This window comes from Hippopotamus amphibius, chromosome 13, assembly GCF_030028045.1.
Source record: "Hippopotamus amphibius kiboko isolate mHipAmp2 chromosome 13, mHipAmp2.hap2, whole genome shotgun sequence".
In the NCBI taxonomy this organism is placed as follows: Eukaryota; Metazoa; Chordata; class Mammalia; order Artiodactyla; family Hippopotamidae; genus Hippopotamus; species Hippopotamus amphibius.
Window position 1 is genome coordinate 58260474 of NC_080198.1, and position 72089 is coordinate 58332562.

The window sequence follows — 72089 nt, forward strand, 5'->3', positions numbered from 1 at the left end:
GAGATAAACAGGAATACGCTGCACGGAGTTTCATTCCTGATAGTCTCTTTGAAGAGAAAAAAAAGTTGTGACTTTTAAAATATTATACTTCACCTAATGTTTTTAGTGACTTCAAGAACCATTTTGATGACTTAAGGGACTGCCACTTCCTGGAACATCATTCAAGGTAAGCGCTTTTAAGGATTTTACTTAATGAAAAGTCTCATCATGCTTGGACACACAGAAAACCGTCTAGTATTATATAAATCCAAATTGGTGTACTTGGAAGTTATGATTACAGGTATTTTTCTCATCTTTTTGCTATATTTGTAACTTTTTCTTAGTGAAGTATGTTGCTTTCTTAGCTATTTTTAAAGTGAAACTTTATCACATTCAAATAATTAATATGACTATTCTGTTAAACACAATGAATGTTTATTATGCTTAACATGTTATAGTTGCTTCATATTATTTACAGGTTTTTGTCTACTGCATTGAAATGTACAGGAATTCTGTACATATTTAGCTAAATGTAATCATTTTCTACATTGTGGAGCCAACCCAGATTCAACAAAATTAGCTCTTATTTTTGTGTCTTCTATTCGTTTCTTCTTCTAGGTTAAATATGGTTTGAAAAAAATGTGTTACAAAATTTGAAAATTGTGAAAATCACTGGTTTATTGGAAAGAATGTCCCATTCAAAGGTGAAGCCCTGTCTCCAGCTTACTTTAAACAGTCCTTTAATTCTAATCTGTGTCTGCATTTTCTCATCTCTAAAATATTTTCACAAAACATTTCACTTCTCTTACAGTATTAAGATATATTTTGTTTGGAATTTATTAGAAAACTATGATATTGCTTTTTCTATGTTAACACTCCCTGAACCACTCTTCAAAGTGAAAAGCAATCCAAAAATAAAAACCTATTACCAATATTCATTTTTTCTTCTCAAATTATTTCCTTGTCAACGTCTTATCATTGCTCTGACTTCAGTTGATTAATGTATTAGTGGATTGATTTATTCATCTGAACTTCTTATCTTTGTGAATTTTATCCTTATATGTATGAAACTGGTGGAATATAAATAGCAACACTAGTAAAACTATCGGCCACCGAGAAAGAGTTACCTAGTAACTGTACTGTTTGTGCTATTTATTTATTTTTAATTCAGTAGGAACTCATGGACACATATGCTTCCTTTACTTTCTCCATCTTTAAATATCTTGGTCATTAGAGCAGAGCATCTTTATTTTTCCAGAATCTTACAAGTCATTGATAATACTAAGCTGTGATAGGTTTTTTGTGTGTGGTGCTCTGATGATTTCCCAATTCCAGTGAGTTGTTCTGACCAATATCAAAATGCAGAAGAGTTTAGAACTACTTTGATATTTTTGCAAATCAAAGAAAAATATTTATTTCTTCCAGATAGCCATGACAGAACTACTCAAATTCATTAAAAATGATCTTTTGAAATGCATTATTGACAATAATTCAAGGTACAGTAGCAAAGTAAATGGGCAGTGCTCCTCTATGCGAACAATCTGAAAGTGAGCTGCTGTATTTCCAAAATTAACAAAAATAAATGTCTTTAAGAATGATTGTATTGTCATTTATGAGAGAAGACAGCAGTATCAAGCAGTATCAGCAGTATTTCATCTTGTGGAACTGAAAAGCACAGCCACAGAAAGAGAGAGAAAATGAAAAAGCAGAGGACTTGTACCAGATGAAGGGACAGGATAAAACACCAGAAAAACAACTAAATGAAGAGGAGATAGGCACCCTTCCAGAAAAAGAATTCAGAATCATGATGGTGAAGATGATCCAGGACTTTGAAAAGAGACTGGATGCAAAGATCAAAAAGTTTACCAAAGACCTAGAAGAATTAAAGAGCAAACAAACAGAGATATGCAACACAATAACTGAAATGAAAAATACACTAGAAGGAACCAACAGCAGATTAACTGAGGTAAAAGGGTGAATAAGTGACCTGGAAGACAGAATGGTGAAAAACACTGATGCGGAAAAGAATAAAGAAAAAAGAATGAAAAGAACTGAAGACAGCCTAAGAGACCTCTGGGACAATGTTAAACATGCCAACATTTGCATTATAAGCATCCCAGAAGGAGAAGAGAGAGAGAAAGGGCCTGAGAAAATATTGGAAGAGATTATAGTGGAAAACTTCCCTAACAGGGGAAAGGAAATAGCTACCCAAGCCCAGGAAGTGCAGAGAGTCCCAGGCAGGATAAACCCAAGGAGAAACACACCAAGACATATAGTAGACAAACTGACAAAAATTAAAGACAGAGAAATGTTATTAAAAGCAACAAGGGAAAAATGACAAATAACATACGAGGGGACTCCCATAAGGGTAACAGCTGATTTCTCAGCAGAAACTCTACAAAACAGAAGGGAGTGGCATGATATATTTCAAGTGATGAAAGGGAAGAACCTACAACCAAGAATACTCTACCCAGCAAGGATCTCATTCAGATTTGATGGAGAAATCAAAAGCTTTACAGACAAGCAACAGCTAAGAGAATTCAGCACCACCAAACCAGCCCTACAACAAATGCTAAAGGAACTTCTCCAAGCAAGAAACATAAGAGAAGAAAAGGACCTACAAAAACAAACCCAAAACAATTAAGAAAATGGTAACAGGAACATATATATTGATAATTACCTTGAATGTTAATGGACTAAATGCACCAACCAAAAGACACAGACTGGCTGAATAGATACAAAAACAAGACCTATATATATGCTGTCTCCAAGAGACCCACTTCAGACCTAGGGACACATACAGATGGAAAGTGAGGGGATGGAAAAAGATATTCCATGCAAATGGAAATCAAAAGAAAACTGGAGTAGCAATAGTCACATCAGATAAAATAGACTTTAAATAAAAAATGTTACAAGAGACAAGAAAGGACATTACATAAAGATCAAAGGATCCATCCAAGAAGAGGAGCTAACAAGTATAAATATATATGCACCCAACATAGGAACAGCTCAATACATAAAGCAAATGCTAACAACTATGAAAGAGGAAATGCAAGGCAGAAATAGAGACACAGATGTAGAAAACAAACACATGGACACCACGCGGGGAAAGCAGGGATGGTTGGGGGGAGATGATTGGGAGGCTGGGATACCAAATTGTACACTCTAAATATATGCTGTTTATTGTCTGTTAACTCTCTCAATAAAAGTTCTAAAAAAAAGAATGACTGTATTGTCTTTTAATTTTTTAGATTGTTCTCCAAAATAAAATGTCCTTTGAAATTCTTTTGAGTTTTCAAACATTAGTATTCCACATCTTCACTACATTAAAATGTATTATTATAAGAAAATACTGGAACAGCTATACAATTTTGGGGGCCCAGTGCAAAATGAACATGAGCGTTGTGTCTTGTTCAAAACCTATAAGAATTTCAAGATGGTGACAGCAGAGCATTAAACCAAACATAAGGTCATTATACCCATCTTGTCCTGTGTGGCTGCACAGGTCACACAAACATGAAGCTGGCTCTGAGCCTATATCCAGTTAGGTTGACCTTATGGATTCTCAAAATGGAATAGAAACGAAAATGCATTCCAGGTATGTACTCAATTATTTAAATGATTATGAATTAAACTGACAATGATATTGGGATTTGTGCCCAGAATCTCAGTTTGCATTTGAATAAAAATTTCTATATGATTTTTTTAATACATTTATTTATTTATGTATTGGCTGTGTTGGGTCTTCATTGCTGCACGCGGGCTGTTTCTAGTTGCCGGAGGTGGGGGCTACTCTTTGGTGTGGTGCGCAGGCTTCTCATTGCTGTGGTTTCTCTTATTGTGGAGCACAGGCTCTAGGTACATGGGCTTCAGTAGTTGCAGCACATGGGCTCAACAGTTGTGGCTCACGGGCTCTAGAGTGCAGGCTCAATAGTTGTGGCACACAGGCTTAGTTGCTCCGCGGCATGTGGGATATTCCTGGAGCAGGGATTGAACCCGTGTCCCACCCATTGGTAGGTGGATTCTTAACCACTTCACCACCTAGGAAGTCCCTCAATTAATTTTTAAAATAAAAAAAATTTTTCTAAGAAGAGGATTTCTGAAATAATGAAATTAAAATAATTTATAATTTAATTCTATATTTTAAGTCTATATAACTTAATTAAATATGTATATATTCCCTTACTAAATAAATAAAAAGATCAAGATAAAATGTATAGTCAAAATTGCTCTATTTTAAAATTACATATATTGCATTGAATAAATAAGATATAAGAGCATGAGGGAATTTCCTGGCGGTCCAGTGGTAAGGACTCCGAGCTTTCACTCCCAGGGCCTGGGTTCAGTCCCTGGTGGAGGAACTAAGATCCTGAAAGCTGTGCGAAAAAAAAAAAAAGAAAACCTAAGAGCATAAATGAATGACCATTTTAAACATGTAAAAAATATTTTCTGGATGTTTTTGGAACATGTTTTAGCAGAGCAGGAGCTTACCACTGATCCACCTCCTGCTTGAACAACCCAGTAATGTTATTTGCAACTGGATTGTAATTTCATCCAAAACATATTACAATAAGGAATGTATTTACTCTCACAGGGTTTGACCTATATAAGAATTTGTAAAAGAGAAAATCATTGTCCTTCTTGAACTTAATGACTGTCTTTCTGAATTCACATGCATATTTACCTGACCAATCCTTCTTACTCTCTATTTCAAGTTATCTGGTAAAATTAATTTGAAATATAATTGATGGGTTGTCTGTTCTGAATAAATGTGTGTGTTACAAATGCAAATGCATTTATGTATTTTGCAGCTATGCAGTTTCAAGAACTGCCTTATTTCTATCAGCTTTTTATTCACTTTTTAAAATTAAGCTACTGATGCATATTAGAATTTAATTACACCAATTAGTACTGCCACATCAGACATATGATGTGCCTTCAATTAAGAAGTACCTAATGGATATTAGTACAATTTAGCTTCATAATTAAAGTTCTAAGAACAGCACAAATTAAACATTATGATTACAAAACATTAAAAATCTACTGGTAAAATTAAAGCTGAATATTTTAGCTTCTCCTTTAAGTTGGTTTTTAAAAAGAAAATCAGGATTATGTAAAACACAATGTTAATGTTATCGAAGAATTCTTAAAGGGAGACAATTGTGCATACGTGTACATACATGTACATATGTGTGCACATAATGATGACATCTTTGGAAAAGTATGAAACCTAACACTCATGTCATCTAATGGGTGTTAAAGGTTATCATTTCAGGATTCTGTTTTGTTTGGTTTCTGTTTTTCCTGTTTCCTATGTAAACATTCGGTTTCTGTGGTAGCCACTTAGAACTCCTGCTTCAGGGAACATACACCAAGTGCAGCCCCAGCTGCTGCCCATCTGACTGTATGACTGCATTTGCACTGAAGCCCTGTTTCCTCAGGCTGCTCCTGACCAGTGGTGAGGGAAATAGTGCAAGAAACATTCTTAGGAAGCGTGGGACTCTTCTTGCAGAAGACTTTAAGTTGAGGACTCCTCATCGGTCTGTCCAAAGCTAACTAAAACTGTGCTGTGCTGTAGGCTGAAAGAAAATCTGTCCCAGTCCTTCCTTCTTCCTCTCCTTTTGCAAGGATTAGAACTGCATTGCTGTCTGAAGGCTCCATACACTTATATCTGCTCCCTCTCCTTAATGCTTAACAGGAATTTCCTCCCATAAATCTTTCGTGCAACCAATAACTTCTTGGTGTCAGAAAACCTGACCTAATAAACTATCGGAAATGAAACATATACATATATATTTAATAACTTTTGTCATTATTACTTATTTTTAAATATACCTCTTTAAAGATATTATCTCTAACACTATATTGAATATTAGGATTATGGTAATTTTTATCGTCCTTCTTTCAAGGAATAATATTTAGAGTAAAAATACCTTTTTCCCACAACTTACATGTCAAAAATAAAAAATAAATGTAGATTACATGAAGACATTCAAAACCCACTGATTTCAATCACTTCCATTGATTTATGTGAAAAAGTTATATCAAAATTATATACCAATTCATATATTTTAACATCTTAATTAATCATCATAAAAACCCTATAAAATTATTATGCTGTATTACAGATAAGAAACTAGATTAAAGAGAGGTTTAAGTGGGTGCCAGCTGAAGCCGTATTCTCTTAAGTCCATGTACACATGTACACGTATCTGAGGTGCTCTACTTGGTGGTTATGCATATATATCATATATGTATGCATATGTCATGAAAATTATCTATAGAATTTTGATGCCTTGGGGCAATGCCATCTTTTACCTACTGTTTTATTTTATTTTTTTTATTGTTTTTTTTATTTCTTTTATTTTTTATTTATTGGCTGCACTGGGTCTTTGGTGCTGCACGCAGGCTCTCTAGTTGTGAGAGCTGGGGCTACTCTTCACTGCAGTGTGCAAGCCTCTTATTGCAGTGGCTTCTTTTGCTGTGGAGCACAGGCTCTAGGCATGCGGGCTTCACTAGTTGCAGCACGTGGGCTCATTAGCTGTGGCGCACCGGCTTAGTTGCTCTGAGACATGTGGGCTCTTCCAGGACCAGGGATCTAACCGTGTCCCCTGCATTGGCAGGTAGATTCTTAACCACTGTACCACCAGGAAAGCCCCTACTTACTTTTTTAAATAGAGCTTTCTTGGAACACAGACAGGCACACTTATATACATACTGTCTATGCCTGCTTTGGGGCTAAAATAGTAAAATTACATAGTTGTGTTAGGCAGGAAGTTAGCCATGAGCAACGAGAGGCAACCCTACTGACTGAATGTCCAATAGCCACCTAATCCCACCAAGCTATTTGCCACCCACCCCAAAAACACTACCATCCAAAATGCTCAGGGGACCAGAAAAATCCCCCAGTGGCCGACTGGAGGGACTTTCCCCACTCTGGCACATGCGCACACCTCACCCTATCATGCCCATAGATGACCTTTGGCCATTAGGCTCATTAAGTGTTTATAAATATTCTATGAACACATACATCTGATTATAAGAGACTGAATTATGGGAAGGACATGTGCAGCAGAACCTCTTGTTATATAACCTGCAGCTGTCAGTCAAGACTGTGAATCAAGGACCTCCTGGATTATGCAAAAGCCTTACCTTAAAAAACTCTACACCCCAGCCCTCCGGAGCAATTGCCTCCCTTGGCCTGGTCCAACTCTCTCTTGAGGTGTTCTCTCCTTACTTGCAATAAATTCTCTTGCAACAGGCAGGATTCTTCTTTGTGTCCTTACCAAAAACCAAGGCCCATGGGAGGAGGATTCTCCAGACTCTCCTCTGCTAACACTTGCAAGAGATTATCTGGCCCCCAAAGTGTAGAACACTTTCTATTTGGCACTTTACAGAAAAAGTCTGCCAATCTCTTACCAAATTCAAAACATTGAGACAACAGAGACAGTGGTGATCAGGTACTAAAACTCAATGTCCTGTGTTAACATAACACAGCTCTTAAAACTAAGAAGCAAGACGAAGTGAGTCAAAATGAATTGGTTGTTTGTGCCAGAAAATTTCTGCTCAGAAAAATCAAACTGGAAATCAATAAATAACTTTACTGCTTGCTTCAGGAAATTCTTGCAGATCAATTTATCTGAAGCAATATTCTATTCACCTAGGTAAATAGCTCCTTTAAAACAACGTCTTATCAAAACTCACTTCTAGACTTTCACCTCATCCTGTGTATCAATCCTAAATTACTAGCTCACGAATTGCCCAATCTCAATCAGTTCCCTCCCTGAAAGGTCACAATTACTCCACTTGAGAGCCTACCATAAAATCTTCTAAATATCCTTCCCAGATCCCTTTTTCTGAGGTACTGAAAACTTTGTCAATGTCCTCTTCTTGCTCACAGGTATGAATCTAAAAAGCTATGAAATTAGCGGCCTGAATGTAAGCGAAATTTTTCAAGCGTTTTTGGACATATGATAGACATATAATACCATAAAGAATAACAGTCATCATCCAATAACATGGTAAGTCAGTCAGGTACAATAATTTTATCTCTGACAAAGGGCAGTCAAGACATATTACGGGAAATAAGTAAAATAACTCCATAATTCTAAAGATGATCAATATTTAAGAATATAATAGGATGTGACTCAAAATTTGTATGGCAATGAAAGTATTCTTTCATTTCCAAGGGGAAAACTTGAATAGACTTAAGATTACAAAATTTTGCTTTCCCGAAATTTAACTGGATGCCTAAGCATCATTCTTTCTCTATCAAAGTGGATTAAGTGATTCCCAATGCATTAGACTTATCTTTCTCAGACAGAGATTATCTAAATTATAATCATCAAATATATTCATTTAGAATTTGTGTCCCATTTAAACATGAAGATATTTGTATCAGATTATGTAGTAGCCCTGCTAAAGTCTTATTCTACACAATATATCTAGGGAGGAAAACAATGCCAAAATTACTTGAAAATCCTAAGAATCTCTGAAAGAAATTTTAAAACACATAAACCCTTCTTATTGGATATTAAAATATAGAACATATAACTAGGTAAACTATAGTTTCTCAAACCAATGTTTCCTGGCTGAAAAAAAGGGAAAAAGTGACCCAAAAGACAGGAGTAGCCTTGGCTAAAGATAGAGGGTTCAGGTTCCTGCAGGATAATTTATTCCAATGGGACAAACCCACTGTGGCAACTAATCTTTCAACATCTTGATAAATACAGGAAGAGGCATAGCTTTCAGATATTGAAATTTATGGCAATAAGGGAGAATGAGTTCTTAAATAACTATTTGGAGAAATAAAAGAGGTATGTTTTTCAACAGATGAAGGTGGTCAAACCAGTTACTATCAAAGTCAGCAAAAAGAATTAAGATGATTAATAGGTAAGACAGAAGTAAAGTAATAAAGAAGCCCAATTTTACACCACAGTCTTTCTTTTTCAAATGATTAAATAAAAATGCCACCTGTACTTTTAATTCTGAAAAACTGTTTAGAAGTAGATGCTCTCAGCAAAACAAATTGCATTGTTGTAGCATGATGAGACCCCGGGAGCGGGGGAACCTTGTCTGGACTTGATCTAATTAGACTTTCCAAAAAGGAACACCCAAATATTGGGCTCTCAGGGTGTGGATGTGGTCATTTCAGGGCCTGGGGGCCAACCTGAACCTCGTAAACAGGAAGTGGTTTGCCCCGGAATCCCTGGGCCTCTGCCCACCTCTGACTGCCCAGGGCCAGGGCCAGGGCCTGCCCCTCCTTTTGCTCCTGCCAGCTGCCCCCAGCCCAGCCCCCTCACCGTGGCCCATCCTCCTCCTGCAGGAACCTCACGGTCCCTGCTGAAGACCCCCTGGAGCTCAAGGCCCAGCTCACAGGCAAACACAAGGCTTCCCAGAGGTCCCTGCCTTGCCCCAGAATCACGGGCTCCTAGGTGGGGGCAGCTGGGCGAGGCTGTCCTTTCCGCTCTTGAGGGGAGCAGGTCCTGTTCCCAGGGCTTCCCTCATTCCACCCCTGCCACGTGAGGGAAGAACCAGGACTGTCTCCGCAGGGCAAGGGTGGGGGGGGCCTTCGGGATGGGGTCACTGACCCTCCAGGCGAACTTGCACATCCACCCTCTTCTAAAGATGCAAGCTCTCCAGGAAGGAGAGAGCTGGACACACGAAGCAGACCTGAGAGGCCCTCAGCTCACCTGCAGCCTGAGGGTCCTGACCTGCTTCCCTCGAGAAGAGGTGGCCTGGCTGAAGCCCCGGCGCTCTTCTGCGCGCTAGATGGAAGCCCTGTGCTGGCGGCGGGGCTTGAGGGCGCTGCAGGGCGGGCTCGGGGGAGGGGCTGCGTAGGATGTCAGCCGGCGTGGGCATCAAAACGCCGCTGGGCGTGTCCCCCTCCAACCGTGGTTGTGGCGCTCTGAGAACTCTCCAGAAGGGCAGGCCCCGCGTGGCCGGGACCCGCCGCAGCAGTGGACACGCCCCACCGCGCTCTGCCTGCCTTTCCTCCTGGGCGGCTGGAGGTGGCCGGGCGGCTTGCGGTGGCCTGGCGACCTGGAAGGACAGGTAGTAAAGGATGACGCTTCTCCGGTTGCCTCACACTTTGGGGCCTCATCTTTTAAAGCGGGTCTATTGAATCTGCTTCTTGCCAGTTTACGGAGCCGTATCCTAATTCGGCTGTGTGCTCAGCTGTTTCCCCCTCACGTGGAGCGGACAGGCTCGGCTGCCTGCGCGCGCGCGCGCGGGGACCTCCCTCGGTCTCCATCCCATTGGGCCTCAGGGTCCCGCGCTGGCCTGTTTCCCTGCACTGCGCGGCCGTGGAGGAGGACCGGGGGCCCTGGGCTCTCGGCTCTTTCCTTACCAGGAGCTGGGGCAGCAGCTCACGATAGAGGAAAGAAACTTCCAGAAGACTCTCAAGTTCTCCCAGAAGCTCTTACAGAAGGAGAAGCAGAACAAAGGCAGCCTTTCTGGACGCAGGCCAGAGCACGGTGAGGGCAAAGCTGCCCTTCCTCCCCCAGGTGCCATTTTCCCCCCCAGGTGCCCTGCTCCCCCAGGTGCCCTGCTCCCCCATGTGCCCGTCCCTCAGGCTCCAAAGCGAAGACCATGATGTCCAGACTGAAAGGGCAGCTATTAGAAATGCGGTCCAAGTGCAGTTCCTCGGTCTGGTCGAGAAGTACCTACTGGCAAGTCTCCTTGAATTTCTGCTCGTCTCCCTCTGAAGGCCTGATACTTAGCAGGCTGTCTCCTGTTAAAACCTTGGAAATCAGTGCATGTGAAAACATACCCTGACTTTTGAGAGGCCACCGAGGGGCCAAGGGCAGTGTGACTGGGCAGCCGGTCAACCAGAGAGAGGTGACTCGCTGCCCCAGGTCATGTATGCAGAGAGGTGGGGGGGATCGTGAACGTCACAGCCGCCCCCAGCAATTCGCAGGACTTCACCTCCCTGAACAACCTCGTTCCTCATCTTCTAAGTCGGCGAGAACCCACGGGAAGTGAGCAGAGGATAGCCCGGCCCACCTCGACTCCACGTGCAGCCCAGGCCTAGGAAGGGAGGAAGCGGGCCTGGGGGGTGGGAGAGTGGTCCCTTTGCCGGGCAGGCCTTTGGAGACAAAAGGGGAAAGAAAATAAAGAAATCGGCACCCCGGGGGTGAAAGAGATGGGAAAGTCTCCAACTTGCCATATCTGAGACTGGTTTGCACTTTTTTTTTTCAATTTGGAAAGTTTCAAAACTTTAAGTTGCCTGTGTTGGCTGCCACCGGCCTCCTTTGCCGGGCACCTGGCCGAGTGGCCTCCAAGCCGCGGGCCCTGCCAGTCCCACCCCTGCGGACCTGGGCACCTGGTGCACCTCGTGGTGTTTCTGCAGCCGGGACTTCCTGCACTTCCTTGTGGACCGCATCAGCCGCACTCTGCCCAGGTAAGGTTGTGACCCTGACAAGGACGAGGACAGAGCCTGGCTAGAAAAGGCCGAGGCAAGGACAAGGAGGTCAGCGAATGCAGACGGACCAGAGGAAAGGGAGCCAGCAGTGCCAGGAGGGAATACGGTAGCCGGGGAGAGGCCATTGATGCCCATGGTGGGGATGGGGAGGCAGAGGGTGGGGCCTGGGCCCATTGGCTAGAGGAGGGCAGCCGATGGGGTTTGGGGGTGGGGGCAGGTGCTCCAGTACCAGCACCAGGTAAGTGGAGAGGAGGTGGCAAGCCCCACCCCCTGAGCGGGCGGGCGGGGCCGGGCTGAAATGCCCCTACTCGGGCGCCCTGGCTTGGCAGTGTGATCCAGAGCAGGCGTCTGCCGGCACTGGGCCCTCACGGTGCACTGCGATCTTGAAAGGTGTAGTGCTAAAGAAAAAGAATGGATAGGGCCAAGCTGAAAGATTAGGTTTAACAAGTGCTCGCCTCTAGGAGCAACTACTCTCCACGTCTACTCTTCATTCATATAACTACCATTCAGAGCTGACATCTGAAAAAGAAACTGTAAAAATGCATACATTTGTCCATTTATTCATTTACTTAAATGAAATGTATAAATCACAAGCTTGAGGTTAGGGTCTGTTCAACATGCTGATGAATAGGATGGAAAAAGGTTCTCAGGCTTACAGGTTGTATAAATACTAATCTGACTGAATTAACATTCATTTGAAAGGCAGCAGATGGTAAGTGGCTGCTAGAAAGCAATTCAGGAGAGTATATGAGGAACGACTTAGGCTAGACTGGAAGACTTTACCAAAACCAAATAAATTAGAATGATTTCCAATATGAATTCATTTATGGCTTTCCCCCAGTGTTCTTGATTCTTATATATTCTTATTAATAGAAGGGATACAGTACCTGTTAGCTCTTTAAGATCATCTGGATCCTTAATGACACAGTTTGTGAAATGATATCTACTTTCTTGTTGAAGGCAAATCTAAGAGAGTCTTTGGATCTAATTCTGACATACTCTTTTAGTCTGCTGCACAGTGGTCGGCGTAGAATTATTTTTTAAGTCATGTGGTTCATATATGTATACAGATGCACAGTTGAAGTTATAGATCCTGAGATATGGTGCAATTGCATAAGCTTAATATCTACATTAAGAATAACAAAAAAAGATATTGTATAATTAAAAACATAAACACATCACTCAGTGTAATTACTCGTTAAATACAACATTAGTGTAATATGGGTCTTTCCTGCCTTGAAGTAACTCCATGAGATTCTAGGCTTAATCTTATTTCATCAAATGTCACAAAGTCTTTGCTTCTGATCAAATATAGTACTATAGGCAATGTATATAGACACTGTACTAACTCTTAAAACAATAAGTTTTATATATTTCCCTTTTTGTTTCATTTTTATTGTATTATCATGCAAATACTAAATGGTTTATTAAACTACATATGACCATCACTGAAGTTCAGTAGTTATCCTGGTTTTGCCATACTTGCTTCATGTATTCCTTTTCTGCCAAATTATTTTAAAATCATATCCCAGCATGCCATTTCTTGCCTACATAATTAAGGATGCATTTTCAGAAGATACAGATATTTGGTAATGCATTTTTAAAAGAGAATGTTAATTTCATTTAACACAGCATCTCAATTCAAATAATGTTTGTTTTTAGTGAGCCATACTTACTATATATATTTTTTATTATATATTTGAGAACATGATTTGGAAAAAATATATTTGAGCCAAAGTTCATGCTCAATGAATAATTTTACCTTCTCAACTAATCTACTAAATAAAAAAATACAGCAATACCCATTTCTCTTTCCCTAAGTTATCTCATGATATTTATAGATTTTGATATCCTTCACAGTGTGCTCATTATTGGTTTTAAGTATGTTTCCTGACTCTTTTCAGTCTCCTCTATAATCAGATGTAATAGAAAGGATAAAATAGACCCTATGATTGATTGTAGAAATAAAAGTATAATATCTAGTATAATATTAATATTATAATAATAACAGTGTATTAGAAGTGGAAATATATTATGTAATAATCCTATAATAAAAATGGGAAATATGGTTTAGATTTCACATAAAAAGAGAAGTGTAAACAGTTGATAGATACATAATTTATTAAAAGCAAAATTATTTACTTAAGCTATTTTTACATGTTGTTCTTTTCCTGAGCTTTATTTATATAGCATTGAACAGAGTATGCCTTCAAAGAGCACAGTGTTTGGAGTGAATATAGATGAAAAGTAACGTGAGCAGATAAAGTGTGACAATTACAGTTAAATTTAAAACACGAGGAACTTTGAGAGAACATAGCAAACACATGTATACTTTACCAGGAAGGGAGTAAATTTAAGCTGGGCTAAGTAAGTTTATGCTACATGAGGCGGGGTGACAGTGATAAATGAAAGCTGAAGATAAGGACATAGAATAGATGGGAGGCTAGTTCATATAAAATGTTACAGTTAAAGGAATTTGAGCTTTTGAGTGGGGCAATAGAAGCTATTGGTACTTTTAAACAGGGGATTGATATGATGAGGTTGCAATTTTCAAGAAATAATTTAGCCAGTATTTAAAGACTGGATCAGAGAAGTTTGACCCTGCATGGAAGGAGGTAAAATAAGTCTTTAGCAGTGACCTAAGTGAGAATTAGGTGGAAGTCAAAGCTGTTTACTTAGGTAGGCTGAATAGTAAGAAGGTGGTGTGTTAAGGAGAGTGAAAGGTCCAGGATTGTGTCTCTTAGGGTAATGTGGCTTGGGTAGTGTTAACATGGAATGACAGTGTTGCACGCAGTTATGTTCAGGGTCAGTGAGCAAGTTCTGGCCGATAAAATGTGGATGGAAGTCACAAAAACCATTTTCAAGCATTCCTCTTAAAACTTCTCATGGCAAACATACAAGTTAGAAGAGTTATTTGTTATAATAGCCCACCTTGAGTAATACCAAGTGGTTAGCTTTGTTGGAGAAGCAGGGACAGAAGTGGCAAGGCCAGGGAAATGAAGATCAGCAGTTTATTTTGAGGCATGTTTATCATGACATGTCTATTAGATATCTGAAGTAGTGAGAACCCAATCAAAAAAAAAGAAGTCATTGAGAATTTAAAACAAAAGGAATTGGTGCAGGCGATTGGTGGTAAAAATAACTTTAAAAAAGCCAATCAAGAGATAGTGAGGCAATTCAGAATTATCAGTGACAGAAGGCTGCTACCACTTGGATGGAGGGACAAAGGAGACCGCATTACTGGAACTAAGGAGAGGGTTTGCTGATGGAAACTGGGACCACAGTGGGCCTGTGTGAAAGGAGCTGGAGCCATGGAAGAAATGCAGCTGTTGTGAGAGATGACACCAAGACAGAGAGGGATAGAGGGAATGATTATATCCTTCCTTTCTCCTGCTTTTCATCTTTCTACATGTGTCTCCCATGATTTGATCTCATCTGAAAGCCAGCTTTCAGGAAATCCTGAGATACATAACTTACAGAGGTCAGGTTCTCTGGGATATGAACTGCGTAGGGGAGAGTAAGGAATAGATTTCAGGGAAAATAGACCCATTAGAGTCACAACATTCAAGTAGAAGTGTAAAAAAAAAAATGTAATTTAATTTATGAGTGTGGAATTCTGGGTAGAGATATGGCATGGAAATATAAATTTGGGAGTCATTAGCATTTAGATTGCATGTAAAGCCGTGAGATGGAATGAGATCACAAAGGAAACAAGTGCAAAGAGAGATGAAGGGGGAGAAAATCAGGTGCTGAGATCTAGGGCATACCCACATTAGGAAGTCAAGGAAAGGAAGAGAAACCAGTGAAAGAGACCGAGAGAGAATTAAAACAAAACAAAGCAAAACAAAACTAGAGAAATAATAGCAAACTAGAGAAGCTAAATGAAGGAGAAGGTAGTGATAAACTACATCAAATGCTGCTAATAGATCAGGTAAGGTGAATAAAAGAGGAAAAGAACCATTAAGAGCAGAAGAGAAGTTTAAATATTATGCTGGGAGCAAAAACTTGCATGGAGGAGATTTAAAGGAGGGTGAAATGAGCAGCCATGGAGACAGGAAGTATAAATGGTTCTGAGTTTTGGTGACAAAGGGATTAAATTCCCTGGGGGTCTCTGGCAAGGAAAATTTGATATGCAAAGGCTTTTAGTTGATTATTTGCTTTCGTTTTCTAAGCTGGGAGAAATAATAGCATAAGTGTATGATTGTGAAATGACCCAGTGAGGAAGAAAGAAGTAAGAGAGAGAGAATCATTCCTTGAAAGGAGTCTGTGTGTAGCCAGAGAGAGTTAATGAATAAGCAAAGAGGTTGGCCTCAGTGGTTAACCTCAGTGGTTGGCATGAATAGTTCCTTTCTGGCAGTGATTCTCAACAGGGGGCAATTTTGCAGAAATTGGCGATGTTTGGAGACATTTTTGGTTGTCACATTTGGTGAGTGGGAAAGTAGGAGCTCCTTGACATGAAATAGGAGAGACCAAGGATGCTGCATCACATCCTACAATGCACAGGATAGTTCTCACTCTCCCTCTGGCCCTGCCCAGCAAAGCATTGTCTGGCCCAGTATGTCAATAGAAACAAGGTTGAGAAACACTGCTCTATGGTAATATGCAAGATAAGTAGTATGGAAGCTAAGATACTGACTGGTATTAAGTATATGTGGCAGTGGGAGCCTGTGCACTTTTCCTCCCAATTGCTTGAATTTTTTTCAGTGACATGAGAAACAAGATCATCAGCTGGCAGTGGGATTGAGGAAGAAGACGTGAGAGAAATGAGAAAAGAATCTATAAACTAATCTTATATAAGAGAAAGAAAGTGATGGCTTGTAGAAGAACAATGGGCTTATTTGGCAGCATTAAGGGCACATTTGATTTTCAGGGTCATAGTTTTAAAGAGATTAATGATCAGCCTGATTCAGTTGTGTGTTTTTCTTCAACTGCATTCAGGTGCATGAAAGCAATTTTAGAATTAGTGGAGACATGCATGAAACCACTTAGTTTGCCAAATGAGTCATGGTTGGTAGATAAAAATTTATTTGATGACTAAAGATAGAACAAAATATTTGAAAAACTGAATGTATGAAAAAAAGCATATTTAAGAAACAACAAATAATCTTTTGTAGAGGTGATCATTTAATGCATCTTGGAGAAGAAATAACAACTGTGAATTCATTTTGTGTTTATGAAATGGGCTGACAGTAAGTGGTTTTGGGCCTGGGTTCAACAATCAGATTATCATTTTAGAATAGTTAGAATTGCACTATGGTGAAGAAAAGTTTGTTAAGTTTAAAAAGGAAGCCAGTTTTTAATGCGTTAGTCCAATTGTGAGTTCATGAAAGCAAGTGTCAATAGTAATATAGATGAGGACAGGGATTGAAGAGAAATTTATTGGGTGGAATCAATGGGGTTTTTAGCTTCATTACATATCATGTTAAATAAGGAATACTTTATATGATTTCTAGTCAATATAGAATGATGCAGTTTTCAACATATAAGAAAAACACGTAGAAATAAAATATTCAACTTTAAAAACATTGCTTCTGTAAAAGAAGCATGTGGGAGATTTCTGCACAGAAGGCATAGGTTCAAGAGTAGTAAGAGGAAAGATGGCATTTCTTAATCATTTGTTTCCCCTGATGGGGGCAGGTATGGGGAGAAACTCCTGGGAAACAAAGAAGGCAGGTGTTTAGGTCTAATCTTTTTGTAAACTTACCAACTCAGGGAGTCTGGAAAATAAACTAAATATTTTTTTAGTAGCATGAGAGTCCATCTATAAAATATTTTTAGCAGAGTGTCAGAGTTGTCCAGAATTGCTTATGATAAACAAATCGGGAACCCATAAATATAAGGTCATGATTCCCAGGAAAATGTCATGTTAGCTGTGCCACTATCTGAGTATGAAAGGAGATGTTCTGTGATTAAGAAAAGCCCATCTGTATAAGTAAGGCCATTGAACATTTTACTTAGTAAATCTAGAAACTTGGGGCAGAGTGCATTCAATGACCAAGAAAGGACCCAGGCTTCTATACTACACCCTAAACCTTTCTCTACTTCTCCAAGACCTTTTTGTATTCTTGAAATTATTGGTAAAGCTTCATACTGAACAAGAGCTCTGATTTGTGAGTCTGATTTGGCAATCAAATAGTTTGAGTTCAAATTGGTTTTGTGGGCAGGATTGTTAAGAACGCCAAATAGTAATGCTTAAGGATTTTTTTCTATGTAAAAAGAGGTAATGGAAAAATACAATAAGAATTTGATTCCAAAATGGTTGGCTACCCATTGGCGGTGTGACATGGTGAATACTTTGAAGCATGTGAAGGGGGTAAGTCATAGCACTGAAAGGAGATAAAGGAAATAGACTGAGATCTGGAAGCACAGGACCTGAGTACAGGGAGGAGGGAAGCTGTAAAATTCTATTGCTGACTCTTGCTAGCACATCTGTAAAAGTCCAATCTTTAATAGTAGTATTGTGGGAAAGTCTGTAAGATTAGACTTCTTCACTTAAAGAAGAGAGAAATCTCATGCCCCCTTGGAAATGACTCAAGTCATTGATTACTTGAAAAACTATTCGTGAAATTTGAGGCCAAGATCAGGTGATGACTGAATATTAAGGGTTTTTTGTTAAAGAAATGCACATTTACCAGCAGAAGTTTGGCGTATCGTTATTGGCATGGAGTTTTCAAATTAACGATGGACGGATGTGTTGCCATTCTATTATTATCAAATGGAAGGGATTGCTCAGGTTAGTGACGAGTCATTTAGTGGCTGCAAACCTTTGAAAAGACACTTCCAGATATTATGACAGCCCTGTGGTTCAGGCAGGGTTTAGCAGGCCTAAGATGAGGAAGGAACGGCTACAACCCCTCCCCAGACTGACAGTGGTATACTCATTTTCCTGTGAAAGGAACATGACAAGCACAAGTAACCTTAGACAGACTTTACATTATCCAGAGATAACATCTTAGTTAATACTATTGACATTGACAGTGCAGTGAATGGGGGCCAGGTGACACTCCTCTGCCTTAAGAGCCTTACGTATCCTTGGGGAAAAAAATCAAAAGGCAGTGACAGAGATACAGACTTGTTACTACACATGGGACTATATGGAGGAAAAGCTTCCCTGTCATAAGAACAATGTGAAGAAATCAAAAATAAGAGAAGGAAGTCCAAGCAAGCTCACCTGGACAAATTTGCTTTTGAAGAAAAGGTGAACAGAGTTAAAAAAAAAAAAAAAAAGGTGGAGCTTGATAGGATTCCCAGTAAGGAACTGAAGTGCGTTATCAACTTTTGAATTGGAGGAAGGGAGTACTGAAGTCCCAAGCTCATCCCTTGAAATACTCTTGAACAGGAAGCAGGATTTACCCCCTTAGTTAAAGCCATAGAATCTGAGAAAGCCTGAATGAAGGCTGAGATCTGTTCACTCAGTCCCCAGTCTGGGATCTAAGACCATATGCAATAACTTGGGTGAAGTTGCCCAGAGGGTATACAAACTGTCCCAGATTGTTAGAATGGAGAGTAGAATGTACAATAACCCTCACGGAAGATTGGGATGGTGCTCGCAGGTGTTATCAGGTGAAAGCTGGAGTGTACGGAGAGAACATGAGGGCCGAAACCTAGGTGAGGATGAAGTTACAAATTGGTATGTGTGATTGCAGGGACTATTATGTAGCTGTGCTGCCTTTACATGAATATAGAATTACAACCGATATTGTATATGAGCTGAACATTGTTGCCTTTGCCCTTTTCACAGCACATGGTGACTAAGTCCATTCCTTATCAAGTTTTAATTAGCCATGATAAATGGGATCCTTTGGAATTGCCCAAACTCTCCTCAGTAGTAAACATTAAGGGAGGCAGACTTCCAGGGGGCCATAAGTTACTGCTGTTCTAATTAAGAAAATGGTTGAGAAGGAAGCTTTTCTTCCATTTACTCCCTCTGATTGGTCAATAAATAAGGCAGACTGTTCCTGGATGTTAACAGGACACCATCGAGGTGGTTCATTTGAATGCTTCAGCTACACCTGAAACGATAAAAACTGAACAGAGAATAAAGTAGGCGAAGAAGGATTGATGTATCATCAGGACTGGGTATATAATTCATGGGGTGGAGTGAAAAATGTAAATACAAGGCCCCATGCTCAGCAATTGTTAAGAATTTGAAGATAGCTACAGCCAAGTATTAAACCAATCTCAGGGTCCTGCATGACTCCACAAGCAGTTGCATAAACCTGAAGCTGGCCTTACACACCATTACAGATCTGGCTAGTGTCTTCCTTCCTATCTCAAGTTTGAATTCCAACTAGGCACAATTTGAAATCTTGTGGAATGGAAACAAATGCACACCTACTGTCCTATCACAGATTTGCTTTAATTCAGCATTATTTGCTTTAGTTTAGTAAGGTGGGAGTGAAAACCAATTTAAAAAACTGTTCATAAACTGCATTGATGGTATCAAGATAATTTTCTTCTCAGATAAAGAAATGGGAGAGGCATTAAGGACCTTAGTCACCTGTATTACAAATAGAAGCTGGCTAATAAATTGAGCTAAAATACAGCCTAATGTGTAAAATTCCTGGGAATTATTATGAGGAAACCAGGAACACTCCTTAAACTGTGAGAATTAATTTCTCTCTCACAGAACCTGCCATTAACCAATAAACTCAGAAACTGACAGGGCTACTCCTCGTGTTGGAATCTTATTTACCCCTATTTACTGGAAATAATTCTGGAATGTGAATTCAGCACAGTATTAGTTTCCTAGGGCTGCTATAATAAATTTCCGTAAATTGTGTAGCTTAAAACAACAGAAAATCACTCTATCACAGTTTTGGAGCCTAGAGTTCTGAAATAAAGTTGTTGGCAAAAAGCTTTAGGAAAGAATCCTTCCTTGGTTTTTGCTAGCTCCTGCTATGTCCCAGCAACCTGTGGTGTTTCTGGTTTACAGCACATCATTCCACTCTCTGCTTCCATTTTTATATTACACCTCTCTGTACATCCCCTCATCTTTTTATAAGGACATAACCAGCTATTGGATTTAGGACCTACTCTATTCTAGTAAGACCTCATCTTAATTAACTATATCTGCAGAAACCATATTTCCAGATAAGGTCACATTCTGAGGTTCTAAGTAGAGGCATACGTTGGGGGAAGGTGATACTGTTTATCCCACTGCTGTACTGAGTGTAAACCAACACTGAAAGTTTTATGATGGGTGAAAGCACAAGCGATGACATTAGGCTCTTGTGATCCAATCCAATTGGTCACGTATTAGAACATGCTCAAACTAGAGCCCTTTTGAGAAAATTAAATGGGGCCACCACTTCAAACCCCTCAGGATTTTGACTCAAAATATGCCTGTGGCACCTGTTAGTTAAAATCCATTGGAAGGACACTTGCTGTTGCACTGGATGAAGCAGCCAGTGTAAACAGGCGGGACGAGCTACATAACTTATGTGGCTCATTGAAAAGTGGAAATGCAGGGTCTCTTGCTCAAAAATTATTAAGTGTTGATTTAGTTACATCATTGTGCCCCGAGAAGTAACTCATAAAATCTACTGGCAAGCTTTCTAGGATCGTGAGGTAGTAATGAAGGAATGAGGGAGAATGCAGTAACATAATTTCATCTCTCTCCCACCTCTAAAATGTGTCTTTTGTCTCTGATGATGGTCCTAAATACAGATTTAAGTTTATGTGTATGAGAGGAAGGTTCCATTAGTACCCAGGACATGATATTCATGACATTGAATTTGACAAGGCATATTCTACAGGGTAATTTATGATGGGTCTTAACTTTCTCCCTTTTAGCCAAATTAGGGAGAATATAGCTCCTGAACTAAGTAGAGGAGAGACCCCTGAGATACTTTATCTGTCAGATCCTAAAATGTTGTTTGGGTATGCTAGCAAAGTTCTTGTTATTGTCTGTGTATGTAAACATTACGTGTGATCTGTCGCAAAGCCTAGTATTGGGAGGAAGTGTTTGGAAATAGGATGAAATCAAAGTAGATGGGAAAGATGTTTATAAGGAGAGTATATCACCATGGAGAGAACCATCACAGTATTTCTACACAAGTAGCTCAGAGCAAGGGTATAATATTTAATTATCTTTTGCCACTTGTCCAGACAAATGGCCAGTGTTGGTAGAAATCTTATGGCCTATTTTCTGCAGAAGAGGGAAATTGGACTCCTACTGATTTGAATGTTCTACCTGTATAATTTGTATAAAATAAGTGACAAAGTGCCCCCTGATGACTCCGCTTATGGGTAACTGACTACAGTTATCATTCAATTCCTCAGCTTTGTTTACCATTCTAGGATTTTTTTTCCCAGAAAAATACTACCAGTGAATTGTACAGAGCAGAGGATGCTGTGCAACAGTTTCTGTACCCCATGTGGCCATAAATCAAGATGATACATTGCTAAGACAGCTCCCTGGGTATGATGGAAAGCAGATAGTGGCCACCTGCTTGGTATGTCACAGCTTGATCCCATATATTCCTTCAAATATATCAGTGTGAATGTGGATTGAATTAATTTAAAGAATGCAAAATTGGAACCCAGAAAGCCTCAAGGAATGTGGATTTGGGTTTAATTTATTGGTCTGAAATTACAAGTAACTTTCCTCTGGAGGTGCACAGTGGACATTTATGGAAAGCCTTATGGCACAACTGTATTATAATTTGGTGGTTGAGTATACCTAATTGGGAGTCTCATAAAGTACAATATTTTGAGGGTGCACATAAAACATTTAATTAATATATAATGCTAACATCATAAGTGCCAAACTCATCATCCCTGGTCTCCCTCTGTCAGGCATTTTGTAAGAATTGTGAGAGTTGGTGATAGGAGTAGTGAATCATCTTGACATATTATTCCAGGGCCCCCATCACTATGATGCAGAAGACTTAGAACTTCAAATAGGGACAGTAGAGCTTGTTTTTAGAAGACTGTCTGCTGCTGGAAATCAGCCTGGGTTGAAGAAGACAAAGCTCTAATTGAATGCACCAAATGAAAAATGACTCTTCCATACTCATTAACAATGCTGGAAATAAGCTTGAACTTTCAACCCAGAAAGACTATTGGATGTTTTAATCACTACAGAATATTATGTCTTTAAATTTCAGTGTCAGGAATTCATAGACAGCCAAGCTAAACAAGTAAAATTATGGAAAAACTATATAGTATAAGTTGTGGTTGGACATCACTAAATATTGTAACCTTTAGCATTATTCTCTAACAGAGAATATGGATATCACATGGATAAAATGTTTCTCTTCCATGTTATGGAATTGGTTGGAACTGGATGGATAAAGTATTATTCTCTGATATCCATGGACTATGGATGGGGAATCGATGGGGTCTATTACAGAAAGATTAATGACAATCAGTGTCTGTAAAGACCTGGAATATATCTAGGATATGGTTATGTCTAAGAATCATATGAAATACAGGGTTTACTGAACATGAACATTTTGTTTTTGAATATGAACTTGTAATTACCACTCCAGTAACTGGAAATATATGATGTAGAAGAAAAATATTTTTACCTGGAAAGAATATCATTTTTGCTTGTGTAAGGTATGTCAAACATTAGCATAATATTTTTGTCACAGCTAAATAAGGGTTCATAATTTCACTGATAGAATTAAATGCAGAGTAGATTTATGTAGAAGTTGATTCCCAAATGAGAAAATATTGTGGAGGCTGATATGAAGACTACATAATTAAAGAGTAATCAATAGTAACTAATTTTTCAGCAAAAATTGATCTGAGAAAAATTAGATATTCAAATAATCCCACAGACATATAGCAAATGATGCAAATAATTAAAGTTGATGGAGGGAAAAAGTAATTGAGCTGGTAAATGAACATCACGAGACCTATAAAAAAAGATGTTAACAAATAATATATTTTATAGAAGGAATTCCTACTCTCTATTGGACAGTTTAAATCAAAGTCAGAGTGTTCAAAATATACAAACAGCTCATTCAATCAATGTCAAAAAATCAAACACCCAACCAAAAAATGAGCAGAAGATCTAAGTAGACATTTCTCTAAAGAAGACATGAGATGGCCAAAAAGCACATGAAAAGGTGTTCAACATCACTAATTATTAGAGAAATGCAGATCAGAACTACAATGAGGTATCACCTCACACCAGTCAGAATGGCCATCATCAAAAAGTTTACAAACAATAATGCTGGAGAGGGTGTGCAGAAAAGGAAACCTTCCTATACTGTTGGTGGGAATGTAAATTGTACAGCCACAATGGAGAACAGTATGAAGATTCTTTAAAAAACTAAAAATAGAGCTACCATATGATCCAGCAATCCCACTCCTGGGCATATATCAGGAGAAAATTTGAAAAGATTCATGCACCTAATGTTCATTGCAGCACTGTTTGCAATAGCCAGGACATGGAAGTAACCTAAAAATCCATTGGATGAATCGATATAGAAGATGTGGTGCTTATATACAATGGGATATTAGCCACAAAAAAGAATGAAATAATGCCATTTGCAGGAACATGGATGGACTTACTTCACCCAGTATGACAAACTGGGTGAAGTAAGTCAGAAAGAGAAAGACAAGTTTCATATGACATGGCTTACATGTGGAATCTGAAAAAAAAAAAAATTGGTACAAATGAACTTATTTACAAAACAGAAATAGAGTCACAGATGTAGAAAACAAACTTACGGTTACCAATGGGTGAAGGGGGAGGGATAAATTGGGAGATTGGAATTGACATACACACACCACTATATATAAAATAGGTAACTGATAAGGATCTACTGTATAGCACAGGGAACTCTACTCAGTACTCTGTAATGACCTATATGGGAAAAGAATCTAAAAAAAGTGGATATATGTATATGTATAGTTGATTCACTTTGCTGTACAGCAGAAACTAACACAACATTGTAAATCAACTGTACTCCAATAAAAATTAATTTTAAAAAAGTCAGTGTTAATCTGCTTAAGTGAAATATTGCAGAAAATGTTGTAAGGTAGTGAAAATATACCACAAATATTGCCACTGAGATGCTGACCAAGGTCAGAGGATGGATGAGGAAGTAAAGGTTCTAACAGCTAGTCTGTGATTCTCTTCTCTTATTGAAGAGAGGCCTTCTCAGCACACAGAGAAAGCATGTGACCCAGTATGAATGTGTAAACTGTACTAATGTCTGTACTGTACTAACAACAGAGATCCTGAAATCAATCTGATTTTTTTTTTCTTTTTGCTAGCAGGAGAGTGATTGATTACCTGTTGAAATAGTTTTAGCAGAATGTGCCTGGTTGTTTAGGATTGCTTTGGTTAACAAAGCAGGGATCCGTGTGTTTATGGGACATGACTTGACCCCTTGGAAAATGTTACATATGCTGTGTAACTCTCTAGGCTAAAAATGAGGATATTTTATGTCTGAGAAGGTCCTTCCATGTAAGCAAAGTGGTCACACACTTCCCTAGACCTCTCATCTGCCTGCCTGGGCAGAGGAGTACCTGATGAAAGAACCAAGGACCTGAGGAATCAGATTAAGATATCTGAACACTGCTTTGCCAGTAACTAAAGATTACCTGAATTGTTGAAATTGCTAGTAAAGCTTGATATTCTGTAAGATTTCAGAGTTCATGCAAGTCTAACTTCACAATATAGCCATTTCGTATTACCTCGAGAAATCATGTTAATGTAAAAGAATGAATTTATAAACCTTGAAAGACTTCAACACTTGAGAGAAAGAGTAGATGAGAAATAGAGTCCCCATATGACTTACAAACGTATGAGGAGAATAGGAGATAAAAGTGTTGTAGAGTTAAAAGGACAGAATTGCATGAAGTGAGCTATAGCAAGTCAGGTTAAAAAAATAAACAATATCTACTAGTAATCAAGACCCAGATGAGAGTTCTAAGTGGCTAGAGGAATAACTATGACTTCATAAGAGTGGGTGAGTATTTAAGATTCTTTGCAGAAGCCTAGCTGTCCCAGGAAGGAGTGTGAAGGTAAGGAATAATAACTGGAGGGAATCATATTCCATGAGCTAGGATGGATCCGTATTTTGTACGGTCTATAACATATTCAATTTGGAGGGCAGGGGCTCTTTAAGAAAGGGTATAAACCCAGAAACTCAAAATTGGAAAGACAGAAAGCAAATGAGATGTCCTGAAACTTGAACTTCATTAGCTTAGAACAAGGGCACAAGTGCTGGTAAACATTTACTGTAAAGAGCAAGATAGTAGATAAGTTAGGTTTGTGGGCCATTCTGTCTGTGTTGTAACTGCTCAACTCTGCCTTTATAGTGCTTAAGTAGCCAGAGGCAGTATGTAAACAAATGAGAGTTGCTGTGTTCTGGTAAAACTATTTACAAGAATAGGTGGCAATCAGGACTTGGCCCATTGGCTGTAGTTTGCCTACCTCTGGTTTAATAAACCTGTCGCTGCTCAGGAGGAGGATTTAACTTTAAGTTTGCCCGTGTGGTCAAGGAAGAGAAGTAAAATTAATAGAAATAAGAAAGGAAAATATAATGTAAATATATTATATATAAACATATACAATAAACATTATATTATAAAAATATAAAGTAATGAAACAAAATCTACTGGCAGTATCAGGAAATGTATTTATGGGAGAAAAAATTTTCCTGTGTCATCTCTTCCTATGAGATGGAAAGGAAAAAGCTAAGAACTGATACAAATTCAAGTTGGCAACTATAAAATGAGGAAATTAACATTATTCTGGAAAATAGAAGACAAAATTCTTTTGCTAAGAATAGGAGGATCAAGTGTGGACTGGATTATTCGAACAGTTGGTGAATGTTTAGAATATCCGTTGTGCAGAAAAAGAGAAAAAAATTGATCAAAAAGTCAAATAATTTAAACTAATAATACGGAACAGTGATCCAGACAGTTTGCCTCATTTACAAAGGCAAAGAACCAAGAGAAAAAACTGTGTGTATGTCTTGGGAGGAAAAGTCACTATTTGAATTTCATTATTAAGTCTCAGTGTTATTTCTAAAAAGTTTTAAGCAGTTTTTAAACATTTATTTCTAAAAAGTTGTATGCAAATGTATCATGAAATAAATAGGTGATAAAATAGAGAATATTAACAGAAACTTTTTTTAATGTTATAGTAAACAGTATCAAAACAAAAAATTTGGTTTAACTTAGTTTCAAAATGACAACATACATCAATTTTAACCTATGACCAAATCCATAATTATGTGAAAATAAATATTTCCTTAAGTTTTTTTAAAAGACTAAGCAGATGTAGAATATTTAGCTCCAAATTAATTGGGAGAACTTCATAGTATCTTATAATTAAGTTGCCTTTAAATATGCCTGAACCTTCAGGCAAACATCTGTGGGTATTTGTCTCCACATGTTCCAGCACGATGAGGCGATTTGAATTCAGCAACAATTTTAATCGCTTACGTTGAAACAGGAATTATCCTAAGGGTATCTGGTGGAAATGCACTCAAGAACAGAAGAACCATATCTATTTCTTTCATGAATATTTGCTGTGTTTTGATGTAGTAAATTATTGTTCATGGCCACTTTATGAAGATAAATGATTGATGTAATGGATGACCTAAAGATGCTCAAGAACTCATGAAAACAGAAATGCTTTTGTCCTGAAGAAGAGTATATTCTTCCATCTATAATTTGAATGTAAATTTTGAATGTGAAAGTTGTGGCTGAAAATATTCTAAAAATCACAAGAAACTGCATTCAAACTAGTGCCGTGGTATCCATTCAAAACATCTGAAGTCATTTGTCTTTCTGAATTGCACCCAATGTAAAGCTTTTTCACACAGAACAAAACAGAAGTGAGCATCAGTAACACTTCCAACACGCATACACTTTGTTCGAAAGGAACAGCTGTTACTTGATGAAAAGTCAATGAAAAATGCCCAGCATTTGTTTTTAAAAAAAGTTATCACCCAAATAAGAGTTGTTGGGAACCAGATGTTAAAATTGAGAGTGGTCTATTTATTTCTGTTGAGAGTGTTATAAAAATGTTAATAAGGTGTTTTTATGTCTATTACTCAGTGATATTTGACTCTTTAATGTGCTTTTTGTTATATTTGACTGTTGTTTCTATGGGCTGGTATTATTGGTGTTAGATCACTGAAGAGTAAATAAAGAGAGAAAGAATGCTTGCTTCTAACCAGAATACTGAACTAGAATGGAGAGAGGTGGCAGAGTTTTGCAGATAACGTACAATGAAAACTTTTAAACTCTAATATCTTTTGTGCTGAGAAATAACCTCATAATAATTACCAATAGTTATCATCTTAACCAAAGGAAATATGCCACCTAAAATGTTACTACTCGAGACATCTGCAGGAGACCATGGTTTATTATGTAAGTACATTACTACTCATGTGCAGCCCATCTCCATCCATTTTATCAGGTTTCAATCAGCCACTTAATATTTAATATGTAAATTCTTATAATTGCGTAAGTAATACATGCTCCTTATAGAAAATTAAAACATTTCAGAAACACTTAAAACCTCATTTGAATATTACCCAAACCTAGTCCATTCTTCTGAGATAACCATTGTTTCCATTTTGGTGTGTATTTTCCTCAAATATAATCAATGCATTTATTAATGTATGTACATTTATCTATTGAAAATAGACACAGTTGACTTTTGTGAGTATGCTTTTCTTAAATCAAGTGCTTCAAAATGGGTCAGTCTGAAATGTCCTTTTTTTTGCTATTTGGTGATATACTGAGAAGTTTTATCATGAGAATAATATTAAGATTAAAATAATAAAACTAACAATATTAGACTATTTGGGTGGTGTCTGTGCACTGGATATCAAGTGTGACATATTATCTCATTTAATCATTATGTCAAACTAATGAAATATGTAATGCTGTTATATCCAATGTACAGAAGAGGAAAAAAAAAAACTAAGTACTTTTCTCAAGGTCAATATAGGGAACAGATGATTCAAATCCAGATAGTTCTGCCTTCAGAGGTCGTGTCATTAACAATTATGCTATAATGGCAGCATTATAGTCTGCATAATGAATAAACTGTTTTTTGTTTAGCCATTCTTATACTGATGAATATTTAGAGTTTTTCTAATTACAGCACAGTACTGCAGTTGATATTCTTGCACAGTTATCAACAATGTATTTCCAGAAGTGGAAAGGCAGAGTTTATGTTATTTATGGACTGTAGAATATGTCAGAATTGTATTCTAAAGCAACTCCCAGTTGTGCACTTATACCAGCATAGTTTGGACCTGCCCATTTCTCTACATTCTCATATGCTTTGTTAATATTTTTATGTTTGTCAATCTGATGGAGGAAAAAAGTGGTACTTAATTGTTTTAATTCATTTACCTGATTATTTGGATTCTTAATATTTGTATTGTTTCATATGTTTATCACCATTTGTATTTCCTCTAATCCAGAAAAACTGTTCATGTCTTTTGCCTGGTGTTCTATTATGTTGAGTCTCTCTAGAAACGAATTTAAATGTCAACTTTTCAAAAAGAACTTCCCTGGTTCCCACAACTTGAAACACTCTCTTCCTCGTTTGGTTTTTACAGTGTTTTATTTGTACTTCTCTTATGGCATCACTTTCTACTTTGTATAATTGCAATTTCTGTATTATCCAGGCTCCCCTATAATCTCCTTTAGGGAATAGTTTATGTTGATTAATCTTTATGACTCATAAAATTAACAAAAATTAAAATAATAAAAAATTTAATTAATTTAGCTTTTAATTTTTTTCAGTTATTATGTATGCCACCTACTGAGAGACATAATTTTGGGGTTGTCTTATTTTGAAATAATTAAAAGAAAACTGGAAAAAATAATTTATCCTTCTATGATCATTCAGATTGGAAAAATGGTGTGTTCTAAATGAGATTCTCTGTTTATATATTATAAGAGCAATTCATCATGTGTCTAGAAACTTCTCTGATTTTTATCATTCAGGAGAATTTTTTAAAAATCTCTGTCTTTCATTAAATTATAAAGAATAATCAACCAAGTTAAATAAATCTTGAAAAACATAGAAAAAAAGTGAAAACTTTTTCCATTATTAAAAATGATTACGAGAAGCTCATACAGTTATTATTTTGCTTATTCATTTGAGTCATTCTGCATAATATTATGAAATATGTGATTTAAGACAGTAAGTAAGAGAAAAGATACTGGACTTTATAAATAGAATTCAGGATGTAAATGAGGCTCGTTGGAAAATTTCAGTCAAATAACAAAAGGTTCTCTCATATAGTTGACTCTTCAGTCTCCCTAAGGTTTTGTTTTGTTTTGTTTTAATTGTTGCTTTTATTTATTTATTTATTTTTTAGATTTCATTTATTTATTATTTTTGGGGGAGTACATCAAGTTCAATCATCTGTTTTTATACACATATCCCCGTATTCCCTCCCTCCCTTGACTCCCCCCACCCTCCCTCGAGTCCCCCCCACCCTCCCGGTCCCAGTCCTCTAAGGCATCTTCCATCCTCGAGTTGAACTCCCTTTGTTATACAACAACTTCCCACTGGCTATCTATTTTACAGTTGGGAGTATATATTTTAAAGTATCTGCTAGCTGTATGTACCTTTTTTTCTTTTTAAAAAAAAATTATTTTATATTGGAGTATAGTTGATTAACAATGTTGTGTTAGTTTCAGGTGTATAGCAAAGTGATTCAGTTATACATATACATGTAACTATTCTTTTTCAAATTATTTTCCCATTTAGGTTATTACAAAATATTGAGCAGAGTTCCTTGTGCAATACAGTAGGTCCTTGTTAGTTATCTGTTTTAAATCTAGCAGTGTCTACATGTCAATCCTAAGCTCGCAACGGCTGTCCAGTAGTTAGGACTCCATGCTTCCACTGCAGGGGGCCCAGGTTTGATCCCCCATTAGGGAACTAAGATCCCAAAAGCTGTGGGGCTATGGGGAGAAAGAAAGAAAGATAGAGAGAGGGAGAGGGAGGAGGGAAGGAAAGTGGAAAGGGGAGGGGGAGGGAGAGAGGGAGGGAGGAAGGAAGGATGGATGGAAGGAGGAAGGGAGGGAATGAAGGAAGGAAGGAAGGAACGGAGGAGAAAATAAATCCCTCAGGTTTTAAACATCTCCCCACGTGATTCTTAACTAGTAGGTAAAGTTTACTTTGGACTTCTGAATTCTATGGGTGACAATAAGTCATAAATATTACTTTAGAAGCCCCAGAACTAATGCTTTATATTCCTAGAATTAGTGTCCTATTTATCAGAATCCACAAATATGTTGAAGGAAATTCAAGGATATGGGAATCAAGTTGATAGTTGAATATTTTCTGTGGTAAGTTTCTCGCTAGCAAATGCAGAGAAACAGCTTAAAAATTGTGATCATGGTCCCCAGTTCAGTCTCCCCAGGTGTTTACTTTTTGCTCCTAGAAGTGATTCTGCCTATGTAAGTGTCAAAGCACCAGTGTTTTAATAATCTGTAAAGTATTATTACCCAGGAGTAGCTGTTGAAGAATCAAGAACAGGAGGTTAATGATCTCAAAGGACAATTCTTCCATACGGTGTTTCTTGGGGGCACTAGTTTCTTAAGATAGAATGAAAGGAGAAATTAATTTTCACATGTAAATAAATTGGGAAAACTACATACTTTAGCTTCCTCTTGGAGATTCAGAAAGAACAGTAGCATATTAACAGTTATAAGACAAAGAAATGTTTTTAACTATGTTTAAGCTAATATTTAAAAAAAAGCATATTTAACAGGGGAAATCTTATCCCCATCAGGATTGCGCTTGTAGAATATGTAAGGCTTATCTATATGGTTTCTTGTGGTAAAGACTGTGCAGTTATTTTTCATGAAATGGGTGTACATTTGTGTGGATATTTCTTAGAGGAATTGCTTGGTAATATTTGCACTTGCTTGGCAATATTTGTCCCTCATAGCATCAGTGCTGTTCACTTTGGAAAACATTTCAGTAGCTTGCCTGTTTTCTCTGATTGCAATCAGCCATAGCAGTACCTTTCTTCCCTTTGGTCAAGGTTCACTTTTAGCATAGAGGATAAGAATGGGGTCTTCGGAATTTCATAAATATGGAATCAAGTTTCAACTGTGTTGCTGATGAGCTGTATAAAATTAGAGCAAGTTTTTGAACCTCACTCATTTGTAGTTTCCTTATTTAGAAAGAAATATTAATATTGTTTCTAGAGGGGGAGCTTAAATTGCTGTATAGGAAAAACTCAATAGAGCATGACTGTTATTGTTATTATTAATATTTCCTAGGTGTGAAGGCTGCCTTCAAAGGGGACATATCTACTTGAGAAAAGGTTTTTCCAAAGTCTAGTCAGCAGAGAGGGGTTGGTTTTGCGCGCGCGCACACACACACACACATTTTTTGTTTTTACTGAAGGTGTAAAAAATAAGTTAATTAGCCAGCCACTTTGTGTGACAGTTTTCTGATACATTTTTTAAAAAAGAAATACCTTGACAAACACTCTTGATAGGCTATGTGATAGGCTATGCAAAAGCTATTCATAAATGTTTTCTGTTACCTATATTTTTGCATCTGGTAAGCTAAAATATCAAAGCTTCCCAGTGTGGCTATTAATCCAGATGACATACAAGTGGATCTCAGAGGTGAGGTTTCCAGGAAAGTCTTTAAAACAGTACACACTTGGTTTGTATGTCATTGATCCTTTGTCCTTTGCTGCTTCAACCTCTTTAAACTGCCTAGACTGTGGCCATCATGCCTCATAATGCTATAGCCATTATGTAACCTTATGTGACACTTGACTCTAAGGACATGCTAATAATATCATCGCATGGCTGTAACTCAAATCTTCAGTGTCACTGTGCTGCTGCTTTTCTCCCAGATGGGACTGCCTTCACCTGCTTTTTTTGTAAGAGAAGATAAACCTCTTATGTTTTGACTACTTTTATTTGTGGTCTAAGTTACTTATAGCCAAACCCTGTCCTAACTGAAACCAATATTAATACTTATGTCACAGATTTAGTCTGAAGATTATATTAGATTAAACACAGAGTTCCATTTATTGAATAACAAATGTTTTTAAGTGACTAGTAGGAGTAATGTGATATTGAAGCTGCTACGAGGGTGAGTCAAAAAATATCGACACTCTAGCTGTAGAATTTAATTAACTTTTAGAAAAGACAAATACATCATTTTTTGACATAATCTCCTTGCTTTTCAATACACTTGATCCATCTCTCAACAAGCTTTCATATTCCCTCATTAAAAAAATGTTTTAGGCTGAGCTATAAGCCACTGTCTTCACTTCTTCATCAGAAGTGAATCTTCCTCCTCATAGGGCTGCTTTAAGGGGACCAAACAGGTGAAAGTCCAATGGAGCAAGGTAAGGACTATAGGGAAGATGCTTTAACACCTCAAAACAAAGTTTTTGCAGAGTGTCAACAGTGTGGGCAGAAGTGTGTGGACGTGCATTGTCATGCAGGATCACAACGCCCTTGGATAGCAGTTCTCTGCATTTAATCCAGAGTTTAGGCTTCAGCTCTTCAATAAGCATTTCAGCTGTAACAAGCACTGTTGATTGTTTTGGTTTTTGTTTTTTTCCCACTCGCACTTTCTTTTTATTTATTTATTTATTTGTTTGTTTTTTTCTTTAAGAACTTTTATTGAGATACAGTTGACATACAGAAACTGCATATGTTTAAAATGTACAATTTGATATTTTTTTCTTATTAGTAATGTATATATGGCAATCCCAATCTCCCAATCCATCCCACCCCAACACACTGTTGGTTGTTGAACCTTTTTCCTGATAATATTCCAATACTGGACCTTGAGAATCCCAGAAAACCATAAACATCAGTTTTTCAGCTGATGGTTGACTTTTGAGCTTTTCCTTGGTTGGCGATTAAGGATGTTTCCATTCCATACTCTGCCATTTTCTCTCAAGCTCATAGTGATGAATCCATGTCTCGGTCACCAGTAATGATTCTGTTTAAGAAACTTTCACCTTCCTTAGAGTTTCGGTCCAGATTTTGTTTCAGAAATCCAAATGCTCCTGCTTATGCTCTTCAGTGAGTTTTTTCAGTACCCATCGCCCATCTCGCACAAACTTTTCGAAACCTTAAGTCTGTTGTGGATTACTTCATTTTGAGGCATTAAAGCATCTTCCCTATGGTCCTGATCTTGCTCCATCAGGCTTTCACCTGTTTGGTCCCCTTAAAGCAGCCCTATGAGGAGGAAGATTCACTTCTGATGAAGAAGTGAAGACAGCAGTGCATTTGTGGCTTATAGCTCAGCCAAAAACATTTTTTAATGTGGGAATACGAAAGCTTGTTGACAGATGGATCAAGTGTATTGAAAAGCAAGGAGATTATGTCAAAAAATGATGTATTTTTCTTTTCTAAAAGTTAATTAAAGTAAATTCTACAGGCAGAGTGTGGATAATTTTTGACTCACCCTTGCAGAATAATGTGATAAACTGTAGATATGACCTGGAACTCTTGGAACTTACATAAAAATAAATGGAGACAGCAGAAAACAAGTAAATGAGTAGATAATTTCAGATTTTGACTGGTTTTATAAATGTGATAAGTGTGGCAGAAAGGACTGTAAGTGTAGGAGTAGAGAAAGAACAGGTGACTATGAAAAGGAAATGTACTCTAATGGGGGACATTTGAAGATAGGGACATTTGAAAATGTCCAAAGTTACATAGTAGTGTTTCTGTCGTATTGGTCCAAGAAGTCATAGGTCATCCCACAGATTCAAGGTCAGAGACATTACACCCCATCTCTCAGTGGGATGAGAACTGAAGAATTTTAAGGCTGTGTTTTATAGCCATAATACTAAATCAAATGGGGGGAAACAATATACATACATATTTTTACTGCATCCATTTCCCCCCAAAGTATTGACTTTTCACTACCCTCCATTCTCTGATACTCAGTCGTCTTCCTGATTTTTTTTCATTAAACCATATTTTTCATGAGCAATTCTAATCAGTTATTTTACATTAAATTATAAACTAAAGATAATTTTGAACTATTTCCATTTTCAGGGGAAGATATATTTAATTCACAAAATTATAAATCTGGATAATTTATTAAACTCCATCTCATAGGAGTTTAATATGAGTGAGCCAGAGTGCAAAGGCAAATGGAGCCTGGACAAGATATAATGAATATTGTATTAGTGTATATTATTTTAGTGGAGAAACTGTGGTGAGTTGGAGACCATTTATTCCATCTAAAATGAACACACACTATTAATATTTTTTCTCCCATATGAGACTGAGGGCACACATTGCCAGTTTTTATTTTTCCCAGATAAGCCAGAAATTGGAATTTCCTCTCTGAATTCTTCTAATTATAAAATGTTATATTAAAATTAAAAAAGAATGCTGATCAGTAAGCCTTTATTCAGCTGAGAACTTCCAGCTCATGAACTTTCCTTAAATTAAAATAAAATACCTGTCATAGAATTTGAGGCAACAGTGGAAATAATCTTTTGAAGGTGGTAATCATTACCACAATCTCTGAATGTATGAAGTAGTTGCTTTGTATAATTATTTATTATATTACCATTGGGTTTTTTCCTTCAAATTCTTTCAATAAGATAAAAAATAAGCATTTCTAAGTGCATCTTTATTTTTAAATGAGAATCTGCAACATTGAATCATTTACCTAATTATAGAACTTACTTTAGTGTGTTGTGTCCACTAAATCAAAGAATTACTTATGTTTGGAGTATTTTGCAGTTTTGGTCTATTTATAATTCATTTTCTTCTATACATGAGAAACAAAAGTTTTTAACATTTTAATTGAAAATAGAGCTTCTAAGAAAAAATGAAAACTAGGATAGACTAATCCTAATTTCAGTTGTACTCCATGTATGTCATTATGTGAACTGTTTTAAAAATCCCCCTAATGTTGTGCCATATAAAAAGTTATTAGAGTGTCAGGGTATTCAATAGAACTGCTGTCACGTCAGTAGAACCACAGTCATGAATGATTTAAACACAAAGTGTAAGGATGTGAATCCTGTAAAATTAGAGTAAGGTGGAGTCATAGAACTTGTTACTTCTAATTTCCAGAAACAGTCATGGAGTTTATGAAGAGAGAATACTGTCAGGAAAGAGGCATTTCTTACAGCTTAAAATTCTTTTTTGTTTCATATTGTTTTTATCAGCTAAACACATTTACATACTTCAGTTCTCATTTTTATGTTAACAATTCCATAATAACTATATTTACCTTTATTTTTTTTCTTTTTGTATTTCTTTAGCTTTGTATTTATTCATACAAAGTAGTCATATGGACTTTATTTGCAAATGAAAATTTCCTTTCAAAATTTCAAAAGCAGAGCTTACCAGATTTGTATTCAAAAAGTTCTACTACTCTGTCTTCCCTGTTTCAGCTAGTGTAACCACCTTCATTGCTATCTATCAGATACATTGATTGAGTCAATTGGTAAATCATTTGTGTGTTTTTTTATACATTGTTTTCCATGAAATTTTCCAGTATCATGTCTCACCTCAAATATCAAAATAGCAGTTATTTTGATCTCTTCCCCCCAAACATTCCAGTTCCACGTAGTGTGAAAAGATTTCCACTTAATCTAACACAATTCCCTCAGTGTTATGACAGATTACAGTTCTGTTCACAAACCTTCAAAAACTTTCCACTGAATTTTAACAGAATAGATGATTACTTCAGTCATATGTTAACAGAATACCCTGATCATCTACCTTTTTAAAAATCAATGTATTTATTAAAATATTCAACTTCTAATTATAAAGTATTTCAAACATGCCAAAAATAGAAAAAAGCTACAAAACCATAAACAAGCTATTGGCTTAAATTTGATGTTTACTATCCCCATGTATATTTCTGTACTTTTACCTATAAATGTATGTATAGAATATTTATATACAGCATATAGTGTTGTTTATACCTTCAAAATTAAAATTAATATTATCATTTTCTATGTATAACTTGAAGCATACTTTCTGATCTTACTATTATGTTTTTGAGATCCATTCCTAATGATACTTGGATATCCAATTTTGTTAAATTTGTATATGAGATTTCCTTAAATAAATAATAGAAACCTTTTACATATTAAAATATATGATATTTAAAATGTATTTTTTTATTTAAGAACTTTTATTGAGATACAGTTGACATACAATAAACTGCATATATTTAAAGTGTACAATTTAATTATGACATTTAAAATGTATTTTAAATGTTAAAAATAGTCCTGGAATTAATATTCATGGACTTCTTGTTCTTATATGGTAGAATTTCTGTAGGATAGAAATAGAGGAGGAGACTTCTTATCTCTGAGTATGTGCATCTTCAGTCATTTTATGTATTGCCAAGTAGCTTTCCAAAATTGTGTGAATTTATCTTCCTGCCACACAAACATTAGAGTTCCTGCTTTCTCCCATAGCCTCATCAACCAGGGGAGACTTTTTCAGGCACTAAATGGTAATGTAAAATGATCAATGTGATCACTCCATTTGCTTAAAAAATACATATTTTACATTTTCTTTAAAAGCGGCACAATATGTTTTTCACACTTGAAATTAGTATGATGTTGGGATACAATTTATAATTTTTCCATGTGTTAATCAACTGTACCACTGCTATTTTTTTGAATACTCATTTTCCTAGTTGATATGAAATTAATACATAAGATATCAAAAGTTTTACATCTTTTTATGATTTTCCCTGTTATGCTCTAGTAGTCAGATTTTTCATCTCTGAGTCAGTGCCCCACTGTCACAATTACTATAGATTTATAATCAATATTTATTCAATATCGACTCAGTGCCAGTATATAAGTTGGCTTGGGCTGTTAACAAATTACCACAGACATTTTTGGTTTAAAGCAGCAGAGAGACATTGTCTCACAGTCCTGAGATCTGACATCCAAAACCAATGTGTAGGTAGGTCATGATCCTTCCAAACGTTCTTGAGGTGAATCTTTCTTTGCTTGCTGTAGCTTCAGGCAACTCCAGGCATTCCTTAGTTTGTGACTGCATAACTCCAGTCACTGCCTCTGCACTCACATGGCCTTCTCCTCTTCTCTGTATACAAAGTAATGTTTTAATATACATACACATTACAAAGTGATGACAAACTGATTAACATGCCTGTCACCTCATGTATTTACCATTTTTGTGTGTGAATGCTTGAGATCTACTATCTTAGCAAATTACAAGCATGTGATAATTATTAACTATCTTCACCATACTTTTCCAGTATTTTAACCATCTTATGCTTTATCCTTACAATAAGTTGTTGCCGTTGTTGTTAGTAATCATAGTATTATAGTTTTCTAATTGTCAATGATCATTTAGATTTGCCCTGACATGCAACAGTTCTTATATTTACCATTAAAACTTGCTTCCCACAGTTTCCTTTTAAGCTCCATTTCCTTCTTCCTGTACTATTTTTTTTTTTAATAATAGTCCTTCAGTAAGTCTCAGAGTTGTAATTTCTTAAAACTTTTGTTGACCTAAGTGTCTTTTTTCTTTTTTTTTCATTTTCACTGCTATGTATAGTATTTTATCTTCAGTTATATTCTTTTGCACTTGGAAGTTTATTCCATTATGTTGCTGTATTGTTCTTGGGGTGAACTATATTTTTCTTTAAGATTCACCTAATAAATGCTATTTCTAGTTTGGATTTACTTTTATTCACTGTTAAAAACTTGTCAGATTCCTGAATCTAATGATGCTTTTATTTAATGATTTATTGAAAATGTCCTGTTATTACCTTTGGATATTGCCTCTTTACTTTCTTAATTGTATCTGAAAGATCTAAAAATGTTTGTTGGACCATCTCAGACTATTTTTTATCATTTTATTTCCTTATTTCTCTGTCATCTGTCTTTACTATCATAATTCTTTCTTCATCTGTATCAGTTTTTTTTAATTCAATGACTTTTCTATTTTTAGCTATCTTTTTGCCAAAATTTGCTTATGATTCCTTTTTAAAATGTATTTTCCTATTATATATATGGTTATTATATATTACAGTTATTTCTTAATTTCTTTCAGAATTTCTTATTTCTTACACTAGGAAACTCATGAGAAATACTGGCTTTGGCTTAATTTTGATTTTAGTTTCTCGTGTTTAAGATTCCTGGCCCACATGGGTGTTACAAATTCTTATTTTAATTCTGAATAAGGCTCAGGGTGAAGGTGACAAATTCTCAGCTATATTTTCTTCTCTTAAGATTTGGTAACAGTAAAAAGTGTCTTGTGCCCTTTGATGCTGAACAAAAATCTTCATCTAGACATTGACTTTTGGGTTCTCAGTATGTGGAATCACCAGGAGGTCAAAGATTATCTAATCTCTGATTTTCCATTGAAGTGTAATTTTTAGAAAGTTGAAATCATAGCTCTCAAATATAAAATGCATACGCTTTAAAGAGATTATCTAACTTATTAATTAATGAAGGAACCAGTTAGATGTTTTTACATGGTACAAGATACCTTCGAGAAATTGAGATATTTAGAAGCAATTTAACTAAAGAACGTTAAGATACGATTGCTGGATAGGATATAAAACTGATTTACATATAAAAAGGTTATAAATCTGTAAGGTTATGTGTTCCACAGGAAGAAATATTTGTATCTGTACAGGAAAAAAAGTTAAACTTAACAAGTCCCTTCACTAAGTCCATGATCTTTAATCATTACTGAAGAGCAAAATGAACTAACTACATTCCCCTAAAAAATCCTTCGGTAGCCTTTACACCCAAACGACATTGAAGTATATGCTGCCCAAGCTTTTTTTTATTTAAATGAAGTTTTCTTTATTTCTTTTTTGTTGACCTTATTCCCAAGTAAATAATTTTCTTGACATCCTCGCCCCACTGCACTACTAAGGGTATTTATATCTTAAAATCCAGTTCCTCTGTTTCCTTTCCTCCATCCCATGCCTACTCAGAGGATGAAACTCTTACTTCTCATTGGGTATTCCTATTTCTATATTATTTTATTTAACTCAACTATGCATTTTAAATAATGATTATTATATTTTATTCAGCATTTCTAGGCACATACACTGCAAAGGACTTCAACTTATCTTTCTTACTTTTCTGCTGAAACTAAAGTGCCCTTATTATGGCCCTTCTCAAACAATTGCAGTTCTATGAAAACTTCATTCAGTACTCAATAAATTATCTTTTCCCTTCTCTGAATTTAAATAATGGTTAGTTTCTGTCTCTCTTATTGTTATTTATCTAATTTTATACTTTTGGATAGTTATATATGTTTTATATATAATGTATATATTATATAATGTATATAATGTATAATGTATGTATATATAATGTGAGATACAATGTATGTATAACATGGGATTTAAAATATAAACATATATATTGTGAGGTATATTATCTCACTATACCTACACATGCACACACAAACATACACACAGATTCACACCTTATGAGGGAGAACCTAAGACTAGTCTTGAATATAGTCAATGTATCCCCAAAAAAACACCAAAACTGTCTTCCAAATAAAGTGCCTCTTATACATAATTGTACCACTTCCACTGCTTATCAATTAGTCATGGTTTTGGTTTGTTTTACTTGTTTTTTTGTTTTTTTTTTTTTTTCTTTTGTCATCCTCTCTCCTCATCCATGGCATTCAACTAGGTTTTTTGGTTTTATTTTCCAAGGAAGCACAATATCATTAAATGTAATGGTAGGTTGAATCACCCACCACTTTCCAGTATTGCTTTGTGGGGGTTATTTCTTTTGCATTTTTCTTTCTTCTCTCCTCCCCTCTCTTAATCCCTCTGTCCCTTCATTCCAACTTCCTTCCTGGAGGAATAACTTTGCCTTACCCTTCTAGGTTATTCTAGCTGATCTAAGAATTAAATTGACATGAGACCGATTAATAGGAAAAAACAAAGTTTAATAACAGGTGTACATGAGAGAGACACAGGAAAACTGAGTAACTCACCAAAACCCCAAAATCCTCACCATAAATACCATCCTCAGCTAAAGACAAAAAGGATGTTGAGGGTGGGAAGAGAGGTTACCAGGGAGTTATGGGAGGTTACCAGGAAAAGCATGGTAAAAAAGGACAAGAATGTGATGCAGATTTAAGTCATGGCTTTATCCGCTATTGAGAGTTTCTAGAGATTTGGTCATCCTCTTCTTCTAGGTATAGCAAGGGAAGACACTCTTACAAATGTAAATATTGTTTACAAAAGGATAACTCCTACTTGGTTTTCAGAGTTTCTCCCATGTCTGCTATTTATTGGAAAATAAACAGCTTAAAATAATTAATATGCCAAAGTACATTTTAGGGTAGCAAATTTTGCTCCCCTACACTTCCTTCTTTCCTTCCTTCCTTACTTCTTTCTTTCCTTCCTTTCTTCTGATGCAAAAATTCAGCCTCTGTGCACTGGTGCTGAATCGAATCTTGGAGACCGAGTTTTGGGTGAAGTAGAAAAGAGTAGCTTTATTACTTTGCCAGGCAAAGGTGGACACCTGGCCCTCAAAACTGTGTGTCCCAGCCTGCGGGGATGTGGTGAGGAGCATAGCAATGGCTCAAGGGTTGGATTGCTGATAAGGATCAGGGTGTGTGCAGGGCCTACACTCCTTTAATCTGGCTTCAGGTGGTCTCCTGATGAGCTTCTGTGGTTCTCAAGGTTATCAAACCGTGACCTTCTCTCTGGAATGAAGAGTCTTCATCAAGTAGTTAACATCTTCCATATGTTGAGGGTTTTAGTTCTGCAGAAGAACTCAAAGGTATGTGTATCCCTTGAAGCGGAACCAGGATCCTGTCCCAAGGCTGCACTAGTGTTTCTTGACTGTTTCTCCCTTGTCTCCACATCCCCTCCCTTCCCTGATTACCAACTATTTGAACCTGCCCTTTGGAACTCAGGAATGGTCATGAAGGCTGAAGCCTATTCCCTACAAACAAGAAACGGGGACACAGAAAGGCTTCTGTGCTCAGGAGCCCCACAAAGTTCTGCTCGGTTTTCCTTCCTTCCTTCCTTCTTCCCTTCCTTTTTTCCTTCATTCCTTCCTTGTTCTTTTTTATTGATAAGATTTTGTAACTTGGTGAATAGAGAACCTTCACTGTATTTGTATTTACCTTTCAATAGGATTATAAATTCCTTGATGTAAATGAGTTACATAGCTCTCTTTGCATCCTCAGGAGCATTATTTAGGCTTTGAATAAGTAAAGGATTGAAAAATATTTGTCTTTTGAAATTGAAATAATCATCAATGGCTAAAGCATACGTAAAATCTCATGTATTCTCAAGATTATTATGTATGCTTTCATCTAGTTATACATCTCCAACATTGCATAAAAATTGGGATTGTAATAAATGGAAAGGCATCTACACTTATTAAAGCCAAATTTCTAGGTAAGAGATCTCATAAAGCTTACTTTAGAAAATAGATCGAATAAAAATAATTAATGGATTTATCAGCTTGAATATTATTTTAGGTAGTAAAACATTTACAAGAAAAAAAAAAAGAGGTCCTAGTAATACAGCCTGACATTTCCTGATCTTTTTTCTCTAGTCCTTTTATATAACAAGTGCAGTGGACCTTAAATAAAGAATATTTTTCTTTTTCTTTGTGGAAATAAGTATAGAAATTCCTAATGAAAGTTCTTTTAAACCAATTCCTTAACTCTATGAAAGTACTTATTGTATTTTATTGTAGCATTTTAGACATTTGCGTGTCAATCACTGTTGAAGTGAATTCAGTTAACAAGGTATCAAACATTATGTAGTACTTGCTCACATTTTCTCATCCACCTAATAGAATTTTCACAGCATCTGAATGGATGCTAATTCACAGGAATTTGATATTGAATAGCAAATATCTTTTTATATGTTTTTGTGTTTTTAACATACACAAATCTAGCTGGTTTCTAGAGGTGAGGTTTAATAAAAATTAATTCATAACAGTCATAGCTTGACAGTTTTAAGTTGTTACCATGGTAGATATTAAAATATTATATGTGTGTTTTCTCCAGTTAGCAAAAAGTGGATTTTTTTTGGTTCAACTTAAATAACTTCAGAAATATTAACCCATTTTTTTTAGAACATAAAACAAATCAGCAAGTAAAAAATTTCTTTTGAGATGAAAAACACTGTAATATAAGGGATAATGTTAATTTTCAGACATTGATGCCAAATATTAGACATTGAAGAGTAAATAAATCAAACCATCCCTAAATATTACAATTTTGCTTACAAACATCAACAGACATTCTTGCCAATTTGTGGATGGGTGACTTTGAAAGGATGTTGATGTTTTTAAAAATAGCTTTTAGAAAAATAACAGAGTGATTTTTATATCCTAAAGTGAAGACCCTTAGAGGCATTTTTTCACTTGGCCTGTCAAACTGTGTACCCAAACCATAAGTGGATGTCTGAGTAATAATTCATCTACCTTTATTTGATTTGTCAGGTTTTATTTTTCAAAACAACAGTTGGCATCAACAATGTCTTTGGTTGATTTTTTTTTTAGTTATTTACTAAGATACCTATTAAAAATAAAATTTGAGGAAATTTCTTCAATGATTCATGAATCAGGCAGCATCCCTTCTAGTAAATAGAAGGGCACTCCAAGGAGTTGTACAAAATTAAAGGTTTTTACAGGCAGAAGGGAGGTGGGGCAAGGAAGTTAGTAAAAAAAGAAAAAAGTTGTTTCAGGTCAGGTCATCTTCTTTTGGGGGGCGAGGGGAGGAACTGCATGGGTCTTATTATGCAGATTACCTTACTAATGCTGATTAGGAAATTTCAGATTGTCTGTAAAGGTCACATTTTTGGGAGAGGTTCAAAGTGATATTAACACTTGGTTTGCTGTTCTGGGGACAAATGATTACATTTTGAGCTTGTATTTTCTTTTTAATATACCTAATGTATATATAAAGTGCTCTGGCAGAATATCAAAATATTAACAAAAAATTATTAGGTAAAAAAGTCACATGATTCCAGATAATCAAATGCCACATAAATAAAAATGTAATTATTTCTTGAGTTTATACAAATTTCCAAATGTACACATTAAATCAAGCTATTCAGAGAAGGTTTTGCAGAAAATAGATGTTAGTGTCAAAGTGCAGGTTATAATGAAAACTCAAAGTGGGCTATTCCATTCTCTTTTGGAAAAGACATGTGGAATAAATATTTTGCTACTTTTTAAAGGCCTTATAAAGCCATAGGATTAAGATAACTTAAAAATATTTTTTAAATATCACTATTTTAATTTCCTATTTCATCTGGTACTATACTATACAAACAACAGTGTGGAAAAATAAAACTTTCCTGGTTTTCTTCATGCTCTTGCCAAAAGCCCTAGCCTCTTGAAACTCCACACATACCTTTAGAATAATGAGAATTAGGTCTGTAGCCATTTGTCTAGTTAATTGCTCTGATCTGAAAGCAGTAAAAGTTCCCTTACCTTCTTAAGAGGGTCAGATTGTTACAATTACTCTTAAAATTACTAAATCTCCAATTACTTGTCCCCAAATTAAAGCCATAGGATATCAGGAAATCCAGAGTTTTATCTCTCTTTGTATTTACATGTCAAAAGCTGAAACTGCAGAATTTGGAGACAACTATAGGTCATAAAAGCCTTCCCAGGTGGGGCCATCAAGCTCCTAGAAAGATTTTACTTTAATTACAAAATATTGGCATAAGGAGCAGAGCGTTTCTGGAGCAGGGGAAGACAGCTACCTTCTCCCCTTTCTAAGCAAAGGTTAAAAAATTTTGTTTTTCTTTCTTTCTTGTCCATGGAGGTTCTGGATACTCACTAGGACAGTTGACATGAGTCTCATCCCTTTTTCCCAGGGATGAAGCCTGGAACAAAGGGGCAGCCAGGACACTTTATTGAGTTGTGTCTGACTGAGAATACTTGTATACAGAGTCAAGATATAATGAATAAAGATGAATAACAAGACCCAACAAGTTATCAAATTTTGTTGAATAGGTGAGTGAATGAATGAGTATGAAATAGGATTGAGAGACTGGGAAAGGTTTAACTCAAAGGCATCAGAGAATCAAAATCTGAACAATTAAATTGTAGAGTATTTGTCTGATTAAACAGTAACAAGAGAATTGGTGTTCTTATTTCAGAGAAAATTAAGCCAAAGCAATTTAAACACAAACTATTGCTAGGAAGAGAAAGATTCATATCCATCCAGGAGAGTGTAAAATGAATTGCTCATTGAGAGGAAAGTCCAAGACAAAATGGACATTGATAGCAGTATGGAACATTGTCTGATGGTCTGAATTGTTAAGTCATGAAGACTGTAGGGCTGAAATAAAATTAGGCTTTTGGGGCAGCTCTTTCATGAGAAAATAATTTGTTCATTAAAATCACTGGTATTTGGGGAAAACAGGTCTCAATCTACCTCAATCTAATCTCTGGTATTGGCAAGACAAGTAATATTTTGAGAAACACTTACAGAATTGACTTAGGAGAATGATAGCCTTGTGAAAGTCCTTTCAGATGTGAAAGAATAATAAGATGGAGGAAAGGGGCGACTCTACCCTCCATTAAAAAATAGCTAAAAGCTATCACTTCACAAGATACAGGAGAGGTCCATGCCATGCTGCAGGCCCAAAACAAGGGAAAGATACATGAAGCCAGCTTCCAGAACCAGTGGTTATATTTATGTTATTGAACCAAACTTGAGTCCACTTGCCCACCATGAAGCAAAACCAATTTACTAACACCAGGTTGTAATGAAAGAAAGTACAGTGTTTTTTACAGGGCCCAAGCAAGGAGTAGGGGCAGTTTGTGCTAAAAAATCCTAACTTCTTGGTGGTCTTCAGGGAAGAATTTTTAAAGGCACAGTTTGAGATGAGGGGTGTGGGTTTTGTGACTTTCTTCTGATCAGCTGGTGGTGAGGTAATAGAGTTGTGTCCCAGGACTCTTGTGCTCAGCTGGAAGTTACCATCCTCCATCTAGAAGAACTGAAAGATATATTATTATGTATATCCCTTGAGGAGAAACTAGGTCTGCTTTATTGCTGCACTGTTGTTTGACTGCTTTTCCGTTGTTTCTGCATTCCCTCTATTCTGTAATTCATAACTCCCTGTGCCTGCTCTTTGGAACTTGGAAAAGCCTAGGAAGCTAAAGACTTATTTCTACAAACAAGAAATGGGAAACAGAGTTTTTATACCCAGGAAGGTTCAACAAGGTCCTCTATGTTTCACTTACACTAAGTACACTTTAAGGAAGTTCTCTTATATTTTCTCCTTCATGACAGGTCTTGAAAAATGTAATTTCAGGTCCAAATATCTGAAATAAATGTGCATCTTCAAAGCAAGTTATTTAACTCAATTTTAATGAATGCTCTGATTTAATTTTAATAAATGATTGATCAGAGTCATGATCCTGCATTGTATAGTTACATTTCAAATCCTTAATCTTCCAGATCAAGGTATAAAGGAGACTAAATTATACATTTTTCCCCCTTAGGCTCAGTTCTGTCTTTATTTTAGGTTCCTATTTTTGTACCCAATTAAAAAATGTTAAAACTTTAAATTAATATTAGTTGATATCATTATTATTCTTAATGTATTATTTTTTTGGCTCAAATGACAGAAATACTTGTTGAAAATGATCACTTGTAGGCTTAGATTCCACTGGTAGCAACATCATTTTCTCTCTCCCATCCTTGATCTCAGCTTTTAGATATTTGTGTTTCTCATCTCCTTACTATTTTTGCAGTGGTTTAAAACTGCTTCAAGAATTTTTTCATTTGTTTTTGTAATTTTGCCCATTTATGCCATTTAAAACATTCTGATGGAATGTATTCAAATAATTTTTGTAACATCTTTTTCAATTTTTTCACTAAAAGCATATGACTCTTGTGTTTAATCTAGATTTAAATTCACCATTTTAATAAATGTTTCTAAGCCTCTGATATTTGGTTACCTGCACAGAACTCAATAAACAAAAAGTAATGTCTGATTCAACTAATGCCTGGCAAGTAATTTTTTTATGAAACCAGTTATCATTGATAATTCTGCACAATGATAGCAGTGAGATTTCCATTAGTCTATTTATATGTATAAGGCTTAAAGGGGGAAATAAAATTTTGCATTAGGCTCTAAATACTTCTGTTATTCATGTGTTAGTGAGACTTTTAGTAAATATTTAGAAGGACTGGGGGAAGGACAATATTTTTGTACCAGAATAATCATTTCTAACGCATATGGTAAAATCAATGGGAAAGTGATTGAGTAAATCTAGTCAGTTTGAAATGGTTGAAGAATAAGAATTCCATATGCATAGCAGTTGGACATTATTTTTGCTATTTGCTTTTCATAGAATATAATAATGCTGGCAGATGAACAAGGAAATTCCTAGCTGAATTATAAAGTTATTTGCAGAACTTTCAATGATATTGATCTCTCTCATTTATAATAATTCATGGGACACAATATTAAACAATAGATAAAATACCCAGTAAATATGCTTCAGGGCATTACTCACAGCATAATTAAAAACAAACTTTTTTATTTCAACAGCTTCAATTTCCATTCAGTATAACTGTGCATGATAAATCTATTGGCAGATTACTTGCAAACAAACATAAGGCTAAAAAAAGATTTTTATGTTAAGTTCACAAAATTTTCTTTCTTTTTTAAAATGATCAATAGTTTATTAACTTAGTTTTCTTTAACTACTTATAATTCGAACTGAGATATTTGGAGAGAAGAATAATTTTTAAATTATCTATAAAAATAAGAATAGCTATTCTTAGCCAGGATGCCAATCCTACCAAGAAATGTTAGAAATACGTAAGCAGGGACTCCCCTGCTGGTGCAGTGGTTAAGAATCTGCCTGCCACTGCAGGGGAAATGGGTTTGATCCCTGCTCCAGGAAGGTTCCACATGCTGTGGAGCTACTAAGCCCGTGGCCACAAGTATTGAGCCTGTGTGCCACAACTACTGAAGCCCACACGCCTAAAGCCCGTGCTCCACAAGAAGAGAAGCCACGGCAAAGAGGAGCCTGCTCAGCACAACAAAGAGTAGCCCCCACTCACTGCAACTAGAGAAACCCATGTGCAGCAACGAAGACCCAACACAGCCAATAAATAAATAAATAAATTTATTAAAAAAAAAAAAAGATATAAGCAAAACTCCAAAAAAAATAAATATCATTGCCTGTGTAGGCATATTCCATATCCTTCAATTTAAGCATTCTCTAGGACTGACTGTTTCCTCACTTTTATTTAGATACATTGTATTCATATATTGCCCATCCTCACTTAATCCTTATTGGTTGTGTTTTGGCATCTTATCCACCCAATATTGCCATTTAGAATCCTGGGTGCTGCTGCTTTTCCAGTTTCACTTTTACTTAATGTGAGCAGTAATCACGTCCTCAAAATTAAATGTTATGAGATAATCATTTGATGTATTATCCAAATTGGTGCAGTATTTGACTGCTTCAGGCAAATCAGAACATATGAACACCCTTCTATTAGAGAACAAAGTTTTGTTTTTATCTTTATTAAAAATAGAATTTTCTGCAGACTTCACTGGTGGTCCAATGGCTAAGACTCCACACTCCCAATTCAGGGGCTCGGGTTCAATCCCTGGTCTGGGAACTAGATCCCACATGCTGCAGATAAGAGTTCACATGCCACAACTAAAAGATCCCACATGCCACAACTAAAGACTCTGTATGCCACAACTAAAGATACCACATTCCACAACTGAAAGATCCTGCATGCTGCAACTAAGACCAAGCACAGCCAAATAAATAAAATAATTTTTTTGAAGGTTAGATTTTTCTAGAAATTAAATAAATCCAATAAATACACAATTTCAAATTCAACATGTTTTTCATGATTAAAAATATTTTTACTGTATGTACGGAAATGTTTTAACCAAAATTTTTTTAAATGACAGCTAACTTTTATTTAAAGGAAATGAGAGTTTTGACATGTCATTTAAAAGTCTGTGGCATTCTTTTAATATATAAAGTTCTGTATACTAATTAAAAATATTTTTATTTTGATTTGGATATTTTGCTTTCATGAGGAGACTTTCAGAGAATTTTGAGCATGGTGTAGATGTGAGAAGAGTGGTTTGAAAAATAGGAAGTTGGCAAAGGGAATGAATATTTAAAAATAATAAAATAACAAATCAATAAGATCTGCTTCGTTAAAATTAAGGATATCAGAACACGACTGGGCATATCCCAATTAACTGTAAAAAGTAGAACAGCATTGTAAGGACAGAGCATGGATCTAAACCCATTATATAATTTGAGTCGTATCATAGCTATTTGATGTATGTACTATAGCTATTTGATGTATTTGATGATGTATGATGTATTTGAGTCAGATCATCACTATTTGATGTATGTACTGAAAGGGATTTCTATTTAGCATATATTCTTAAAAGTAAAAAAGAAGGCTAAGAAAGAGAGAGAGAAAGAGAAAAGAACTGCCATAGGACTTAAGCAATTTGCTCTCCTCTAGAGCAATAAAGTTGTTATTAACCAGATTACAAGGATAGAAATGGCGATGAGAGAGAGAGATAGGAATAGGAAATAAATCCTTAACACTGGTACTGTATGTCGGGACCTGGTTATGAGACTAAGTGGATGCTCACAGTTAAGAGCTATAACTCTGACAGAGTCACATTAGCAGATTGAGAAAACATAGGATTGATAGTGGAGATACAGATAATAGAGATTTTAAAATATTTTCTATATGTAAGAGCTAGTAATTTATCTATACTAAGTACTGCCACTTTTCCACTTTCATTTTTACTTAATGTAAGCAAATATGTGTTTATAGTATATAATTTTTATACATTATATAAAATTTGTAATATATATTGTATTATACACTATAGTATAATATATATGTTGTAATATATACTATAGTATATAGTATATATATATGTACACATATATTCACACACATATATGTATGTATGTATGAAGAATGGAGAAAATGAAAAAAAAGAATGGAGAAAATGATGATAAAGAGGAAACAGTATTGAGAAGACTGTAGAGTCTTAAAAGAGTAATTTAGATTGATATATGAATGAAGGATGACCTAATAGTTTTGTACTAGCAATTGGAAAATAGATTTTATACCATTCCAGAAAACAGAGACTACCTGGAGTTTTCAAAGGATAAACAGTATAATGCAGGTGGGGTGGGGTGGTTACACAATTGCTGAGAAGGCTCAAAGAGCAAAAGGAGCCCTCCACCGTCACCCCTAAACTGGAAGAACAAGCAGGGGAAGATGGTGCACTCTAGTCCCCACGATTCCACACCAACCATTGGCCTGACTGGGCTGCAGCTGCTGTTAAACAGTAAACCTCAGACTCTAAGCTCTCAGTGCAGCTTCTGAAGACACAGGTGTTGCTACTGCTGAGGTTGTTACTATTGCTGCAGCCAAGAATAACACCAGGAGCCCACAGTGCCACCCACACTGCTGGTTGTGTCTTTGAAACCAGACTGAAACTATTATCCATTTACGTGGAATTCAGTATCAGACACACCTGGCGCATGAAGGTGAAAGAGTAGTGGTTGCCTGTAGCAATGACTGGGAGGGTTCACGGTGGAGACTTCTGGATTCCAGTAATGTTCAATGTATACTTATCTGAATTATGATAACACTGGTATTTTACATGGTAAAAATGTATCATGCAGTATGGTTAAGATCTGTGTTCCTTATATATGCATAATAAACATTATACTTTAATTTAAAAAAATCAGTAGCAGGAGTTCCAATTAAAGATACAATATTGGACAATGTTCTAAACCGTTCTACTCCTAAAGGTCTTCTAACTATGAAAATAAATATGGAGCTTTTGTTAAAACACTATGGCAAATCTAAATATGAATAATATTAAATTGAGGCAGGAATTTGAATAAGACATTTTATATGAAGTTATAGGAATTTGAAATGCGTAATATGTAAAACAACACTGCTGAATTTAAAATCCTGTTTAGTGAATCTAGAAAATATTTACCAGTGTGCCAGAGTTTAATTGGAAACACTTCTAAAATGTTTCATAGTGGCACATAAAGCAATAGTTAATGACACCTTAGATGCCGTGAAAAATAAGAAGAGTGGCTTTCATGTAAATATTTGAGAAGTTCAGTGATGTTATAATAGCTGTCGTGTTGGTTTATTTTGTTGCTTTTATATCTTTAGACTAATCTCCTCCTCATCATGTATGAGATAATTTAAAACAGGCTATGAATTTTTTAACTGTAGTAACAGGGTTAAAGGACACACATATTTCTTATGAGGATACCAGTTGCATGCTGCACTTACTGCTTCTGCTCACATGCCGTTATCCAGAAATCAGTTGCATTGCTTTTAGATGCATGCAGCAAAGTGCAAGGAGGCTGTTCATGTAGATTTTGGTTTGCTAAGTGTCTGCAAAATAATAGGGGTATGTATGAAGATGATAGAAGAGAAAGGAAATTAGAACTGTCTGTTGTTTTAACTCACAAGTATCAGTGTGCATTCCCAAAGACAGTATATCCCTAATTCCTGTTTGGTTACTTCTTTCACCTTCTTATCTATGATCTCTGTTTAGTGGCAGTGCTTATGGCAGGGACTGTTTAGAGTCCTATACTCCATGGACCAATTGCTTGGAAGAATTCAGAATATATACTTTATAATTTTTCCATCATATGTACCCTTGCAGGAATTTTTTCCAGTGGTTCACGAATACAGTACCTTTTAAAATGGACATGTTATTCTTTCCATATTTTTAAATCTGTATTCAAATGTGCATAATTTAGTTATTAATTGCTAAAAAAGGAATCAAAAAAGGAAGGATTTATCAGCTACTTACATACATCAACATATGAGATGTTGAAGATAAATACATTAATACTGATGCAATTCTATTTTATATGTCTTTAAGTCAGTTTTGAGCCCAAGTTGCTACTTTGAATATGTAAATGGCTCATTTTGAAGTAACTCAATAAAAATAATTTCATCAAATACCAAGTGTGATATAATTTTTAGATTATATGAAAATAGAATGTGTATCAGAATAAGAGGTAACATATATGTCAGATGAAGAGAAATGATCTGGAAATGTAGACAGAAATTGCCTACTAGTCAAATGAGGACAAGTTTTGTTATATTAAAATTAGCTTATGATAAGTGCTCCTAATCAATTCTTTGTGATAGATTATCCTTGGATGCCTGTTTTCTTACCATATCCTATTTATAGTTATTGAATTTTAAAACTTCCAAGGACATAAATATAATTTTCATTGATCCATTATGGTTAGCATATTTTTTTCAAAAATCCTGAAGTTAAAAACACTCATTATTCCATTATACATTAATAAGATTGATTGTGATTATGTAGGATTTTTTTGAGGGGTGGGTTGATGATGTGTTTTTCTCCTGAGAGAGAAGGCTGTTCATAAACTTAAATTATGTTAGGTTTTAGAAGCAATAAAAATTGTGGGATTTCCTTAATGGCTTTCTTACCTTCAGTTCTGAAATATTTATCAATCTCAAATATATTACACTTTATGTTGAGCAGTGACTATTAATAGTATTTGATGAAAAAACTTATCAACTGTTAACATTTGAGAGGAGCTCATAAAAATATAAATATCAGTGTTTATGCTACAACTTACTGTCTTTCAATTTTTAACTCAATATAATAGTTTTATTGATTTCCTGCTAAGTGCCTAAAATTGTGTATGGTAATATTATGCAAGGTACTATGAAAATGCTTAAGCAGTATATATTGCCACTGCCTAAAAGAGTATCAAAAATTAGGAAGGCAAACCTAACTTAGAAGAAACAGTGAGGATATGATACAGATAAATACTACCTTTGTAAATATATATTATACAGACAAAATATATATGGTATCATCTATTAGAGGAAATAGGTCTCTACTAAGATAATTCAAAGAAAATAGAAAAATTAAAACAAAAATGGAGGAGTTATTTTGAGGACTCTATTAGTAGAATTTAATGATATATTTAATAAAAGTAAGATTGAAAATGCAAAGATGAATCTAAAGTTGCATGTATTAAACAAGAATTTATTTACTATTTAAAAATTTTAATAAAATGATTATATATTTAAAGTGTACAACTTGATGTCTCATATTCAAATACATATACATATACCTGCACACACATAGTGAAAGATTACTGTAGTCAAGCTAAAGCTGATTTTTTTTGTGGTGAGAGCACCTGAAATCTGCTGTTAGCAAATTTTTAGTATTAATACAGTATTTTAAACTGTAGTCATCATGCTGTACATTAGATCTCTAGACTTACTCATCCTATAATTGCAACTGTGTACTCTTTGACCAACATCTAAGTTTCCTCCACTTCCCTATTCCTGGTAACAACCATTCTACTGCCATATTCAACTTTTGTGGATTCCACATGTAAGTGACATCATACAGTATTTTTTTTTCCTGTGGCTGATTCATTTCACCTAGAATAATGTATTCCAGGCTTACTTATATTGTAAGCAGACGGCAGATAATTTTTTAGGCTAAATGATATTTCATAGAATACGTACCCCACAGTTTCTTTACCATTCATCTATCAACAGATACTTAGATATGTTGTCTCCATATCTTGGTTATTGTGACTAATGCTGCAATGAACATGGGATATCTCTTCAAGGTATTCATTTAATTTCCTTTGAGTATATACCCAGAAAAGGGATTGCTGGATCATATGGTAGCTCTATTTTTAACTTTTTGAGGAAGCTCCATACTGTTTTCCATACTGGCTATAGCATTTATATTACTATAGACTAGGATTCATTTTTCTTCCTGTCTTCACCTATCTCATTTAAAAAAAAAAAAACAAGAGCCATGTGAGGTGTGAGGTGATATACTGTGATTTGGATTTGCATTTCCCTGATAATTAGTGATACTGAGCACCTTTTCATATTTCTGTTGGCCATTTGTATGTCTTTGGAAAAATGTCTTTTCAGGTTTTTTGCCCAGTTTTCAAAGTGGGCTATTTTTTTTTTCTTTTTTCTTTTTTTGCTGTTAAGTTGCACAAGTTCCTTATATATTTTAGATACTATTACCTTATCAGATATATAGTTTGCAAATATTTTCTCCTATTCTTTTTCATTCTGTTGTTTCCTTCAACGTGCAGAAACTTTTTAGTCTGGTGTAGTTCTACTTGTTTATTTTTCCTTTTGTTGTCTGTGCTTTCTGTGTCATATCCAAAAAAAATCATTGCCAATGTCAATGTCATGGAGCTTTTTCCAAGTTTTCTTCCAGAAGTTTTGTGTTTTCAGGTCTTATGTGTAAGTGTTTAATCTATTTTGAGTTGATTTTTGTGTATGGTATAAGATAATGGTCCAACTTTTGCATGTTGGCTGTCCAGTTTTCCCAGTACTATTTATTGAAGACACTATCCTTTCCACATTCTGTATTCTCTCTATCCTTGTCAAAAATAGTTGTTCATATATTCTTAAATTCATTTCTAGGCTTTTGATTCTGCTACATTTATATATGTGTCTGTTTTTATGCCATGTTGCTTGATTATAATAGCTTTGTGAGATAATTTGAAATTAGAAAGTGTGATGCCTCCAACTCTGATCTTTCTCAAGCTTGCTTTGGCTATTTGGTGTCTTTTGTGGTTCCAAATGAATTTTTGGAATTTCTTTTCTATTTCTGTAAAAAATGCCATTGGAATTTTGATGGGGAGTGCATTGAGTCTGTACATCACTTTGATTAGTATGGACGTTTTAACAATATGAATTCTTCTGATCCATGAACATGGAATTTATTTCTATCTATTTGTGTCTTCTTCAATTTCTTTCATCATGTTTTATTGTTTTCAGTATACACATTTTTTATCTATTTGATTAAATTTATTCCTAAGTATTTTATTATTAATAAAATTGTAAATGGGATTTTTTAAATTCCTTTTCAGATTGTTGGTGAAAAAAATACAACTGATTTTTATGTCTATTTTGTATCCTGAAACTTTATTGAATTTGTTTATTAATTCTAATAGTTATTTTGTGCAATATTTAGCATATTCCACATTTTATATTATCTGCAGATAGAAACAGTTTTATTTCTTCCTCTCTGATTTGGATATCTTTTTTGTTTTTTCTGCCTAATTGCTCTGGCTAGGGCTTCTAGTACCATGTTGAATAAACGTGGTGACAGTTAATACTCTTGTCCTGTAGACTGAAAGATGAAAACTACATGATTATCTCAATAGATGCAAAAAAAGCATTTGACAACGTTCAACACCCATTCATGATAAAAACTCTCAACAAAATAAGTATAGTAAAAAATTTCCTCACACAATAAGGCCATTTAGGATAACTGTACAGCTAACATCATAATCAATGATGAATGCTTTTCCTCTGATATCCAGAATAAGAATCTATTAAATGTATAGTATTCAAGTCATGGTTTGGATCTAAGGAGACTATAGAGAAGGACAAGGCATAGTCCTTTATGGTGGTCATGGAGAACAATTTTTTTTTGTACAGAAATAATGTTTGGGGGATATGATATTGGGGGAAAGAAAATGCTTCATATTTATTAATAAGACTTGCTCCTTTTAAATGTTTCTATATTTTACTTTCTGAAATAATTAAGGTAATAGTAGTCCCGAAGTAACTAATTCTTCAAATATTAAAGCAAAACAAATTATTTCTTCATTATACAATATCAGTGCTAGTTGTGGTTTCCTGTAGGGTGATTTAAAGCCTCATTCTTTTTCCATATATGGCTTTGCCATCCTCAACACATAGCTCTGGAGGTTAATCTGGGGATTATTTAGATTCTAACAAACCAGAAGAGGGGGGACAAAAAATATGAAAAATTATGAATTAGAGGTTTATATAAGTCAAGTCTAGAAGTAGGCCATGCCACTTCTACACAAATTCCATAGCATATAACTTAAATTCCTATACCATAATGCAAGAGAGTCTAGAAAATATACTCCAAATTTATAATTCAGAAAAAGAGAAAATGGATTTTGTATTCAGCTAACAGGTTCTAATAAAATCCTTAACACTGATATTAAATGACTCTGCAGCTTTTCATTAATAGTATATGCTAATGGTTTTCTGTCAGCATCCATATTCTCTCTTTTCCACTTTAATACAGAACATATTCAGTATATCTCAGCTTTCCAGTGCATCATTATCCCTCAAAGTTGACTGTCCCATCCCCACATTCAGATTTGCTGTGGTTAACTTATGTATAGCCTGATTCTCTTCAATGATTAGAACAGAAATAAACATATAACCCAACTCAATATAAAAACAAATGAGGGGAAATCTTAAAGTTTCCTATGAAAAATGAAAGAAATTATGCCCTCTCTTAGTCTTCTGCATATTGTGATATGTGGAACTGATGTACCCAAACTAGTGCAGACATTTTTGCTGCAATATTGAGGCTAAAGATTAAACAGACAATAGCAGAGAATAGAGTTATAAACATCCAGAAAATTGATGATATCTATTAGGTGAATACACAAAGTCTGAGGCTACTGAACCTCTTGACTTACTACTATGTTAGATAATGATTCTTCTTTATTCTTTAGAAGTTGAAATAGTATTTGGCAGGAAAGAAGTTGCTCCTCTAAGATTTTCATTCAAGAGAAACTTCTATAAGGAGGGTAATTGGTGGGCTACCTCCAGCTGCCTGACTTCAGAGCTACCACACTGTTAATGCAGATGCTGTGCTCTTCCCAGGCCAATGGCTGAGCAGGCAGGTTTACTAGACCTGTTCAATATGTGACTCTTCTGAATGGCATTGTTTGTTCTGGAGCTCTTTTACTGTGGCTTATAATTTCTCAGCTCTGCATTGCTGTCTGAGGTTCCTCTTTTCCAACCATCCTTTCTGGTCTGTCTCTTTTTAGAGATGCCAGACTTGTTTCACAGTCTAGAGTCTTGTCTATGCACTTCTTGTTCTATCTTCTTTTTTCTTTCAAATGTATTTCTTCCAATTAACCTTTTGCATGTGGAATTCCATCTTGGCATCTGAGTTTCAGAAGACCCAAACTAACAATTTTTCTTACTCTCAGTAAAAAGCTTCCTAATTGGCATATAATTCATTAATTCAATAAATATATATTAAACATGAAGGACTATGCTATGTATTGTGGAAACAATGATGGCAGGGAACCTAGAATCATATAGCCTGTTATGTGCTATAAAAACAATATGGAAAAAGAACTATTGGTTCATACAAGTGAGATTTAAGAGGTTAGAAATTTAAAGTAAAAACTGAATAACAAATATGGATTAAAAGAAGACTGATATAAGATGTAGAGTTTATAAAATAGGTTAATAAATTAAAATGATATACCCAAAGTCCTTACCATAATGACGGAAACAAGTATGTGTCTAATAAATTTTCCCATCCTTCCTTTGTTATTGGTCTTGATGATGCTGTTGCTGTTATTCCTGTGCTGTCTTGACACAGGGTCAGCTTAGTACAAAAACTCAGGGCCAATAGAGTATGAAAAATATAAAGACCTGTAAGGATTCCTGTGTGGTGAAATGTGAATGGCCAAAGTGGTAACACGACATCAAAGAGGTAAACATGCAACAAATATCAGTTTCCTTGCATATCAAAATCTAAGGATTGTGCCGTTCGCCAGTGATGAGTATATACGTTTCATGAGAGCAAGGGCCTCATGTATTGTTTTACTACTCCAGTGCCAAAACCTAGCATAATTTTGTATAGGTAATACTTAAATTATTTTGAGAAGGACGCATATACTTATTTGTAGGATCAAGGCTTCCTGTTGGAAAGTCTCAACCCCATATTTGTAACTCATAAAATTGGTTGGAAGGGAAAAAGCTGAAAGGAATACTCCATATACAAAAATTATTTTAGAAAATTATACAAATTTGTTTTAGTAATTAAGGAAATAGTAGATAGGGATTAGAATTGGTAAAGATATGGTTCATATTTATACTAAAGTGTGAGTGGTTTCCTATTTAATGACATATAAAACCAGAAATAAAAGTATATTGTACATGTGAGAGAGTTTTATTTGAATGCTATAGAATATCAAATAGTAAATATATGGGAAGTTATTGAATACATAAGAATATAGATACAGAAGGCAGCAGCACTTATTCTTGATAATGGAATTATTAGTCAAATTAAAAGATATTTTGAGACAACTTAACAATGTATAGGTAATTTCCATTCTGTATTTTTTTGAGGAAAAAAGAGATACAGGGTCATAACGATTTGAACTCTCATTGATTGCATTTCCTACAAATGTAAAGTTAGTATATTCAGATATAAAATAATAAATAACTATAATAAACCCTAACATTCACTTGGGGGAAAATATTATAACTGTATACGTATGTTAAATTGATGAAAACCTGATAACTTATAGCATACGATACATTTTCCTTCCGCTGATTGAAGGGAATCATAACTAAAACATAAGAACACCTGAAGAAGGTCAACTGAATCAATCTGACCATGAAAAATGACATGACTGGCGGTCATCTCTCTATTTTTATTAAGAGAATAAACTACTAGGAAAGAAACTCAGTTTTTTGAAACAGCTGTATATTTGCTTAATTTATTCATATTATGTTCATTGTGCTTCAAAATTAAATGGCTGCTTTAAAAAAGATACAAAATTACATATTCAGAGATACTTTCCAGAGGGTTAATTGGAAACTGCTTATGAAGGCATCACCACAAGCCACAAATTGAGCCTGTTTTCAGAAACTTGCTCTAGCTGAGATGCTCAATGTGCAGATTTGCTGATATGCAGTTTTATGGAGAGGCATTGTTTATTCCCAAGAACTCAAGGGGTAACCATTTTTGGAAGGAAAACCACATGAAGTAAGTTTTGTTGAATCAAGTGGGTTTTATTTTAAAACTACTTAGAATTCTCTTTTTTTTTAATGGCAATTTATTCTGAAATCTGACAAAGCCAAATAGATACATTTGATATTTGATATGACACTGTTTGGTTTAGTTGTTCATAAAATAAATCATCCTGGATTTACTACAGATTATTAAAAATGTTTAAAAAAGGAAGAAAACCAGAAGTGGCAAAACAGTGCTGAAAAGTGACTAAGTACTAGCTTATAGAATCAAGGATTAATTTCCACTAATTATGCAATGGATGAAACTGAATGATTAAATATTAAAATATATTGAAAATAGCAAAACAGCTTCCTTGGTGATTCCTGGAATAGAAATCAGGTTGGCACCCTGTGCCTCTTTGATATTGCTTCTTTTAGTGTTTGTACGAAATTATGCCAACTTAAAGAAAGTTGCAAAAGCAATGCAAAGAACAGCCATGTAATTTTCACCCAGAAGATTCTTTCAAGTTCACAAACTGACCTAATACTTTTTATAGTAAAACAGTCCACTCCAGGAGAATGTATTGCTCCTGGTTCCACTTCTTTTCAGTTCCTTCGATCAAGATGAGTTTCATAGTCTTTCCTTGGCTTCCACAATACCCCAAACATCTTTGAAGATTACAGCCTGGACTAATATTTCTTTCAGAAATTTCCTCAATTTCTTTATTTGATGTTCTCTCATGATCAAATTTTGAGGTCGGCATTTTTGTCACTAAAATCATCGACAAGATGATGTGCAGCTCTTTACTGCATCCTGTCTGATGGCATACAGAATCTATTTGCCTGATCTATTTCTTAGGCAGTATTTGTATTTCTCTTTCAATGTTGTAATAACCACTTATTTTGTTTAACAAACATTAAATGATCAAATAATTCATGAAGCCTTTCAAAATTGCAAATTTTTCTTAGTTTCAGTTTTCTCATCTGCCATAAATCAGAATATCTTATTCTTATAACTATATTAAAATATGTTTAAGATATATTAAAAAGTACTTGGCATATGTTATATATTTTATATGTGTATATTATTTTCTTTTTATTTTCTTCCCTTCACTTTCCTTTTTAAAATTTTTTTATTAATTTTTATTGGAGTATGGTTGCTTTACAATGTTGTATTAGTCTCCGCTGCACAATAAAATGAATCAGCCAAACATATACAGATATCCCTTCCCTTTTGGACTTCCCTCCCATTTAGGTTACCACAGTGCATTAGGTAGAGTTCCCTGTGCTATACAGTATGTTTCCATCAGTTGTCTATTTTATACATAGCATCAATAATGTATATGTCAATCGCAGTCTCCCAATACCTCCCTCCCCACCTCTGTCCCCCTGGTTATCTATACCTTTGTTCTCTACGTCTGTATCTCTATTTCTGCTTTGTAAATAAGATCATCTATACCATTTTTCTAGATTCCATGAATTTGCATTACTGTACCATATTTGCTTTTCTCTTTCTGACTTACTTCACTCTGTAGGATACTCTCTAGGTCCATCCACGTCTCTACAAGTGACCCAATTTCATTCCTTTTTATGGCTGAGTAATAGTCCATTGTGTATACCACATCTTCTTTGTCCATTCCTCTGTTGATAGACATTTAGGTTGCTTCCATGTCCTGACTATTGTAAATAGTGCTGCTATGAACATTAGGGTGCAGTGTTTTTTTGAATTATGGTTTTCTCTGGGTATATGCCCAGTAGTGTGATTGTTGGGTCATATCATAGTTCTATTTTCAGTTTTTTAAGGAATCTACATACTGTTTTCCATAATGGCTGCATCAATTTACATTCCCACCAAAAGTGTATGAGGGTTCCCTTTTCTCCACATGCTCTCCAGCATTTATTGTTTGTAGATTTTTTGATGATGGCCATTCTGACTGATGTGAGGTGATACCTTATTACAATTTTGAGTTTGCATTTCTCTAATGGTTAGTGATGTTGAGCATCTTTGCATGTGTTTGTTGGCCATCTCTATGTCTTCTTTGGAGAAATGTCTATTTAGGTCTTCCACCCAGTTTTTGATTGGTTTGTTTGTTTTTTTGCTATTGAACTGTCTGAGCTGCTTGTATAGTTTGGAGATTAATCCTTTGTCAGTTGCTTTGTTTGAAAATATTTTTTGCCATTCTGAGTGTTGTCTTTTTGTTTTGTTTATGGTTTCCTTTGCTTTGCAAAAGCTTTTAAGTTTAATTAGCTCCCATTTGCTTATTTTTGTTTTAATTTTCATTACTCTAGGAGGGGGTCAGAAAAGATGTTGCTGTGATTTATGTCAAAGAATGTTCTGCCTATGTTTTCTTCTAAGTTTTATAGTGTCTGGCCTTATATTTGGCTCTTTAATCCATTTTGAGTTTATTTTTGTGTATGGTGTTAGGGAGTGTTCTAATTTCATTCTTTCACATGTAGCTGTCCAGTTTTCCCAGCACCACTTATTGAAGAGACTATCTTTTTTCCATTGTATATCCTTGCCTCCTTTGTCATAGATTAGTTGACTGTAGGTGTGTGAGTTTATCTCTGGGCTTTCTATCCTATTCCATTGATCTATATTTCTGTTTTTGTGCCAGTACCATACTGTCTTGATTACTGTAGCTTTTTAGTATAGTCTTAAGTCAGGGAGACTGATTCCTCCATCCCCATTTTTACCTTCATTTTCTGATTTACTTTAGCCCTTATGCAGTAACAGCTTGATGGCATCTATAACTACCACCATGTATTTTTCTTGTTCATTTGTTTCCTTACACACCTCACAAGTACATAAATTCCTTGGAATCAGAACACAGGTCTCCTTCACTTTAATACCCCACTCATCTGCTCAGCAGCTTCTTAAACATAAATGTTCCATAATGTTTATTAAATGAATGTGTTAAATATGTGCATGCTTTACTCATTAAACTGTCAAAGGTTAAGGCTTCTTTGTTAAACCATACAATTTTAACTCTCTTGTAGTATTTTAAAAATAAAACATCTTTAGGAGTTAGTTAACAATGAATATTTATACTTATAAAATCAGGGATTGTAGAAGCACTGTAAGAAACCACACATTTTGGAGTAAACAATGAAATTTATTTTTAAAATCTTTCAAATTATCGTCTTATTTACTTTCATTTTCTATATATTAAATTTTTATCTTTTATTTTATTTTTAGGTAAAGCTCTTAGAATCTTCAACTATAAAAGTGATATGTGCATGAAAATATTTAAATCAACTTAATCTATAGAAATGTTATTAACTAAGTTCAAGCAAAATTACATAAAGGGCAGTAATGCATTTTATTTTCTTTCTCACATTTTCCTAATGAGTCTTGGAAGTTTATATAATTATTCTAATTAGGGTTATAAACTTTTACCTGGGCAGGTGAGAGGCTAATTAGCTAATTTATATGCAAACTGAGCAGTTTTCTCTAGGCTCTTTACCACTTCATCTTTTCATTTAATTTTCTCTATTTAAATCAATTAATACTTATTTTGTTTTTGTTCCACTTAAATGAATGTCTATAAATTACCCTCAGTGTAAACTCTATGCTGATGGTTCAAACAGGAAATATTTTATCTGCAATATGTTTTGGGTGAATGTACCTTTACTATTTTGTGTTTATATTTGTACAAGGCATATTATAAATTTGAAAAGAACACAGTATCAGTTAGCATAAAGTCCATGTTAGCCTTAAAATAATAGTAATAATAATAATAATGCAATGAAAACTACGTCAGTGAAAAGACTGATGGTAAATTCTTATGTTTCTTTTAGTAAGTAGAGCAAAAATGAGTAATAAGAAAGTAAAAGTCCACTTCATCATTGTAACAGGTTCTGGAGCATGAGGTCACAAAATGTATTTATCTTTATTTTTTATGATATTAGCACCTTACCTGGAACATAAATACTGCATAAAAATTTTTGAACAAATGAACAAAAATACTTGCACTTGGATCTGAAAAGATGAATAGTTATAGGGTTGTCATTATAGTAATTTTCAGTGCAGTTATCACTCTTTGTGGAAAAATTCAGGACAGTGAGTGGTCTTTAAATTAAATTTACACATAGGTCATCAGATTTTAAATGCTAATTTTCTTTCAGCCATTCAGGAAATTTACTGGATTATTTAAACTGCTAGAATTATTTATATTTTTTCCTCCAAATTAGTAAACTTTCTCTCTTAGTGAAAAAAATTACACACACACAGACACACAAACACAGAATCAAGTCACAGATGTATTGCTGCTATCTTCAGTAAGATACTTTCTTTAGTATTTCGAGTAGAATTTGAATTTTTTTTTTTTTTCAATTGAGCCTAGCTCAAACCAAGAATGACGATCTAAGGGAGGAAAATAATACAAAATCATTGTGTTCCTTAACAGGAGAGGAAAACATGAGTCATGTTGAACATGTGAAACAACAGCTAAATTGTATCACAAAGATATTAGCTAATTATACTTGAAAAAAAAGTCTCACAAGCTCTATGTAAAGCATTGTCCTTTTCCTCTGTTGGAGGGCATTTATTCTTAGACGTGTGTACTTTCTTCCCAAGGGGTGAGATTGACCTGGAATCCTATAGACAACTCTTCACCATTAAGCTTGCCAACTATTTGTCAGAAATGATTAGGGGGGAATAAAGAAAGAAAATTCCCCCTGTTGATAATAGGGGGAAATAGAAGAGACTCTGAAATTGTCATAAGGAGTCACATTTGTTCAGTAAAAACACTTTGCATTTGATAATATATAATATCAATAATACCTTTATTTTTACTTATTTCAGTGATGAATTTTATTGAATTTGACAGATTTGATATAATAAAAAAGCTGTATACCAACTCAAAAATGGCTGAGTGCCTTGTAATCATTTTTACTATAAACAATAACTTGGTTCTGTCCAGGTAAGGGGAAGTATTAATTAATTGTGGTATACTCTTAATCATACTTGTTGAAACTTACTTTAAGTATCTTTGGATTTATGATAATAAAAAACCTATATTTTATGTGAAAAATTAAATGAGAGTATATTTACAACTCTATTTTGGCATATATTCTGAATATATTACAACACAAAAAAGAAAACTGTAACTTTTCCCAAGCAGGTTCATAAAAGTCTCATATTCCTTATTATGAAATCAGTATTAATACTGAAATAATATTTTAATTTACTATATTTATAGGTTTAATGAGAATTCTTTAGCTATCATTTTGAATCTTCTTTTTAATAGGATAAACGATAATACATATTTGCAATACTGGGAAGTGTAACATGCAAAATTTGTGTAGCAAATTTGAACAAAATGTGCTGTAATTTTGGATGTATATTGACCTACAGTAGGTCCACATGTTGTATAATGCAGAATATCCTTAATAATTGACATCAATATTGGATTATTGGATTCAATATTTCATATTAAACACTGAAAAATATTACCACATTCATTTAAAATACAGAAAGAAATTAACTCAACTCCCAGGAGGAATTTAAGTTTCATGGCTCTGTATGCTAATAACCTTAAATTTCAAATGTTAACTTTTTATTTCCATTTTATTTAGACTGCATTACAAATGCTTAATACAAGAGGATGGATTCTGAATTTTAAAAGTCATCTTTGCTTTTTTTTCCTGCAGTAGTGCAGACTAGAAACCCTAACCAGTCCTACCACTAAAATAATTTTTTAAAGTTGGATAAAAATAAAAGTATATTCCTTTAATGCTGTAATGAACAAATAAGAATATAAAAATTACATAGATTTTGCCTTTTAAAAACTTTAATGATTGAGCAGCATCTTTCGAGTTGGTTCTTGGACATGAGTCTGCCTTAGCCCCAGGTTACTGGCCTCCTGAATAAAACAACCTTTCCAACCAACCAAAGCAAACAAACAAACATAGAAATTAAGCCCTCACCTTAAGAGCATATATTGGTTCTTCCCCTAAGGATGAGCTCAGATTCTTTGGGATCCTGATGAGAAAGAACACTGGTTAGAGACATTGGGAATCAAAAGGCAATCTGATGGTGAGTTCCCTGAGTTTTGTTTTTGCCTCCTTCATATCCCAGCCTGGGTACTAGGAAACAACAAGGTGCACAGACATAAAAGATTAAAAAAAAAAAAAAGGAAAGAAGAAAAGAAAAATCTTTCTTTCTCTAGCCAAAGGACTGGAAGGAATAACTTACGGAATAGAACACTTTTGATTGCACCTGCCCTACCCAAGGTGAACATCACAAAGGAAATTTGTAACCTTACTCTTCCTCAACAGATTGTATTTCTCTACTATGGAGTAAAACCCTATTGAAATCCCACCCTGCACTATTGTCAGCAGAGTTAAGCACTCTGATACCACCCCAACCTGTGCTGTGGAGACTGCGAGGTAGACCTATTGAACAATTCTGTTGGCACAACGCAGTCCTTCACAATAAGGCAGAAACATATTCACCTTGCAGTCCACTTGTCCTGCAACTTCAGAGACTGTGGGGAAGAGCTTTGTCAACCATGTCCATTTGGCAGTAAGCACCTAAGAGCAACTACAACAGTCTTTCTTATCCAAACCAGAGTGGAGAGGGATTATGGAAAGGAAGGAGCTGGAAGGAGGCATTTTTCAAATCAGTATATGAACTCTGTGTCATAAAAGAAAAATTAAAAATAAGATGACACAAACAGATGGGAAGATATAGTGTGTTCTTGAATTGGAAGAATCAATACTGTCAAATTGACTATACAGTACTACCTAAAGTAATCTGCAGATGCAGTGCAACCCTTATCAAATTACCAATGGCAATTTTTTGCAGATCTGGAACAAAAAATCTTAAAATTTGTATGGAGACACAAAAGACCTCAAATAGCCAAAGCAGTCTTAAGAAAGAAAAATGGAGCTTGGAGGAACTGGGCACCCTGATTTCAGACTGTGCTATAAAGCTACAGTAATCAAAATGGTATGCTACTGGTGCAAAGACAGACTTATAGATCAATGGTACAGGATAGAAAGCCCAGAAATAAACCTACACACCTATTGTCAATTAACCTACAACAAAGTAGGCAAGAATATTCAGTGGAGAAAAGACAGTCTCTTCAATAAGTGGTGATGGGAAAATTGGACAACTACTTGTAAAAGAATGAAATGAGCACATTCTCTAACACTATACACAAAAATAAACTCAAAATGGATTAAAGACCTAAATGTAACACTGGATACTATAAAACTCTTAGAGGAAAACATACGAAGAACACTCTGACATAAATCGCAGCAATATCTTTTTGGATCTACCTCCTAGAGTAATGAAAATTAAAACAAAAATAAACAAATGGGACCTAATTAAACTTAAAAGCTTTTGCACAACAAAGGAAACCATAAATAAAATGAAAAGACAACCCACAGAATGAGAGGAAATATTTGCAAACAAAGCGACTGACAAGGGATTAATCTCCAAAATCTACAAACAGCTCATGCAGCTCAATATCAAAAAAAAGAAAACAAAATAAAAAAGCCACAACAACAACAACAAAGCAAAAAACCCAATCAAAAAATAGGCAGAAGATCTAAATAGACATTTCTCCAAAGAAGATATACAGATGGCTAAAAAGCACATACAAAGATGCTCAACATCACTAATTATTAGAGAAATGCAAATCAAAACTACAATGAGGTATTGCCTCACACTGGTCAGAATGGCCATCATCAAAAATTCCACAAGCAATAAATACTAGAGAGGGTGTGGAGAAAAGGAGACTCTCCTACACTATTGGTGGGAGTGTAAATTGGTCCAGCCAATATGGAGAACAGTATGGAAGTTCCTTAAAAATCTAAAAATAGAGCCACCATATGATCCTGTAATCCCACTCCTGGGCATGTATCTGGACAAAACTATACTTTGGAAAGATACATGCACCCCAGTGTTCATTGCAACACTATTTACAATAGTTAAGACATGGAAGCAACCTAAATGACCTTCAACAGATGAATGGATTAAGAAGATGTGGTATGTATATAAATGCAATATTACTTCATTCAACCATAAAAGAGTGAAATAATGCCATCTGCAGCAACTCGGATGAATCTAGAGGTTATCATACTAAGTGAAGTAAGTCAGACAGAGAAAGGCAAATACCATATGATATCACTTGTATGTGGAGTCTAAAAGAAAATGGTACAAATGAACTTATTTACAAAACAGAAACAGACTCACAGACTTAGAAAACAAACTTATAGTTACCAAAGGGGAAAGGTGGGGTGGGGGTGGGGAGATACATTAGGAGGTTGGAATTAACATGTACACACTACTATATATAAAATAGATAATCAACAAGAACCTACTGTATAGCATGGGAACTCTACTCAATACTCTGTAATAACCTGTATGGGAAAAGAATATAAAAAGAATAGATACATGTATATGTAGAAGTAAATCACTTTTCTGAACACCTGAAACTAACACAACATTCTAAATCAAATATACTGTAATATCAAATAAAAAATTAAAAAATAATGTGAGATGTTCTCTGGTGGTAATAAAATTAAACTAGAATTTACAGCAAAAAAATTAGCAGGATAATCTCCAAGCAATTTGAAATTAAATAATATATTTCTAAATATCCCATTGTTCAAAGAGGGAATCTCAATGGTAGTGAAAAATACATAGCACTGGATGAAAAAATTTTAATATAGCAGAATCTCTGTATTAGAGCCAGGGAAGTGGCTAGAGGGAAATTTATAGCACTAAACATTTGTATGTCTAAAGAAGAAAGATCTGAAATTAATTTTTAACTTCCACCTTAAAAAAAAAACTAGAAAAAGAAGAGGAAAATAAAGCTTAAGCAAGGAAAAGAAATATTAATATTAATGTTAGAGAAGAAATGATTTGGGGGAAAAATAAATCTCTAATAAGACTGACAAAAAAAATAAAGAAGGTAAAAATGACCAGTTCAGGTGTGAAAGCTGGGTTATCACTACAAAACTTGTATACATTAAAGTTTAATTAGGGAATATTATTAACAACTCTACACATACAAATTTGACAATTTAAAGAAAAGGAACCTCATCTTGAATGACCATATTTTACCAAAATTCATCTAAGATGCAGAGATAATATGAGTATTACTTTAGTTATAAAAAACTTAAATTCATACTTATAAACCATCACACATCTTCATCACTATTGATACTTTATGTCAAATAATTATTCATTGTGGTAAGCTGTCCTGTATATTGTAGGATGTTTAGCAGCATCCTTTACCCATAAAATAAAATATAAAATAAAATAAAATAAAAAACAATAAAATAAATAATACCAATAGGACCTACCTAGTTGTGACAAATACATATATAGTCCCTAGACATTGCCAGTTGTCCTCACAATGTTATCATCACTGTTAAAAACCTTACCAAATGCAATTCTATAGGTTCAGTCTGTATCACTGTGTTTCACTGGTGAGTTGTATCAAACAGTAAAAAGAGAAAGAACACCCAATCCTACACAATTTTTCCAGAAAATTAAAGAGGAAGAAACACTTCCTAATTCATTTTATGAGGCCAGGATTACACTAATACCAGACCAAAGACACTACAAAACAAACACTTTAGACCAGTATACCTCATGACTCTAGAAGCAAAAATCCTCAACAAATTGAATAAGAATATTGTATCATTTTATATGTTGTGAAAGAAATTTTCAACAACAAATTCTCAAATTCTCCCTCTATAGTTGTGCTATTATTTTATTTTTGAATATGCTATAAACTCACTATGCACAGCTATTATTTGTCCTTTAGTTATGCAGAAATAAAGTGATTAAAATAAAACAGCATATTTTATATTTACCTTTATTTTAATCATTTCTAGAAATCTTTATATTGTTGTGTAGATTCATGTTTTATCTGGTGTTATATTCTTTTGACCTAAGGACTCTGTTTTAACAATTCTTATACTGTAAGTCAGTCTTTATTAAAGTATCTCATTATCTGCATGCCTGAAAAAGTGGGATTTTTTTGAGGGGGGGGGCTTCATTATATAAATGTAGGTCAACCGTGTTTTTGTTTTGTTTTTGTTTTTCCCCAGCACCTTAAAGTTTTCTATCAGTTTTTCTTTGTCTGAGAAACTGTTTCTCCTTTATTTGGAAAGATATTTCACCTGGGTATAGAAATCTGCATTGAGTTGTTTCTTTCAGCACTTTAAAGATACTGATTCACTGTCTACTGTCTTGTATTATTAAAAAATGTTGCATTTTTTTCCTATATGTAGTGCACGTGTGTTCGTGTGTGTTATTGATATTTATCTTTACTCATGTTTTCAGAAATTCTTGAATCTGTGGTTTGATTTCTGTTGTAATTTGAGGTAAAGGTTTGGCCTTTATCCTTCTGAGCATTTCCTCTGTCACTCTCTACTTTTTCTAGAATCTCAATGACATGCATTGAATTCATCATGTACATTCCCAACTGTGCTCACCTGCTGCAGGCCTATGCTGCTGAGAGTGATTTCTCTGGTATCTCAATCTGTCTTCAATTTTTTGTTTTCGTTTTTGTTTTGTTTTTAATGATAATATCTGAGGTCTATAATAAAAGCCTGCCAGTGGGAATGAATTCCCTTTGTGGCTCTCAGACATTCTGTCTGCTCATATCAGTCTGAACGAAGTCTTCAGTAATTTGCATGGGGTGGGGGGAGTCGAAGGGGAGGCTGGGACGAAGTGAGAGAGTAGCATTGACATATATACACTACCAAATGTGAAATAGATAGCTAGTGGGAAGCTGTTGCATAACACAGGGAGATAAACTTGATGATTGGTGATGACTTAGAGGGAAGGATAGGAAGGGTGGGAAGCAATCGTGGGAGGGAGGGGATATGGGGATATGTGTATAAATACAGCTGATTCACTTTGTTGTACTGCAGAAACTGGCACAACAGTGTAAAGCAATTATACTGCAATAAAGAGCTTAAAAAAAATCTGCCGCATTCTTTTTACCCATTTTAATGGAAATCTTACCTTACTTTTGCTGCCAGTACTCCTGTCTCCTCTCTGTTTTTGAAGACATCTATTATTCTTTCCTTGGATTTCAGGCTAGTTGGTTATCTGCAACCTCGGATTTGTTATGGACTCAAGAAAAGTTATGCCTTTGTAGGTTGTCTTTTTATTGTTATTAAGGTGGGAGTGGAACGCTTTCCAGCTTTCTAAATCTTAAACAGAAAATGTGTCTGTGTATTTTAAATATTAATTTTTAATTTAATATATTTTATGTTTGCTTTATACTGAATTTATGTTAGGTAAATACAAGTTTGGAATTATTGTAGAATTTCCAGCATGAGAGACGTATCATTATAACGTATTGCCATTTGTTGCCACTGTTTTGGCTAAAATGGCTTTGTCTATCTGGTATTTTCCTATCTATCTATCTATTATCTATCTAAAATAATTTGATCTTTCTTTATTCTCATGGTTCCTCTTTTGCTTTTAAATCAATTTTTAAAAAATCTGTCTTTTAAATAGAGGGTTTAATTCAGTTATCTTAGTTTTCAGACTCATTTAGCTAAATTTATGTCAACCCTTTTATTTTGTAATATACATTTCCCAGTATTCTTTAAATTGCTTTCCTCATCCTTTACTATTTAAAAAACATATTTCTATTTCTATCCTTTCAGGGGTTATCTTTAATGTTTATTAATACAGTCAATCATTGCTAATTGCAGTAATTATGTTTCATAATGTCACTGCAGACACTGAATTACCAAGTACTGAACTATTGTCCCCAGGGAAAATACAAGATTAGGTGCTTGTGAGTCTCTGGTCACAACATTTTCATGAACTGAAATTCTACTTGCACTACATAGGTTTGTTCTGTTCTTATAAAATAAGCCAGTCTCATCAGCATTGACAACCTGTTCTTCCAGATACCGTTTTTCTGAATAACATTTAGCAGACATTTAAAAAAATTCTTCCATAATCTCCTGACCTGCACAACCTACTTCACCTGCAAGCTTAACATTTTTCACACTGTATTACCTTTTGAAACTTGAAAGCCAGCCAACGCTAGCCAAGAAGGGTTTAACATTTTCCTGATGCTGAGTAAGGTGACTGTAAATTTCTATGGCTTGCATCCTTACAACAATGCTGTCCACGTCTCCTTTTTTAAATCAGTCATCATCTCAACAATCTATAAATTTAGCAGCTGCATTTCCATCTTTTCCATAGCTTCATCATACACTACAGATGTTAGTTCAGCACTTTCCAAAGCAGCCTTATATACAGATCAGCAAGTTCCTCTTCTTTTTCTGTTGTACCATATTATTGATTCATTAACACCGAATTCATGGCCAACAGCACTGTAACTCACGCCTGAATGAAGCTTACTTTACACACGTATTTTCTCTGTAAGGAACATCACATCCTTTTCTGCTTAGGGACACTAGACAGCATTTCAGCACTATCTTTGGGGGTCATTGTAAAAGCAAAATCACCAAAAAATCCTGAGAAAAATGCAAAAATAGTGTTACTAAAGAGACCATGATAAGGATGCTTGTTTACATTCTAAGAGCTGACATTCTAGTTGGGAATGTGGGCGTTGGGCAACTTAGTTGTTTAGGTGCTCTGATTATGTCTGAGGATGAGCATGAAGTGTCATGAGTATTGATTCTGGGGTTATAAATACATTTTAGTCGGTAGGTGAATTCACAAATAATAAGGACCAAGCATATACTCAACGTTTTTTGAATTTTTCGCTGAAAATTTCTCTTTCATTTCATGTTGCAGGTATGCTTATGCATTGAAATATATCCTCTTGAGTTATGTGTTTAGTAGTAAAAAAAATTTGGAAATTTCTTGGCCAATTCAACATAACTTAATCTTCCTTTAGTTGTATATATGTTATATATATGTATATTAAGAAAAGCATTCATATTTGCCTGTAAGTTTGAACCTGAACTATATATATGTGAATGCACATGTCTATTATAAATTTTCTTACATTCACATTGCTTTTCCTTTGGTGTCATATAGCTTACTCCCTAGACGATAAACCTCACTTAATTGTGGCAAAGCATAATAAAGTCAAAAAATCCCAGTCAATATGAAAACACCCCAAATTCATGTGAATGTCCTAAAGGTTCTTCATATAAATTCAATTTTAAGTAAAATATTATATGTACAATATTGAGATATATATATATTTATATATGTGATTTTTCAACTGCGTGGGAGTCTGTGCCCCTAATCCCCATGTTGTTTAAGGGTCTACTCTATATATACAATTTCAGAAAAGTCTGCTTGCTTTTTGGAACTCAAAGTTTGAAATCATTTATTGCCTTCTTTATTTAAACAACTTCTAAGTCAGCATCTATCTGAACTTGGGAAGTGACTGATGCACAATGTGGAAATGAAGAAAAATTTACAGAAAAATGTTCATATGGATACATTTTAGATAATCTGATTAGCATAATAGCCACTAAAATGTTGAATGAATAATCTGTTTTATTTTCTTTTTAATCTGTGTCTATTTTGAACACTATAATGTTATTTTGTAAAGTAGATTGTTTCATTCCGTAAGTCTGTTGTTAGTAACTTGCTAGCTAAATCATGGAAATTATTTCTATTTTTTGCAAGTGATTATTCTTCCAAGCTGTTTTCCAAAATGAGTTGATGAGGGTTAATGAAGATTAAACTACTTACTTTGTAGTAAAAGCCAATGTAGAGATACTGACATATGATCTGTATAGTTAAAAAATATTTGGGTCTTATTCTCAGATTTTTAATAGTAGCTCTAAGCGCTCTTTCGATAGAAACAGTATTTAGACAACTTACATGATTTTTAAAATATTTTCTTAGTATACCATGGATGTTACACAAGCTATATAACAGATACAGAATTCTTTAAATAAATTTAAAATATAATGATTTTTTAAAAAATGAAACTTC